The following is a 65,439-nucleotide window of genomic DNA, read 5'->3' as shown; positions in this document are numbered from 1 at the left end:
TATATTTTTGGCTGATATTTAGGACTATTCTGTATATCTCAAAATGGTTTTTGGTGTATTTTAAAGCGTATTTACATTTTTTTAAAATCATTGAAAAATTGATGTTTTAGTCACCTTTTAGAAGTCATTGTTTATTTTGTATTGAATCGCTACAATTAACATATTTTAAATTTTTCCCAAATCATTCTATCCTTGTTTAATAGTTTAAGGGAATCGAATACACTCTAAAAATATTTTCCCTAAAATTACACGGAAAATAAAATTTTCTGTGAAAAAATTTAAAATAATAATATTTCAACAATAATCATAAAATCTCAAAATGTTTTCATCTCAAAAAATCCGTACCCCAAATAGGCTTCCAGGAAAAATATAAAAGTGTGGGGATGTTCAAAAATAAAAATTAGAAAAATCAAAAACTGAAATTCACGAAATCGAGAATTAAAAAGAATCATCTTCCAAAACACGTTTAAATCGATTTTAGATGACGAAAAATGATATTTAGATCAAAATCAAAAGTTTGGGTATTAGAGGGTTAACTTACCAACTTTCTAACTCATCAACTCTCAAGCTCACTATGTTAAAAACTCACCCATTATCTCACTTACTAATTTACTGCTTCACTCATTTTCTTCCACTCACTCATCAATTCATCAACTCACTCATTTACTAGCTTACTAACTTACTCACTCACTCATGAACCCTTATGTGGCTTACTCACGGGGATGCTACGGTGATCTGATTTTGTTGCCGCTTATCATGCGCAACAAGTGCTCACTAATACCAACATTTAATCAATACAGCAGCGGGAGGAAATAAGGAAAAACGCACTCTGGCGAACAAAGTTTTCGAAAAGACGTGTTGTGTGTCTTTTCACAAGCAATTCTCACTCTCTGTAGGAACTTTACCTAAACATCGACTCTCTGAAATTGAAAATTATCAATTAATGCCGATTTTTCATGATCAACACTTTTATGAGATCTAATGTGATGTAAGCGTTTTGCACCGATATCCCTCTTATAAAAGGTAAACATTCAAATTTCACGACTATGTTGGTGAATATTTTGGCTGGAGCATAAATTTATGCTCCACGTAAGGAGGCACAATCCAACCTGTCAAACTCCATAGTGAAAAAATAGGTTGCCGTCTTCTTGGGCTTACTGGGTACCCGGGTAACTTTTTCAATTTCAAATCCCGTTATTGAAACTGGGAAGTTGAAACTCTGTTACATCTTAGAACGATTAATAAGGTTGACCGAATTTTAAAGTTAGAAGGGGCATGGGGAGGGACTCCCGCATATATTTATTACGTGGAATGCCGGCAGGACACTCGGACACCCATGAAATTAAAGTGATGATATCTCCGTCAATTTTTCATTTATTTTAGAAATTGTTGGTCCATTCGACTCAGAAATTCATTATCTATCGAGAACAATATTCGGTTGTATCGATCAGATCACCGTAGATTCCTGAAAATCCGATTTTTTGGGAACATGTCCTTATGTCATATTGCAAACCATAGAAAAGTGTTTATGTTCAACCATGGTCCCACGGGAAGTGTATTCCGAAATCACAGTTTCAAAGTCAACACATTTTAAGATTCCAGGCTGGTCAGATACATCTAGAGCACATTAATATGCTGAAGCAATTTTAGATTCATTGGTATCGATATTGTTATTAACCCACCGAAACATTGTATTGTATAAAAACATTGACTAAAATTCGGGATTTCCAGCACCCACGGTCCCATCGGACAAGTCTAACCGAATATTACCTTGATGAGTAAAGTGAAAAAAAAATGTTTAAATCGGTGGAAAATTCACAGAGAAATGATAATTTTCATTTCGTTGAGAACCCAGGTATCAGTAGGTCGGCTCCAGAGGCGGCACGTTTTCCTCCATTTGGAAAATTTGTGCCAAAAAGTTAGAAGGGGCCCGGGAACTCTGCCGGAATTCTACGGGTGTTTTTTTGCTGACCACACTACGATTAAGTCAATCTTTTATTGAAGATTTCATGAGTTTCTAGACTCTGCCCAACAAACATTTTTGCTGTGCAAGAGTGGTTCAAACTTCTCTTAAGCAAACTTTAGCTTGATAAACTGCTATTCAGCTAGTTCTGTTACTTGGGTGGTGCAGTTTTGTTTGAGTGAGATACAATTGCACACTCCCTAATATTAATAGGCGTATGCATTAAAATGTTAGCATTTTACCAAAACAAGAGAGACGAACTCACTAAATATCTTGCATAATATGACCTTCAGATAGCCTAGTGGTTAAAGCTTTGGACCGCCTATCCGGAGACGGCGGGTTCGATTCCCGTTCCGGTCGGGAAAATTTCCTTGACTTCCTGGTCATAGTGTATCATTATGCATGCCTCACACTATACAATGCAATGGCATGTAAAGAAAGCCCTTCAATTAATAACTGTGGAAGTGTTTTAAGAACACTAAGTTGAAGTGAAGCAGTTCCAATGCGAACGTCGAACCATAAAGATAAAGAAGAAGAATATGACCTTCACCAAACTAGTTTTTTTTTTTGGCCGAATTCCGTGTTCCGCCATCTATTATTGACGGTTTAGCCAGAACAGGTGTTAAGGGATAGTTAAGGAACTCTAAGGAATAGTGATATGCGCTGATAATTCGATCCAAACCGGGTTGTAAAATGCTATGATGGATAATGTTCTGTATATTGTGTTTTATGGCATCCGATCGCAGCGGGGTGAATTGCAGTTGGGGAGCTGCTAGGTTCGCGATTGGGGTGGGAAGACAAATATTGAGGAAAGCGTAAGGGTGAAGACTGAGGTTTGAGTCGGCAGCACCGCTGGTGGAGTTGGGACAGACAACATCAGTGATGACTGGTCGGAGCAATGTACTCCAAATACCTTGTCCTTAAACATCATCCTTAAAATTGTCTGATTTGAAGCGCTCTTAGTTTCTTGCTTTGCATTGGCCGGTTTTTACCTGGGTTGTTCCTCCAAGTTCCGCGAGCCATCTTGTGAACATGGAGTCCCTGTTTCATCCCTGACGTGCCCTGTCAGTCAGTGCGGACTGAGTGATTCCCCACCTTTATCGTAGATGTTGCGGCTTTCTGACTGTGGCCGGGGATTCAAGGAGTGCAGCATGCAGTACACACTATCCTCCGTAATACAACCAACCAATACACCCAGATTGGTTCCGACTCCATGAATCTCCACATTACTTCTAGAATATCCAGGTTCTTATAGCTGGTGCTCCAGATACTTTCCAGAGCTTTGAATTCACTTTAATTTACTCCTATGCCTGAAAACATGAGATACATCCCGTGTTTTTCGCTGGCTCTATTGAATCTTTCACGAAACTGTGTTGATACGCTTGATACGATGCTAATCAAATTCTCTTCCAAAATAATAAAATTGAGGAAAAAAGTTGTTGTCAAGGTAAACGTGAGAAAGCGTAGGTGTTCAGTGAGGTGTGTAAAAAATATTTGCACAATAGTCTAATAAGCTGTAACATACTCAATACCAACTTACTCACTTACACACTCACTCATTGATTCTTTCATTAATCATCTTACTCATTAACTCACTCATTCATCAACTCCCTAGTTTACAAATTCGCTCATTAACTCACTGACTAACTCACTAATTCACTCACTAACACAGTGACTCCAAACTCACTACCCCACTTACTATTCACTAACTCATTAACGTTGAACTTTTCGTCATTGAAATCATCGTCATCATCAAACATTTGAAAGCAGTTTTTTCGTTCAAAACAAAAGTTTTTGCTATGAAAATATATTCACTGTACTCCACATGAGGAATACAATGCAGTGAATATATTTTCATGATCCTTGTTTTGATTTGCAGCGAGAAAACTGCTTTTTATTTTCCGAAAAATGATGACGGATGCTTGAGCCTTAACTCACTAGTTCATACACACTTACTCACTAGTTTATATATTCTCTTACTAACATAATCAAATCAACGCAACAACTCTCTGACCTAAGCTCTGTAACTTTCTCAATCAGAAAGTGGCTCACTCAGGCATCACCACCCCCAGAAACAGCAGCAGCCAAGGCAGCAGCTACAGTGCTGTTAATAAAACAAAACAAAAAGCCGTTCGTTAGATCACTAATCGGTAATAAATCAATAACTTTTTCCACAAGCACCCAATCGTTTTGCTGTCTTCGAAGGAAAGTTTCATAAATGATTTTTCTACAATAAGCGTTGATCGATTTGAATTAAGGAGACAGGAGGCGACCTCTGGATTTATTATCTGAAAGTGTATCTTTTCCCACAGTAAATCCTATGAAAACTTTGAACCGCTTGCGCTAAATTATAGTTTCACCGATTGCACTGAAATTTTGCACAGTTCATATGGGACCTAAATGGAATCAAAAAAGTCCACTGGAGCGAGAATTTGACGTTTGTCCCACACTAGTGTGAAGCCATCCTTATGTTGTCTTTCGGCTCCTTTTTGCTTCAAAACATTTGAGCCTTATGCATGAAAGCCTTAACTACCCTCATCGTGGGAGTTAACTTATTTCCGTCCTCTGCTGCATTGGCGTAGTCGTGGTCCTCCGTGTCTAAGGACATCACACAATTCAGGTGATCATCAAAGTACTGCTTCCACCTTTCAATCACACCACGTCCGTCCGTCCGTCAGGAGGTTCTCGCCCCTATCCCTGCATCTTCTGGTAGAACCTCCATGTTTTTCTCCCGAAAGAGGTGGGTCTACTGTTTCCGCTTCTGTTTGTAACGTGCCACGTTCTGCCGGATTTCTTACTGCAGCATTAGCGCCCGCGCCTGCATTAACTCTCCTCCAAAACGCTTTGCACTCCTCGTCGAACCTTTCGTTCCGTCGCCTTTTATTGTCTCACGTGCCCTCTGCTGCGTCGTTAACCTTACGTACCTCGTGCGGTTGGCCACCACCATCAGCACCAAGCTAATGCTGAGTACAAAAAGCGAGATTTGTATACCGTGTTGTACAAAACACAAAAGCGCGGTCGCTCGAGGGTTAATGACTGTTTTCACTGTACTCCAGCAGTCCTCTAGAGGAGGCCACATCGAGCACGCCCTCGTCTGGCAACGCTGCCTCGAGATTCTGCGCGTATACTGAGGTGGCGCGGCATCCGGTTGGTTGCTACAGTCGCTCTAGTCTGTACCGTGGCGGTGACCGGTACTGCATATTGTTGATGACGGAAAGTTTTGGACGCAGTTTGACCATCATCAGGTAGTGGTCGGCGTCGATGTAGCACCATGGAAGGTCCTGACGCCAATAATGTCGGAGAAATGACGTCCGTCAATCAATACGTGGTTGATTTGCGATTCCATCTGCTGTGGTGATCTCCAGGTGTAAGGATAAGAGAGACTGTGTTGAATAAAGGTGCTACGCATGGCCATGTTTTTGCAGACGAAGAAATCGACCTGCAGTTCGTGTGTTGTCGTTGCTTTAGTAGATAGAATGACTACCTCTACAGGATCGCACCATGGATCCTGTCCAATACATCTTCTGCAGTGCTACGATGCCGAACCCGCGGCCCTTCAGTAGATGGGCAAGTATGCGGGTTAGCGTGGCTCAAAATACCACATATCAAAAAGTTCGATGGGCCCCCTTCTCATTTCGTTCTATATGACGCCACGATGCTCTGGTCAAATTTTCAGCTAAATCCATTAACATTAGGGCGGTGCTAAACTCATTTGAAGTTTGTATGGGAGTTTATATGGGAAAACATCATTTTTAGCATTTTTCTCATGAGGGGCACTATTTTTACTTAAAACACATTACCTATTATATAGAACTATAGTCTTATATGTGCCGAAAAACTTTATCGAAGACCACAAAGTCATCCGAAGCTTGTAAGAAAAGATATTACATGCAGACCATCTGGTGGTGCTTAACATTTAACATGTAAAGGAATAACAATAGCAATAAAATCTCATTGAATGGGTCCGTACTGTCTAGACTATATCTTTTTTCGAAAGTGTCTGATTACGTTGCGGTCTTCGGCAAAGTTTTTTGGCATATCCCAGGCTATATTTCTATAGGATCGATTACGTGTTTTAAGGAAAATTCGAGCCCCTCAGAAGAAAATTGCAAAAAACGATGTTTTCCCATATAAATTCCCATACAAACTTCAAACGAGTTTAGCACCGCTCTAATGTTAACGGATTTAACTGAAAATTTGACCAGAGCATCGTGGCGTCATATAGAACGAAATGAGAAGGGGGCCCATCGAACTTTTTGACATGTGGTTTTGCCATACAAGCTTGAGCCACCCTAATGCGGGTGCTCCCAATGGAATTCCAATCTCGAGATCTTTACGCTCACTGGAGTCGTTGCCGTTGATCTCGGTTCGTATTATTCTGTTGCTGATCTTCCATTGCAATGCTCTGGCTCGCAGGGTTGGACATCAACCTTCTACTTTTCAGAGGACCATAGTTAAGCATACAGTCCTTCTCTTGCACTCGGACGCAGAAGCAAACCTCCCCTCCCCCTTAGTTGTCAGCCTAAGATCAAAGTTCCCACCGGGGAAGTTTACCAGATCTTCTCTAAGATTGCTCGCAGACCAGCAGGTGCCACGCGGGGGTATGTGTTAGGGATTGGGATAGGGATATGGCAGTGGCTAAAAGATCTCAATGGAATCTAAACTACCCACGCGAAATTGCTCAGACCTTGACCGTGCCTAAAAGTAAGATGTATTCCGGTTTGCTTGCAATGGGAAAGGATTGCATATTCAGACACTAGAATAAACACTGTTTGAGCCGTTCCTCCTTGATTAACAGACACTCGATACGCGCCTTTTTAGTCTAGCTGAGTTCATAAAATCGACAGTGCTCTGACAGTTCTACCAACTAAACGAACAACTCTCAGCTGGTGGCCGTTGTTATCATATCGATCCAAGAAAGCATGAGATAAGAACTCGTTCAGGGACCAGAGAAAGTTTGGGCGCTCAATACAGATTATCAATAAATTAATCATTTTACAGCCGAAATAGCTGTATTTGAAACATACAGAAACATTGGATTTGACACAAGAGATAAGCGCAAACTTTATCGATTATTTAAGTACGTGGACAAGGATGACGTGCCGTGGTGCTATTTGACGAAAAGTGGTGAAAATAGTATATGAAACGTTGTAGCTATGCTGCAGAGTGTTATCAATCCTTTTTTAACCATTCAATAAAAACAGTGGAATGGCCCCCGTGAGTCACATTTACCCCATCGTTTGTTTACCAGCTTCCGTATTCCAATCACATACCACCACTGACTGGTACACTCTGCAGACGCTACTATCACCACTGCAGCACCAATAAAGCGTTGTTATGTTTTGCGTGAACTAATGCCGGCAACGCTGGCTGGCTGACGGGCTGGCTGATTACGCTGATTAACCGGACTCTCGCGACGGTGGAGAGTTGTTCTCGTAGTTGATACAACAGAATCTCGTTCAGTTCGCAGCAGACAGTCGCGGGTATCAGGTCAAAGGCACAACCACCGGTTAAAATTCCACAATCATCGTACAAATTCCATTGTTTGAAAAGAGATAAGCCTTTCAAGTTTGGATATTGTTAAAATGTTAAGAATCTCGAGCTTAGCTTTGAGCATCTCACCAAAAAGGTACGTATGGAACGCTGGATTGCCGTAAACATTGACGATACTGAACCCCCGGGTGGGGCGCCATTATACTGATAAGGTGCACTCTATCACAGATTGTTCCACATATCGCCGAAAGTTTTGCGCTCTTCGTCTGGGATCGAAGTCCAATCGTTAACCGCCGAAGGTAATCAAAGCTATGTACACAACGCGGATGCACAACCACTGCTGTACAGGAACATTGGTCAGCATGTTCGGCTAGCGGCGGAAAAGTATCCAAACAATGAAGCAATGGTGTCCTGCCATGAGGCTAAGAGATTTTCATTTTCCGATGTTATGGAAAAGGTTGTTGGAGAATTCAAATGTGTTGGAATTGACTTATTTGATGATTGAATTGATTTCAGGTTGATCGTTTAGCCAGCAGCCTTCACCTTTTAGGATTGGAAGTAGGAGATCGCGTAGGTATTTGGGCGCCCAACTGTTCTGCCTATTACTTATCCAGTTTGGCAATTTCCCGAGCTGGGATGATCGCCGTAAGTATGAATCCTTCCGATATATACGTATTCGTCCTCATGACTGCATCTTCGAACAAATAGGTGGGAATCAACCCGGCTTTCCAACTGCCCGAAGTTGAGTATGCGATGAACAAAGTTCAGGTCAAGGCTCTGGTCACCATTGAAAGCTACCGTTCGCAGAAATACTACGAAGTACTATGCCAACTGATGCCGGAACTTGCCGAAAGTTCCCCTGGAAAATTGAAGTCTTCCAAAGTTCCGTCTTTGAAAATGGTCATTGTGGATACGGAGTCGAAGCGGTTACCGTAAGTTAGCAACTCACATTTCAGATGATGAACTGTTCATACGAAAATACGTTTTCAGAGGAACCGTGACCTTGAACGACATGCTGCAGATGGCTTCCGAAGAAGAAATATCCAAAATCGAACCACTTCAACCGCTTATCTCTCCGGACAGCGGTGCCGCCCTGTTGTTCACCTCTGGAACAACCGGCCATCCTAAAGCCGCCCTATTGTCCCATTTTGGACTGGTCAACAACGGCACACATTCAGCGCATCGCCTTGAGCTGGATCGCAAACAGCATCGAATTTGTCTGCAAGTACCTCTCTTCCATGTGTTTGGAATGTCCCTTGGGTTGATGGCTTCATTCAACTATGGCACCGCATTGGTGTTCCCATCGGCAGGCTTTCAGGCCATCGCCTCCCTGAAGGCTATTACAGAAGAGAAGTACGATTCAGACATACGTTATTCTAAGAAATGCTCACATTTCCTATTTCCAGATGTACCATGGTTTACGGAACTCCAACGATGTTCGTGGACTTGCTGAATGAACTTCAAAAGGACAAAAGACAGCTACCGCCGATGGATTTTGCCCTCATTGGAGCCTCCAGCTGTTCTCCAAACCTAATATTGGAAGTGAAAGAAGGTTTAGGTGTTCGAGAAGTCCTGGCCGGATACGGAATGACTGAAGCATCCGGAGCAACGTTCACTTCCGGTTTCGGGGACAAAACGGAAGTAGCTCTGTCTACGGTCGGTAAACTTTTCGAGCACTTTGAGGCGAAAGTTGTTGACCATGAGGGGAATACAGTGCCCTTTGGAACAGCTGGCGAGTTGTGCCTGCGAGGTTATGGGACCATGCTGGGCTACTGGGAAGAGGAACAGAAGACGAAGGAGGTATTGGGAGCGGATAAGTGGCTGAAAACGGGTGATCAGTTCGTGTTACGTCCCGATGGGTACGGGACGGTGGTTGGTCGAATCAAAGAGGTCATCATCAGAGGAGGAGAGAACGTCTATCCAAAGGAGATAGAAGATGTACTGGACACACATCCACATCTGCTGGAAGCGTATTGCATTGGGGTTCCCGATGAACGGTTGGTTGAAGAAATTTGTGCTTTTGTGAGAGTCAAAGAAACGGTACCTGATGAAGCAGTGAACCTAGAAGAGATTAAGCAATTCTGCCAAGGAAAGCTGGCTAATTTCAAAATCCCTCGACATCTGAGGATAGTTGAACAGTTTCCAAAGACGACCTCGGGAAAGATTCAGAAATTTAAATTGTTAGAAACGTTTATGGCTGAAAATAAAGTATGAGCAACTATTTAATCAATGTACACAGTGTGTGGATCTTACCTGGTTCTTATTAATACATTTTAAATTTTTCTTTTCCATTAAAATAAAGCGAAACTTCAGCCGCTGTTGGGGCATATGGGTCAAATAAGCATTTTACAGATTTTTTATGTATTCTCATGATTGCTGTTAGCCTCTGTGGTAGATCGTCTTACTATAGGAGTTTCCAGAGAGCCAACAAGAAGACAGTTCTAAGGGACATCAGAGGAGTTTCATGGGGTTGTTGCAGGAGACTTCAGGATTTTTTGAGAGCGTTTCGACAGGTTTAGTTGGCGCTTCAAGGTATCTTAGCGGGGGTTCCATGTGGCGTCAGGGGAGACTCAAGGGGTGTTTTAGGGGATATCAGGAGATCTCAGCGGCATTTCAAGGTGGATCCAGGGAGTCTCAAGGGCATTACAGGGGATTTTGGGAGTATTTCAGGAGGCTTCCAGGTTGCCTCAGGGACGCTTCTCAGGAGATTTCCTGGCAATCTCATGGGCGTTTCAATAGGGCCACATTGGGTTTCTGGGGGTACCAGGAGGTCTCAGGTTCATTTCAGGGGATTTCGGGAGGGTTTCAGAGGCTTTCAAGGGGGATCCAAGGGGCCTCAGGAGAACATTCAGCGGTCTCAGTGAATTACAGGGGGACCTCACGAACGCTTCAAAGTGTCTCGTCTCAGGGACGTTTCAGGGAATCTCATGGGCGTTTATGGTGGTATCAGGGGGTACCAAGAGATCGCAAGGGTGTTTCAAAGGGTCCTATGGGGTTTCCGGGGAACACATGAGAACTCAAAGGAGTGCCAGGGTCATTTCAGATGGTTTTAGGGGGTTCCTGGGAGTCTCAGAGACGCTTCTTAAGTCACAGAAGCGTTTCAGAGAGATTACAGGGGACGAATATCACGCCAAAAATGCTGATCTGTCAAACTCATCGAACCTTTCGGTTATTTTTTTTACAGATTTTATGTGAAATAATTGTTTGGTTTTGCAGGTTTCACAGAACTTTCGGTGATTTTTATACAAATATTCGGTTATTTTTCAGATAGATTTTTCGCGGTTCACAAATATTATTCGTAATTTCACATTTTTATTTAGAATCAGAATCAAGTCTGTAAATTACAATGATGATGACACATTAATCGGATGAAAGTAATTGCTTTTAGATGATCTAACGATGCAACGTTGTGACGTATTCGGCTAAGTTCCAGGCACTTCAATCTGGAAGAAAGAGCAGATAATTGACTGCAAAAAAATAATATTATTAAGATGCAATAAGTACTTACGGAACCTGCTAACCAGCTCTTCGTCCTGCTGTTGGAAATCAGCCAAAACTTCTTCCATCATCGTGTTATTCTACTGGGTTTCCGAAGGCTACCTTTGCTAGCTCAACGGTACAAAAATCAAAACCAGCCGATGACAGACAGACAGACAATGGTTTAACAGAAATTCGGTGAAAATTGCAGTGCACGGTAAAAAATTTGATAATTACCGAACCGTAATGTGAAAATTTCACAGAATTAGGTCATCTGTTTGCCTCCACCGAATCTTCAGTGAAATTTTGACAGTTGGATAGGAAAACATTGCATTTCACAGAAGAATCTGTGGAAACGTATTTTACAATTTAAATTCGGTGAATAATTTCACCGCGTTTATGATGGTTTCAGGAGGTACCAAAAGATCTCAGGAGCGTTTCAGAGAGTGTCAGGATCATCTCAGATGGTACCATGAGGTCTCAGAGGCTTCGCGAGTTCGAATAACAGAAACGACTGGTACGACGGCGAATAAGCACAGTTGAAAAACGAAAAGAATGCAGCATGGGCGAGAATGCTGCAACACCGTACGAGAGCGAATGAGGCACGTTACAAACAGGCGCGGAACAGGCAGAACTCAGTCTTCCAGATGAAGAAGCGCCAGCAGGAAGAACGAGATCGCGAAGCGATGGAAGAGCTGTACCGCGCTACGGACACACGAAAGTTCTACGAGAAGCTGAACCGCTCGCACAGAGGCTTTGTGCCACAAGCCGACATGTGCCGAGATAATCACGGGAATATTTTCACGAGCGAGCGTGAGGTGGTCGAGAGGTGGCGGCAGCATTACAATCAGCACCTCAATGGCGACGTTGCAAGTACCGAAGGTAGCGTAATAACAGATCTAGGAGTATGTGCCAGGACGAAAGACTTCCGGCCCCTGACCTCCAAGAGATTGAGGAGGAGGTTGACCGGTTAAAAAACAACAAAGCCGCTGGAGCAGATCAACTATCAAGCGAGCTTCTAAAATACAGTGGAGAAGCACTGGTGAGAGCACTACACTGGGTCATTACCAAGATTTGAGAGGAAGTATTACCGGAGGAATGGATGGAAGGTATCGTGTGTCCCATAGATCTACAAAAAGGGCGACAAGTTGGATTGCGGGAACTACCGCGCGATCACACTACTGAGCGCTGCCTACAAGGTACTCTCTCAAATTTGCTAGAGAGTTCGTGGGGCATTATCAGGCTGGATTTATGGATGCACGCGCTACAACTGGCCAGATGTTCGCCATCTGCCTGGTGTTGCAGAAATGCCGCGAATACCACGTGCTCACACATCACTTGTTCATCGATTTCAAATCGGCGTATGATACAATCGATCGAGAACTGCTATGGCAGATTATGCACGAATACGGATTCCCGGATTAACTGATATAATTGATCAAGGCGACGATGGATCGAGTGATGTGCGTAGTTCGAGTTTCAGGGACACTCTCGAGTCCCTTCAAATCTCGCTGAGGTTTACGGCAAGGTGATGGTATTTCGTGCTTGCTCAATATTGCTTTAGAGGGTGTAATTAGGAGAGTGGGGATAAACACGAGTGGAACGATTTTCACGAAGTCCGATCAGCTACTTGGCTTCGCTGATGATATTGATATTATAACTCGTAAATTTGAGACGATGGCGGAAACGTACATCCGACTAAAGAGTGAAGCCAGGCGAATCGTATTAGTCATTAATGTGTCCAAGACAAAGTACATGACGGCAAAGGGTTCCAGGGAGGAATCACCGTGCCCGCCACCCCGAATTTATATCGACGGTGATGAAATCGAGGTGGTTGAAGAATTCGTGTACTTGGGTTCACTGGTGACCGCCGACAACGACACCAACAGAGAAATTCAGAGGCGCATTGTGGCAGGAAATCGTGCTTACTTTGGACTCCGCAGAACTCTACGATCGAATAAAGTTCGCCGTAACACGAAGTTAACTATCTACAAAACGCTGATTAGACCGGTCGTCCTCTGTAGGCACGAAACATGGACCCTACGTGCAGAGGACCAACGCGCCCTTGGAGTTTTCGAACGGAAGGTGTTGCGTACCATCTACGGCGGAGTGCAGATGGAAGACGGGACTTGGAGAAGGCGAATGAACCACAAGCTGCATCAGCTGCTGAGAGAACCAACCATCGTCCATACCGCGAAAATTGGGAGGCTACGGAGGGCGGATTACGTCATCAGGATGTCGGATAGCAACCCGACTAAAAAGGTTCTCGAGAGTCATCCGACCGGTACAAGAAGACGTGGAGCGCAGCGAGCTAGGTGGGTTGACCAAATGGAGGACGATCTGCGGACCCTACGCAGAGTGCAGAACTGGAGACAAACAACCATGAACCGAGTGGAATGGAGACGGCTACTATGTACAGCAGAGGCCACCCCGGCTTTAGCCTGATTGGTAAGGTAAGTATGAGGTCTCAGAGGCGCTTCATGAATCTCAGAGATGTTTCAGAGGGGTTCCAGGGGGCCTCAGGGACGCTTCTAAAGGTCTCAATGAGTCTCATTGGGACCCTCTGTAATGCCTCTGGAACAATTTTGAGAACTCTTTGAATGCTCCTGAAACCTCATAGTACTCCCTGAAACCCCCTGAAACCTCATAGTGACTCCCTTGAAACGGCCTTGAGATCTAATCCCCTGCATCATTTTAGCATGCGACAGACGATTTACCCGATTAATGATAATGGAATGGCCCACCAGAATAAAAATAAATTTTGAAGTTCTCAAATCTGTAAACCATTACACGCGACAACAGAACACAAAAGACGATGATCGGAATATGTAGAAGGGTACCACTCACTTGCCGAATAATAATCCGAATTTAGCTGTGGTGAATAAACCAAATGAGAATTGTGTCTGTGCCTGTATATCTCTGAACGATCCCGTTAGTTCCATATGATCTAGCCCACAAGCAACACATGAAGTGCGCTATAAGGTCGGAACTTAACCTGAATTGGGGATGGGAAATAAATGGGTTACGCTTGAAAAAAGAAAATCGCGTTAAGTACTGTTCCTTTGAATTCCACTACGAATTTGCATCCTTTGACAGATGCGTATTTCGACCTCAACTGTGAGGTCGTCTTCAGTGTCTTGTACTTGAGTCGAGTCAAGTACAAGACACTGAAGACGACCTTACAGTTGAGGTCGAAATACGTATCTATCAAAGGATGCAAATTCGTAGTGGAATTCAAAGGAACAGTACTTCACGCGATTTTCTCTTTTTACAGATATTCCCCTAACAAGCCCAGGTTAATCATCATCGTCAGGGTTACGCTTGTTAAAATTTCAACATTCTTTTTTATCCCTGGTGATGTCGCGGACTAGAGTCGTTTAAGTGAATCTTGATGCTAAGCCGCGGACCTGTTCAGGCTGTCTGTATACACGGCAGCACTTCTGCATGTGTTTTAGCTTACTTTCTTTGAAAAAATTGTCGCATGCCAGTGAGAAGAAACCCCCGTGTGACAATCTATTGATACTCCCTTTGAAACCCTTTGGGTCCTCTTCAAAACGCCCCTGAGATCTCCTGGTACCCCCTTCGAACATCCTGAAACAACCAAGAGACCCCCCACCCCCAGCGCCACTTGAGGTCCCTGAAGTCCCATGGAATCTCTTGAGACTCTTTGAAGTGTTCCTGCCACCCCCCCCCCCCCCCCCTAGAACCCTCCTGAGATCCCCTGAAGCCCTGTAGCGTCCCTGAGACCACCTAGAATCTCTGGAACACGCTGAAACCCTTTGAAACGATTCTGAGACCACCTTGAACGCCCCTGAAGCCTCATCGTGCCCTGAAACCCCCTAGGATCCCCTTGAATCATCTCTGAGACCTCCATGTACTTCCTGAAACCCCCTGAATTGCTCCTGAAATGCTCCTGAAACACTCTGGTACTCCCCTGAAAATCCCTGAGACCCATTGAAGCGCCCAGAGCCCACCTAGAACTCCCCTGGAACCCCATTAGATTCCCACGAATGCATCTGAAAACTTCTTAAAACTCCTATGAGACCTCCAGGTATCTCTCTGAATCCAGCTTGGACTGCTTTAAACTTCCCTTTTATATCCTGTTCAGTGATTCAAAATGTACTGTCAAAAACTGTAGGTTGCATGATAATAGTATGTAGGTGAATGATCCTGACTTTCATGCAACAAAAACATTCACGCATGACCAGATGAAACATTCATGGGTGACTGTGACATTTTTTTTAACACGGCAAAAAATGTAGTGGATTGGCAAACCGAGTGAACTAATAAAATCCCAGTGATTTCGAAAACTGCGAACGGGCCATCCGTAAAACTCAGGAACCGGAAGTGTGAAAAATCGGAGACAAAGATTTTCGAATTGTGCGTTCCGAGGATTATAACCACCAATGGAGCAGTGGAACAAAAGTCAGTGGCTCTCAACTGAATAGTTACGGCCGACATCCAATAAATCAAAAAGACTCATGCCATATGGATATTTTCGGACCTGAGTTGATGTTGAAGCCCGATATCCTAGACCATTTTGGAATCAAAGATAGCGCTTGGGGTTTCGAAGACAATAAAGAGGTACTACTGGGGTTTCTGAAATCCTCAAAAAAAACCTCTGTAACGACTCTGAAACCCGCCGAAAATCCTTTGTAACTTCTTGAAACACCTCAGAAATCCCTCGTAAATCCCCTCGGATCCATGTAATGCACTGAGACTCTCCGAAGCCCCCGAAAACGCCTATGTAACGTCTCCAAAACGTTTCTGCGATCCGCTGAAAATGCTCTGAAGCTTCTTGAAATGCCTCTGAAATCCCCTTAAACCCCCTGAAACCACATGTAACGCACCTTAGGCCCTTCTGAACTCCCTGAAAACGGCCATGTAACGCATCCGTAATGACTCAGAAATTCGCTAAAAATGCTCTGACGCATTTTGGAATGCCTCTGAAATCCCCCTTAAACCCCCTTGGAGCCCGTGTAACACACTTTAGACCTTCTGGAATCCCCAAAAATGCCTAAGCAACACCTCCGTAACGTCTCTGAAACCCGCTGAAAACGCTCTGACGCTTCTTGGATTTCCTCCAAAATCTCCCTAAAATCTCCGAAATCTCTCTTACAGTCGTATCGTTTAGAATAGGATGATTTTGGGAGCGTATGATTACTAATGACACTGAGACCCCAACAAGTAGGATAACGGTTTTTCGGATCTAAAAAAAGTTTGAAATCAGAGATCAAGTTGATTCATAAGGAAGCATTATGTGAAGTATACTATGCCGTATTTTTATTTTGCATGAAGCGCTCCAAAAGCTTGAACTTTTGTATTTTACCTGATGTTGTCTTGGGAAAGTGATCGATCATTTCAACATACTTGGGCACCTTGAAATGCGCAATTTTGCCTTTGCAGAACTCCTTCACTTGTGCCTGATCCAATTTAGCCATATCGTTACTCATCCGCACAAAAGCGCACAATTCTTCTCCCATCCGATCATCTGGAACTCCAACGCAATGCACCTCCAACACATCCGGATGCGTAATAAGAACGTCTTCAATTTCCCGCGGGTAGATGTTTTCTCCTCCCCTGATCACCACCTCCTTGATACGTCCGACAATTTTCCCATAGCCATCTTTCCTCAGCACAAACTGATCTCCAGTTTTGAGCCATTTATCCATTCCGATCGTCTCTTTGGTCTTCTGCTCGTCTTCCCAATAGCCCAACATTGTCCCATAGCCCCTAACGCATAGTTCTCCAGGCATTCCATATGGTACCATGGAGCCGTCTCGATCAACCACCTTTGCCTCCCAGTGATCGCCCAAGCGACCAACCGTGTTCAGAACATTCTCCTGAGACTCCTTGCAAACTGAGTGAAAGCATACGCACGTCGTTTCCGTGAGCCCGTAGATCGTTTTGACTTGTTCGACTCCTAGCACACCCTGGATGTCTGCGTAAAGTTGCGGTGCACAGGGAGCACCTCCCGTGACTGCCAAATTGATCGATGGGAGTTTGGTTCCCGTCTTGTTGACCTCATTCACCAAATCCACGTACATTGTGGGCGTCCCGTAGATCACGTTACACCTGTTGGTGAAATTTTGCGTAAACCAAATGTGAACAACTGACTTACAACAACTGAAGTTACTTTTCATTGACGATAGCCTGTACCGATGCGCTTGGATTATAACCGGGTCCTGGTACAACGAGGGTGCAACCGTGACTAACTGAGCCCAAAATTCCAACTACGACTCCGAAAACATGGAAGAATGGCACTTGAATGCACACTCGATGACGTTCAGAAAGATTGAAACCATATGCAAGCCCAAGGAAAATCGCATTATTGATGAAGTTGAAGTGGGAAAGAAGTGCTGCTTTCGGTTGTCCAGTGGTTCCCGAAGTGAACTGGAGATTCACGCCACTGTCCGGGGTAATCGTATTATGAATGGATTCCACGAATGTAATGTCTTTCTCTGAAGCTGCCTGGAACAGTTCGTCATACGAAATGGTACCTCTGAAAAAAAAATAAGATAATGATACCATTACTGTCGTACTTCAACTGAAAACGTATAACTTTAGCTTATTTCCTTTGGTATTACTCTTCATGATAACTGCTGACAAGGACGGAACCTTTGCACTCGCAATACTTCCAGCAGAAGAAGCTTCCAACTCAGGTACAATCTGTTTGGTCATTTCGTAATAATTCTGACTGCGATAGCTTTCTGCAGCTATCAGTGCTTTCACTCCAACTTTGTTCAATGCATACTCCACTTCCGGAATCTGGTACGCTGGATTGATCCCAACCTATAACAAAACCTAAAGCAAACCAAAATATCTATATAATTTACGAAGTAACTTACGGAGATCATTCCCGCCCGAGCTGCTGCTAACGTGGAAATATAGAACTGAGTTCCACTTGGAGCCCATATTCCGATGCGATCACCTTTCTGCAATCCCAGTTGGTAGAAAGCAGCTGCCAGTCGGTCTACCTAAAAAGAAAGAAATGAATCAGTTTTCAATTCGCTTGCATCAACCCACTCCATCCAAACCCTATCTAAGACGTCGGAAAATGTCATCCGTTTTGCTTCGTGAACGGAGACCAGGGCTTCATTGTTCGGGAACCGTTCTGCTGCCAATTTGAGATGCTGGCCAACATTTCTGTACACCAAAGGATGCTTTCCGACGTTGTGAACATAGCTTAAACGTCTGACAATGCTTTGGAACGAAGAAAAAATCAATATTGTTCTATGCACTTGAATGAGTTTACTGTTTACCCGCGATTGTAGCGTAACGTAAATATTTGCCTCATCCAAATCATTTTATTTAGTCATTCGAAATGGGTGCCACAAGAGTAAAACTAATCAACGCCAGTCGCACTTCTGCTGTTTTAGATGCACTCGATGCGGAAGCCAAACGATAACTAAATCAGACGTCTCAGAATCAGAGCAGTGAAGCCATTGGCGAATGAACACATTCGCACAAGCATCTCTAGCTTGTCAGCTGATCCCACGTACCGGTACCATATGTGAAGCTGTATCAAACACTCTCACGAACGCGACAATATATTAGGCAAACAGCAGGAAAAGAAAGTAAACGTTGAATGCCTCTGGCCATATGTTAGACACTTTTCAACGTATGATGAATGAAATGCAGAAAAATCTGCGTATCTCAATGAAACAAAAAAGCAGAAGGGCGTCTTGCTACTTTTCAATCCATCCTATAACAATAATTAGCTTGAACATTACAGAAAACCGAATTCGACATACGATAATGTAATTCATTTCGGTCTACTTGTTGCACTCTCTATTGAGTTAGGGATAGTCGGGGTAATTTGGCCAATGTGGCAATTTGAGCACTACTAGGAAAACACCTAAAATCTAGTATTTTTTGCAAATTCACCTTAAAGCTCTATTACTGGTCTGATATCGGAGCGATTGAAACATTAGAACGAAGTAATTTAAGCTCATAGTAAATTAGAAAAATAAAATTTAAATTTTTTGGCCAGATTACCCCAATGAGGGCTGAACAAAAACATCACATACAAGACTTCTGAGGAATTCCACGGAGTCATGAATGTCACCAGTCAACCAGTGATCGTATATCGCCTTCACTAAGGACAAGGTATTTGGAGTACATAGCTCAAAATTTCTAGAGCACCGTTTTTCAGAACCGTTGAACGGATTTGGATGAAAATGCATCACGCTAATTGTTCAGTGGTTGTCAACAGCGTGATGCATTTTAATCCAAATCCGTTCAACGGTTCTAAAAAACGGTGCTCTAGAAATTTTGAGCAATGTACTCCATATACCTTGTCCTTAGTGAAGGCGATATGCGTACATTTCTCCATTTTTCGATATCAAATCTTCATATTCAGTCACGACTAACTTTTAAAAAGGGTGTATGCAAAAGTGATTCTAAAATATTCTAAAAGCTGTACAGCAAAAACGGATTGTTTTTACATTAAAAAAATTGATTTTAGTCACAAAAACTCAAATATCTCAAAACCCTATCTTTTACCAACGTAATTTTTTTAGGTGAAACGGTCCATTGTATTAGCTATCTACCATAAAAATTTGGTGATGGTAAACTAATAATTAAAAAAGTAATGACATTTCAAACCTTTTACAATTTTAACATTTAGTAACAAAACAATTTTTTTCTGTGTAAATTATTTCAAGAATTATAGTTCGATGCTGATTTTATTGTAAAGGCTATAGCTTGAAGTTGTTTTCATGATATTTTTATTTAATTATTCATAATAACTATAGTATCTTTTAGAAACTTAGACACGATCCAATGTTGCGATCAAAAATATTGATAGTGTCATTTTTTTATAGTACGCGACTAGTGAAAATTTCTCTTAATAGTGTTGAAAGCCTGTTGGTAATAAAAAACATGGAAGAAAACTTTTTTTAAGACAAAAGCTGTGAAATAAAAGTTTGATATACGCGTATACGTCTAGTTTATCTGCAAAAAACTACCTCTTAGAGAACAGACTTTATGATCGGAAAAAAGCGAGGAATTTCAACAACAACAAATGCATGAGAGGTGCATACCACATGCAAACAGACGAAACACCTAGAACAATTTTTGTGAAAATCGATCGCCCAGTTCACACTACCACCACATGGTGGAAATGTTTTACGAAACACTGTGTTGAGCAATATCGTCAACAGAAGGCGCTAGCGTGAAACATCAAACGCAAAGAAAACCGATTAAAGTCACAACAAAGAATTAAAATGATCGTCAAAGACGTTGTCAATGAAAATTTCGCCCGTGTTACGTTTGTTTATCTGTGTAGGTACATACCATGACAATGCTCACGAAAAAGTAAAAAAAAATATTACCGCCATGGATATTGAAGATTTTATAGTATGTAAAATGTTCCTTCAACCAAGCAAACGACACCAAACTAGGTAATCAGTTAAAACTTAAAAGTGATTTTGTTTATTATAATCTAACGAACAACATGAGTAGTCGCTTTCTCAACGGTCTGCAACTCAAGGCTCTCTTGTACGCCGTTTAATGAAAAAAAAAATGTTCAAAACAGTTAAAAATCTCACCGAAAGCTCCATAGATAAACTGAAAGAGACTGGTTATGCCCAAATGTCCACATTGAAAACAAATTTATGCATTTGCACGTCATGCCGTCTAAACTTTGACAAACGAGCCATCTGTATATCATCGGTAAAGCAGGGCGCAGGAAGTTCGAAAACGACAACAACTGAGAGATTGCCAGAAGTACCAAGTGCAGAGAGTCTTCCCACCGTACCATCAGCGACATCTGTTTAAACAATTTAATCACGCCCCTTTCCAAAAATGCTTTGAAATATTCTTCAAAATCTATACGCAATTCATTTTCCGCAGTCGACTTGAAGTTTTATATGGGAATTTCAATTTTTCAGTATGGGCAAATGCAACTTTTTAAACTTTTGAAGATAAAGGCACTTTAAAGCAACTCTAAAAATCCGCCCCCCCCTGAAGATTTAGTGCATATATTAGTGAACATTTTGTTAGAAGACAACTTTTTAGTAGCACTTCAGATAAGGGCGTTATTAAATTTCAAAACAATGGACATTTTATTCGCATGATTTCTAACTTCTTTAATTGGCATCACTGCATGTTTTTCGTGTGGAAGAGGGTGGTAACAGCCATCTGCGGCGTCACCACCCGCCGCTGGCTGGATGGAGACGCAAGTACCTTATAAAAATGGGATAGTTTGGATTGTAAATATTATTGCGATATTACTTCATAAAAACTTGGTATCTTCGGCAAAGTTGTTAGCATGGTCAAGAGCTGTCCAGTGATGAACTGAATCGTTGGCAAATCCATCGCTGGGCGGCGTTAGTGTGCATACAAACTGCATACAAAAGTATAAACGTATATGCGTATATCTCTATAACGTGATGATTTAAGTGCGTGGTGTCTTCGACAAATTTGTTGGCTGGGCCACGGGCTATCCAGTGACGAACCCAATACAGTCTAGACTCCTACTACACGATTGGTTCGGGGGTGCAGTAGGAATCAGTGTTGTAGGAATCCCAGAGCTTATGGGATTTCGCCTAATTGGGGGTGTGAGCGAATATCTCAGGAGTATTGCAAGATAGCACCATACTTTCTTTGGCAAAGTTGTAGTACTAGAAAAGATCTACCACACAATGCGAACTAACATCCAATTTATTGGCAATTTGGCCGATAGAGGCGCTATGGAGAAGTGGTTGCTTATGTTCACTCGCCAGTAGAAGCACTCATAAGTTATCACATGCGATATCTCAAGATCACTTGTTTTGGAACAATGTGGTCTTTGGCAAAGTTGTTCAGTAGGTCAAAAATAATCTGGTGATTCATCATTTAGTTTGTGATTTCGCCGCTAGGTGGTGCTAGTTGTCAAGTAAAATTTTAAACTTCTCTAGCCTGCGATCCAGAGCAGATAGAAAAGTGTCGTCTTTGGCAAAGTTCTTTAGGAAATCGAAATCTATCTGGTGATTCAACAATTAATTTATGATTTCGCCTCTAGGTGGCGCTAGTTGTCAAGTAAAATTTTAAACTTCTCTAGCTCGCGTTCCAGAGTAGATAGAAAAGTGTAGTCTTTGGCAAAGTTCTTTAGGAAGTAAAAACCTATCTAGTGATTCAACATTTAGTTGGTGATGTAGCTGCTAGGTGGCGCTAGTTGTTAAGTTAAATTTTAAACTTCTCTAGCTCGCGATCCACAGCAGATAGAAAAGGGTCGTCTAACGGCGAAGTTCTTCAGGAAGTCAAGAGCTGTGACTTAACATTTAGTTTGTGATTTCGCCGCTAGGTGGCGCTAGTTGTCAAGTAAAGTTCCAAACTTCTCTATCTCGGATCCTGAGCAGATAGAAAAGTTTCGGCTTCGGCAAAGCTCTTCAGAAAGTCAAGACCTATCTGGTGAATTGAAAATTAGTTTGTCATTTCACCGCTAGGTGGCGCTAGTTGTAAAGTAAAATTTTAAACTTCTAGTAGTATGATAATTATGTTAATGTTGCATCGCAATACAGTGGTTTTTCGATTTTGTCACGGTTCTATTTAATCACGCTCCATTATATCACACTCGATTTTAACACGCTATTTTTTTCGATTATTTCACGCTATGATAATCGATGCAAATATCGCCAAGCACATATTCCAAACTATATAGGATATATGAATCGTCATAAGTAAGATATTTTGCACATTAGTATACGATCATGTTGCCATTGATGACAGACCGGACACAGGATTCGATTATCTAGAGTTACATTCCCATGCTTTGCTCTGCATCGAGTCCGGTCTGTATGCGTCAATTCCACGCGTTACATTTTCCATCAGGGGTTTCCAGTTAGCCTTTGTGAATAAGGTTTTCGATCGCCAATTCAGAGACGGTGGGTTCGATTCCCATTCCGGTCGGGAACTTTTATAGACTTTCCTATGCATAGTGTATAATTGTACTTGCCCCACAATATACAAATTCATACAATGTTGCCTGCCATTGCCTGCCAGCTCTTCAATTAATAACCGTGGTAGTACTCAAAGAACACTAAGTTGAAGAGAGGCAGCCCTAGTTCCATTGGGGACGTAGAGTCACAAAGAAGAAGTAGAAGGAAAAGGCGTTTTCCGTTAGAAACTTACTTTGTTTTTTTTTTAATTTTATTTATTACTAGCTGTACCCGGCAAACTTTGTCTTGCCTACTGCGTTTTTTGAACTTTCAAGTTTCTATCCAAGACCAAGTCCCCGGTCACAAAATGTATGGAAGATCGATTTTCAAAAACTCTCAATTTTTCCATGTTTTTTGCCACATAAACCTTCCTTGGATGAAAACTAACAGAACAAAACTAAGACGATCAAAATCGGACCTTCCGTTCGCAAGTTATGCGCGGTCCCACGTATGCCACACACTGCATTTATATATATATAGATAAACGAGCTTTACAATCCGGGGCTCGTTCATGTCAGGACCTACGGTTTCACTTCACTTCTGAAGGGCTAACTAACATTTTGTAAATTTTTCGGATTTTTAAAGTTGATATGCTGTTCAATTAATGCCAACCAGCATATCGAACGATCAGAAATTAAAGACAGAACCTTTAAACTTCGAGACAATTGTACAACAAAGCGTAACGCGACAACAAAAATGTCAAATTTTAATTTTTCAACCAGAAATTCCCAACCTTCTGGAAACACTTTTGAAAATGTTAAGTACTCGACGATAAATTTAAGCAATTATCTTTATTTTGCTGTGTAAAGATTTAAAATCGATAACATATAGAAGCATGAAGTTCAAAAACTATGGTGTAGAAGTGCAAATAATACCTCCATTATTTGATTTTATTTTCAGAGACATTAAAAAATTATTACATACAAGAATATTAGACTTCCATTACCGGCTTTGATATTTTGTTCCTTTTTTGTTTGAATTTTTTTGTGTGCAAGTGTATTTTGATTAATAAACGCCTTCGGAAAAAGATGTTTCAATTATATCACGCGAAAATTTTTTTCATTCGTGATATAATCGAAAAAGTACTGTAGTTCTGTTGGTTAATAGTAATCCCAAGTAACACGCTTGTCACATAAGAATCACTGCAGTGCTGTTTTTGGTAAAACAGAAGTCAGAAATAGCTAGAATCAAGTCACAGTGACTTCAGCGCAACAAAAACCTGCGCTGCTGTAACTCTTATATGACAAGTATGCTACTTGGGAAGGATTAACAATTCAGAGGTCCGCTGTTTGATCCCAGATGCAAACTTTTTTGTATATTGAATTTCATATTTGTGTGTTACTGTGCGACAGCATAGGCTCCGTCCACAGACAAACAGACGTAATACTCTTAAACATGTTTTGGTTAATGCAATTAAAGATTAATTCAATTTTCATATAATATCCGCGATCCTTCCACTAGAGGCGCTAGTGTTCGATCATTTTGACGTTTGCCAGTGTTTACGTTGCTGAATAATGCAAACAACAGTGTCTCGAGCGATTCTTTGAACAGGTAGCAGTGTGCTTATGAAAAAGATTCCGAGCAAAAGTTTTTGATGAATTTCCTCCAAAAGTTACGTCTGTCTTAAAAATGCAAGCCCTTCATGACGATTCGCTGCAGAAAATAGACGTCCAATATGAAAGGGGTAACGATTACTGCCTCGTTTTCTTTCTCGCCGTCTACATTTCAGCTCGGACGGTGACGATTGTCAAACCTGAAGTCAACAATTTGTTGATGGTTTTGCGACTAGGTTGCGCTAGTAGATAAGTGAAGCTTTTATCTTATCTATCTCGGGATCCAAAGCGGATTGTTGTTTTCGGCAAAGTTCCTCAAAAAAGCAAGAACAATCTGGTGTTCAACAATTAGTTGCTGATCTCGCCGATAGGTGGCGCTAGGTATCGAATAAAGTTTTGAACTTCTCTAGCTCGAGATCCAGAGCAAATAGAGGAGTGTCGTATCAGGCAAAGTTCTTCAGAAAGTCAAGATCAATCTAGTGAGTCACATCACCAACTAAATGTTGAATCACCAGATAAGTTTTGATTTCCTAAAGAACTTTGTCAAAGACGACACTTTTCAATCTGCTCTGGATCGCGAACTAGAGAAGTTTAAAATTTTACTTGACAACTAGCGCCACCTATCGTTGAAATCACAAACTAATTGGTGAATCACCAGATAGGTTTTGACTTCCTAAAGAACTTGCCAAAGACGACACTTTTCTATCTGCGCTCGATCGCGAGCTAGATATGTTTAAAATTTTCTTAACAACTAGCGCCACCTAGACCTAGCGGTGAAATCACAAACTAACTGGTGAATCACCAGACAGGTTTTAATTTCCTAAAGAACTTTGCCAAAGACGACACTTTTCTATCTGCTCTGGATCGCGAGCTGGAGAAGTTTAAAATTTTACTTGACAACAAGCGCCACATAGGGGTGAAATCACCAACTAAATATTGAATCACCAGATAGGTTTTGACTTCCTAAAGAACTTTGCCAAATACGACACTTTTCTATCTGCTCTGGATCGCGAGCTGGAGAAGTTTAAAATTTTACTTGACAACTAGCACCACCTAGCGGCAACATCACCAACTAAATGTTGCATCACCAGATAGGTTTTGATTTCTTAAAGAACTTTGCCAAAGACGACTTTTTTCTATCTGCTTTGGATCGCGAGCTAGAGATGTTTAAAATTTTACTTGACAACTAGCGCCACCTAGCGGCGAAATAACCAACTAAATGTTGAATCACCAGATAGGTTTTGATTTCCTAAAGAACTTTGCCAAAGACGACACTTTTCTATCTGCTCTGGATCGCGAGCTAGAGAAGTTTAAAATTTTACTTGACAACTAGCGCCACCTAGCGGCGAAATCATAAATTATTTGTTGAATCACCAGATTATTTTTGACCTACTGAACAACTTTGCCAAAGACCACATTGTTCCAAATCAAGTAGATCTTGAGATATCGCATGTGATAACTTATAAGTGCTTCTACTGGCGAGTGAACATAAGCAACCACTTCTCCATAGCGCCTCTATCGGCCAAATTGCCAATAAATTGGATGTTAGTTCGCATTGTGTGGTAGATCTTTTCTAGTACTACAACTTTGCCAAAGAAAGTATGGTGCTATCTTGCAATACTCCTGAGATATTCGCTCACACCCCCAATTAGGCGAAATCCCATAAGCTCTGGGATTCCTACAACACTGATTCCTACTGCACCCCCGAACCAATCGTGTAGTAGGAGTCTAGAGTGTATTGGGTTCGTCACTGGATAGCCCGTGGCCCAGCCAACAAATTTGTCGAAGACACCACGCACTTAAATCATCACGTTATAGAGATATACGCATATACGTTTATACTTTTGTATGCAGTTTGTATGCACACTAACGCCGCCCAGCGATGGATTTGCCAACGATTCAGTTCATCACTGGACAGCTCTTGACCATGCTAACAACTTTGCCGAAGATACCAAGTTTTTATGAAGTAATATCGCAATAATATTTACAATCCAAACTATCCCATTTTAATAAGGTACTTGCGTCTCCATCCAGCCAGCGGCTGGTGGTGACGCCGCAGATGGCTGTTACCACCCTCTTCCACACGCAAAACATGCAGTGATGCCAACTAAAGAAGTTAGAAATCATGCGAATAAAATGTCCATTGTTTTGAAATTTAATAACGCCCTTATCTGAAGTGCTACTAAAAAGTTGTCTTCTAACAAAATGTTCACTAATATATGCACTAAATCTTCAGGAGGGGAGCGGATTTTTAGAGTTGCTTTAAAGTGCCTTTTTCTTCAAAAGTTTGAAAAGTTGCATTTGCCCATACTGAAAAATTGAAATTCCCATATAAAACTTCAAGTCGACTGCGGACTAGCTTACCGATTTTTTAGAATTTTTTTTATTTTGCAGGGCTTCATTTGGGTCCATTTGCAACCATTTATGACTATTCGGGTTTGTGTACACGGTCAGAAAATTCACTCATTTTGGAGCTAAAGTGGGACAACTCAAAATTGAGTAAATTTTATTTCCAGCGATAGCGCCGGCCCAAGTGCGAAAATCTCATCATTTTAAGTTGTATAATATTCTTGCTGATGTGAAGAATATTATACGGTTTAAACTGTTTTGATTCTTGCACTTGGGCCAGCGCTATCGATGGAAATGCAATTTACTCATTTTTTGAGCTGTTCCAGTTTAGCTCCGTTTTGTGTGAATCTTACTCATTTTAGAGTAACTTTTTCTTAGCGTGTATTCGCAATTTTGCAAAAATCGACACGGCCTAATACCCAGGGAGTCGAGAACATTTTCCCGACCGGAACGGGAATCGAACCCGCCGTCTCCGGATTGGCGATAAAGTAAATCCATCCTCTGACTTCCTGCCATGGCCGATGTTTAATGATGGTCACTGAACTGCGGTAGCTGCCCCAAGGTTAATTCGATTTCAAAAATACTCCTCTTGGCCGCGATTTGATGGGATTTGACCACCGCGGCAGTCTCCTCGCAGTCATTCCACGTTTAAAACGATCTTGCTTTTATAATTTTGACAGCCGGTGCGGGCTTGAGGTGGTTTTCCTGAACATTATAGTTTCAAAATATTTAGAAAAAGAGAAAATTTTGCTTACTAGTCGTTGTTCCGTTGGTGTCTTGACTTGTTCACGATTTTTCACAAATGGCGTCGCTTCACCAGATTTTGGTCGAAGCATCTTCGTTGGAACTGGTGAACATTCCATAAACGGATGATAACTGTCAAGGGGCATCTTCGAACTCATATTCATCCGGCAACGAGATGATTCACTTTCGGCGTCAATCAATCCACAAATCGAATGACAGATAGTATACACTCAAGAAGAAAATCAGTTTTTATCGATATGATTTTCAATCGAAGTTAAGAGGATACGTTGTTTGCTAGTTTCGATCATTCAAAAATGGAGGGATCCAATTTCACAACAGGGTGAATAACAAATCATACAATCAGAGGAGGAGATTTTGGTTCAGTGTACGGTCGCTATTTGTTGCCACCTATTGCTACTAGCTACGAAGAGCACTGTGATCAGGCGTCTGAAAAGTTTGAACATGAACACGGCTCACGGGAGCACAGCTTTTGAACAGAACATGAACAGAACACGTTCAAATGCATCTTTGTATCTTGATCTGTGTTACCACCATGGTGCCATATGATATACTGCCTATGATCGCATATCAGTCCCATATTCGCTGGGTTTCCTATTCATATGGGACAATTGTGCGATCATAGGCAGTATAGTCAAGGCAAACATCGAATTTAGCATGAATGTAATGTGTGATGGAAACACTTAAATTTGGGAAACACAATACTTTCTGCTTAAACCCCCTGGGAGCTTCTAAAATGCCCGTGTGACCTCCTGGTATCCCCTGAAACGCCCCTGAGACCCACTGGAACCCTCTTGGAACCCCCTGAAATCTCTTGAAACTCCATGAGAGAGACCCCCTAAAACGTGGGATTTCAGTTTTTGCACCGCTCCAAGATCATGCACCGTTGCTTTAGGAACAGCATTATCTGCTTATACCTAGGCTCATACTCCTGGACTGGTTGATGGAAGCTCTCAAAAGTTCAGAAGTCTAGTCGTCCAACACGTGCGTCACTAGAGTCACAACGAATATCTTGGATTCTAGGACATTTCGCAGTGCTGCTTATCAAGGTGTATTCGTCCACCAGACTGTGCAAATCCTTCAACGCCTTTTTGAAATCTGTTGTTGCATATTTAGAAGGCCAAGGAATATGTGAGACTCAATGATCAACCGTTGTTGGTCACACCATTATTTAAAGATTCCTCATGCTCTTGTGTAGCCGATGCATGGTTTCTATGTCGATGACACCTTCTGTATTGCCCTTCAATGAGTTCCAAGTGGTTAGAAGCTCCAAGTATTACAACTTCATTGCGACGGAAACGTTGGACCGCTGCCTTGCCGTGCTTCTAACGTCCATAAAAAAAACAATAGCTTCTCGAACTCCAACTAAATCTCTCAAGAATAAACGAGGACTGTTTATTTTTAGAGCTCTCATGGATCGCTTACGAGATGCATGTAGTGATATGGCATAGTGATGGCTGCGTGATGCGTAACTCAAATCCCATTGAGATCTCTAACCTCCACCCAGCAACTCCTATCCCTACGCCCTCGTGGCACCGGCCGGAAACTGTGAGCCACCTCAGGAGAGATCAGATAACTAACCCCGGTGGGAACTTTGGTCGTTTGCTGATAGGGAAGGGAGGCTTTGCTTCTGCTATCCTTAGTGTCTGTTCGCCAGGAAGAGCGGCTCACAACAACGTCTGTTCCCAATGTTAAAGGCGCCTGCTCGACGTTTGATACTAGGGAAGAACTCTAAGCTCAACTTTGCACTATGGTTTTCTGGACCGAAGGGGTTGGAATATGGTCCAATGAGCCAGCCGTAAAAAAAGTATTGCAACGGAAAATCAGCGGCTGAAATATAAGAGCCGAGACCAATGGCCACGACCCCGGGGACGAAATAAAACTTGCGATTGGAAACTCAGTACGTCGAACTGCAGATCTCTCAACTTCATCGAGAAGACCCGCATACTCATCAATCTACTGAAGAACTGCGGGGTGGGAATCGTAGCGCTGCAGAATTTGTATAGGACAAGTTTTATGGTGCGAATGTGTAGGGGAGACTGAGGAGACATGATCCCTGGGGAGACTTGTTCCCCCATATTTTCTTGGAATCAAAAACAGTTTTCTTCTAGGGTATTGGCTCCCTTATTAAGCATGTGGCTCCAATTTCCTCCTACGAAAAACAAAGGATTGAAGCGCTGTTTGTTTTATTTCTTATTTTTGTATTTTTTGTTAGAAGTGAGCACCCATGAAAACAAAAAGAACGGAATCAATAGGTGCCGTAATCGCTTGTTTTCGAATAGGATGAATATGGGAGCGTGAGATTACTGATGGAACAAATACCCTAGTATATTTTTTCTAAAACTACATCTGGACGAACGGCAATGTTTTGACTACAAATCGTTTCGGTTGTGCATTGCATTAATTTTTAATAGTTCTAGACTAACATTTGAAAAGGGCGGAACAACCATTGCAAATTCTCACATGTTCCGTCCCTCCTGGGCGTATTTCAATTTTTTTTTAACTTTTCCCGTTAACAGATAGAGGGGAGTCAGATCTATCGGTTACTGGTAAAAGATTACATGAATAATGGGGGGTAAGCCTAGGAGGGACGGAAGAAGCAGAAATTCGCAATGGCTGTTACGCCCTTTTCAAATGTTGGTCTAGAGTTGATGGTTTGTTTTCAGTCCTTCAGAAATCTATAATGTGATTCTGAAAAATTTCATTAACTTTTTGAAAATTGAACCAAATTGTGTCAAAATTTCACAGCACATAGTATAAATGAAAGACTATCAAACGTATTTATCCAAATAAGGCTGTTATATAAATATTTCAAATGATGCAGCATAGTAAACAGGGTGTTAGGTTCCTGAGTGCAAACTTGTTAAAGGGGATAGAGGACCATAAATGGAGAAAAAAATTGTTCTACGCATATGGTCAAATCTCAACCGTTACGTAGTTATTGAACTTCCCATGTTTTTGACTCTTATTGCCTTAACTGGCAATAACTTGAAAATTGAATTTTCTATCAAATGGCATCTTTGAATCGATTGGTTTAGTAAAATAACTAAGTTTTTTAGAGCAAAATAGCTAAAAACAGTGTATTTTAATTGGTTTTTGTCAATTATCTTTGAAACATGCGTAATAAATTAAAATTCTTTCTTCGGCAAAGCTGTGGCCGCTGTTCCACTCTACAATTCGTTCTTTGACACTAAACTTCTAGCTCTTATCTTTTTCTTGCTATTGTGATTTAAGTGTGCGGCACAATGCGCAAAAAAGTGCTTTCCATGACAGTTGCAAATTTATGATCTGAAATGCGATGTTAAATTCGAAATTGCAACAAAACGATGAGAGATAGAAGTTTGATGTCAAAGAACGAATTGTAGAGTGGAACAGGGACCACAACTTTGCCTAAGAAAGAATTTTAAATTACTACACATTTTTCAAAGATAATTGACAAAAATAAATTAAAACACACTACTTTTGAGCTATTTGACTTAGAGAACTTACTTATTTAACTAAAACAATCGATTCAAAGATGCCATTTGATAGAAAATTCAATAATCTTTCGAATAAGGGTCAAAAAACTTCGATAAGTTTGACCATTTTCAAGTTATAGCCAGTTAAGGCAATAAGAGTCAAAAACATGGGAAGTTCAATAACTACGTAACGGTTGAGATTTGACCATATGCGCAGAACAATTTTTTTCTCCATTTACGGTCCTCTACCACCCTTTAAAAATTTTGCACTCAGGAACCTAACACCCTGTATACAACAGTGGCACGGGGAGACTTGATCCTTCGAGGATTACACGTACATTATACATGTGAAAAATAAAATTCTATTCGGAAGCCTCTATTTATTCGGAAGTCTAGTTTATTCAATGATAAAACGTGTCAAATAATTATAATTTTATTACGCACCATAAAAAAGGTGATCGGAGACTTGACATTTTCAAAATACGGTATATCCTTAACAATACGGTATATCCTAAACCAAAATGAATAGGAAGCTTCTGGAGTTTTTTTTCCTTCCCCTGTTGGGGAAATTGAGCCGCTGCGTCCAATAGGCTGAACTTTTGTGGCATGTCCCGTTTTGACATTCGCATCTAGCCAGCTAACTACCATGTGTCAAGTAATCAGCTTCTGCCACGACGCGTCGTCTCCCAGTCAGGTGCAATGGGATTGATAAACTCCAAGACCGGGTTCTGCAGTTCAGATCTCACTGGGTTGCAAGCAACCCTTATTTAGAAATCTTTGCGCGTGTATAAAGCACCACAACTCTAGATGAACATTTGAAAAGGGCCTATCTGCTTTTTGTAAACAAATATGTTTCTGTCTCTGTAGGGCCCATCTGCATCCACCCATGCACATCAACACCCTTAACAGATAGCTTGAAGAACACTCTTTCTGATAAGGGTGTTGATGTACGTGGGTGGATGCAGATGGACCCTACAGAGACAGAAACATGTTTGTTTACGCAAAGCAGATAGGCCCTTTTCAAATGTTCGTCTAAAACTGCAAAGCAGATGTTCCGAGGTTTCACGTTCCGTATTACAGAAACGACAGATATCACTCTGAATATGGCCAATATTTTTCAAGTGATACCTGCTCGGGCAGTGTCCAGTTACTCGGCCAGTGTATGTACATAGAGCTCTCTTGTTGAGCTCTAAGAGCTTTTTGGTTTTATAAGCATTTGGTGTTATAAATCGTTTTGACTGATTGCAGTTTTTGACATCGATCCAATTGGATATCACCCTCTGCTCAGCCCAGTGTTTCAGGACCATTTTAATTGTACAGTTTGATATACCGCAGAAGGGTTCTGGGCCAGCAAACTGTAAATTGGAACCACTTTTAGCAAGCTCGTCTGCCATTTCATTCCCTTCAATGCCACAGTGACCTGGAACCCAAAATAAGTTTACTGAATTCCCTTGGCACAGTCTCCGCAGTGAAATAATGCATTCCCAGGCAAGCTTTGAAGTACATTTGTAAACGCACAATGCTTTTAGTGCAGCTTGACTATCTGAGAAAATACAAATATTTGCATATCTGTATTTTCTCTCAAGGCAGATATTTGCGCATTTCAAAATAGCAAGAATCTCTGCTTGAAACACCGTAAGATATTGTCCCATCGTCACTGAAATTTGTATTCCAGGGCCGTAGATTCCTGCTCCCGTTTTTATTCCAACTTTTGAGCCATCTGCATAGAATTTGATTGACCCTTGACGAACAGTGGGACCTTGGACTTCCCAATCTGCACGAGTCGTTTCGGGCAACTTGTAAGGAACATCATGGTTCTCCACAGGTTTCATCCAGTCTTTAATCATTTTCATTACTGGCCTATTTTGAAAGTATTGTGAAATGTTCAGGTGACCTACAAGATCACCTGGCATAAACTTTTCAACTCGTTCAAGTATCAGCAATTCCTTTTCTGCTTCTAATTGCACGTACTCGTGCAAAGGCAGCAGATTGAGAATCGCATCTAAAGCTTTTGATGAAGTGCTTCGCATCGCTCCTGTAACAGCAATGGACGCAAGACGTTGAATTTTCGCAAGCTTTGATTGCGTGGTAACCTCTTTTGTTTTTGGGCATCAGACAAACGAAGCATACGTAACTTTTGGGCAAAATTATGGCAGTATAAATCCACATTATCATTTTTGGTTTCAAGCCCCACTTCCTGCCAATAGTTTTGGAGCATAACCAGAACGCACTTGTTGCCTTACCGATCATGGACTCAATTTGAGCATTCCAGTTCAGTTTAGCATCCAGTATCAAACCTAAGTATTTGACTCGATCACTAGGATGAATTTGTATCCCTCCAAGCCGCAAAGCTTTTAGGTTGATCTTCCTTCTCCTAGTGAAAGGGACAATTACGACTTTTGACGGGTTGATGCTAAGGCCCTCCTTAATACAACATGAATGTGTATAGTTTAGGGCCCTTTGCATTCTCTCCGAAACAGTTTCGTCATACTTTCCTCTCACTCAGTGTTGGTAAACTCACACTCAAAGCACACTCATGAGCCGCTCCTGCGTGAGCAAACTCGCGCGCGATTCTGAATCGTTTTCTCACGCGCGAGTTTTTCATGCAAAATCTCGCTCTCACGAGCCTATCGCCAAAATCTCATTTGCTTGTAAAACGAATTCAAATCAATTTGACCGACATTCAGTGTTGTTGTACGCTAGATATGCTTTTGTTTTATCATGCAATCCTAAAAACTTCGATGTAAATAATAACAACACCAAGAAATAAAGCAATGAGTGAAATCACGAGTTAACTCATGCATGATTTTTTCGGCGGTGAGATTGGCGAGTCAAGAATCGCGCGTGAAACAACTCAACCATGAGATTTGAGAATTTGAGTTTTTACCAACACTGCTCTCACTATTATGACTATATCGTCTGCAAAGCGCACAACTTCGAAGCCTTTTTCCTTCAAGCTTCTTAGAAGATCGTCTACAACTAAGGACCACATTAGTGATGAGAGGACTCCTCCTTGAGCTTCTGGAGTTATTTTGCCTTTCAATTAATCATGTGCTCAATAAAGGATCAATTGTGACCCATTTTTGAAAAATGCATCATAAGACATACCTCCATAAAAACACAGTTTTGAAAACTTTATCAATAATTTAAAGTCCTTCTGTTGTGTATAAACTGCAGCAGCATCTACTAGTAGATGTTTACCTGCCATTCTGTACGAAAAACGTTTTGTGTTTTTCTTATAGTTACAGGCAAATTAAGAAAAAGGGATCAAGTCTACCCAGTCTCCCCTATAGGGATCTCTGGCAGATTTGCGGTATCGCAATTCAGAAAATGAAAATTTGTTTTCAAAGTAGAAGACATTCAGCTGCTGGTGAAGAATTGCGTGATGCACACATTTCGGAGTAACGAAACTAATTTATCTAAGATTTCACTTTATTGTTTAAAAACATTTCCAATAATTTAAACTTTTGTATTTTACCTGACGTAGTCTTAGGAAACTGGTCCACGATTTCCACAAATTTAGGCACCTTAAAATGAGCAATTTTTCCTTTGCAAAACTCCTTCACTTGGGCCTGATCTAGTTTGGTCCTATCACTGTACAATCGCACAAAAGCACACATTTCTTCTCCCATCCGATCATCTGGAACTCCAACACAATGCACCTCCAGCACATCCGGATGCGTAATGAGAACGTCCTCAATTTCCCTAGGGTATATGTTTTCTCCTCCTCTGATGACCACCTCCTTGATACGTCCGACAATTTTCCCATAGCCATCTTCTCTCAGCACAAACTGATCTCCCGTTTTAAGCCACTTATCCACTCCAATCGTCTCCTTGGTCTTCTGCTCGTCTTCCCAGTAGCCCAACATAGTTGCATAACCTCGAACACACAGCTCTCCAGGCTCCCCAAATGGCACCAGGGCACCGTCTCGATCAACCACTTTCGCTTCCCAATGTTCACCCAGGTGTCCCACCGTATTCAAAACGTTCTCTTGAGATTCATTACGAACTGAGTGGAAACACACAGCCGTTGTTTCCGTGAGCCCGTAAATGGTTTTCACCTGCTCGACTCCCAGTATTTGTTGAATGTCTGTGAAGAGTTTCGGTGCACAAGGAGCCCCTCCGGTGACAGCCAGTTCAATCGACGGCAGCTTGGTTCCAGATCTTTTGACTTCGTTCACCAGATCTACGTACATTGTAGGTGTACCGTAGATAGCGTTACATCTGTGAGTGATAATCGCAATCGAATCCAAAAACGTTCAACCACATATGGATCTATAGCTTACCTTTCATTGACGATCGCCTGCACCAACGCAGAAGGCTTATAACCCGGCCCCGGTACAACGAGGGTGCATCCGTGGCTAATGGAGCCAATAATACCAACAACGCCTCCATACGCGTGAAAAAACGGAACCTGAACGCAGACTCGATGTCGTTCGGATAGGTTGAAACCGTGATCCAATCCAATGGAAAGTGCATTATTGATGAAGTTAAAGTGGGACAGAAGTGCTGCTTTTGGTTTTCCAGTCGTTCCCGAGGTGAACTGGAGATTCACACCACTGTCCGGAGAGATTTGGTTCTGAATGGATTCCACATAGGATACATTTTGTTCGGAAACTGTGTGGAACAGTTCCTCGTACGGTATGATTCCTCTGAAAGAAATGATTTGAAATAGTTTCGTTGTTGGATGTTCATACCTAAATGTACTCACTGAAGCTTACTTCCGCTGTTATTACTCTTCATAATAACTGCTGACAAGGATGGAACCTTTGCACTCACTATACTTCCAGTGGAAGCAGCTTCTAACTCAGGTACAAGATGCTTGATCATTTCGTAATAGTTCTGAGTGCGATAACTTTCTGCAGCTATCAGTGCTTTAACTCCAACTTTGTTCAACGCATACTCCACTTCCGGGATCTGGTAGGCTGGATTGATCCCAACCTGAAACAGCACTAGCACAACTTAAATTTCTTGTAGACAAACGTGGAGCGCCAACTTACGGAGATCATTCCAGCACGTGCGGCTGCCAATGTTGATATATAGAACTGAGTTCCACTTGGAGCCCATATTCCGATGCGATCGCCTTTTTGCAGGCCAAGTTGATAGAATGAAGCTGCAAGACGATCTACCTAAAGGAAAAAAAAAGAGAAATTGTCTACCACTATTTGAAAGTAAAACAGACCACAATTGCAAACCTTATCTAAAACATTGGAAAACGTCAACCGTTTTGCTTCGTGGACAGATACCAGAGCTTCATGGTTCGGGAACGACTCCGCAGCCGCTTTGAGATGTTGACCAACATTCCGGTACACTAGAGGATGCTTTCCAATGTTATGAATATAACTTAAACTTCTAGCAATGCTGTGGAATGAAACAAACTCTGTTTTATTATGCTTGTTTATCAATTAAAACTCCGCCCAGAAGTATGCTGATTACCCATGATTGTTATGGAATCTAAATATTTGTCTCGTTTGTATCATTCCCACGCTAATATAATAAAGATAACGGAAAGTATAAGACCAGTACTGCGGTATTAGACGTATCCCTCGCGAGCACTGAACAGTTACTGAGCTTGTGGCTTACTGTTCAAAAAATATAAACCCTATTTTTACCACCTGATAAGAGGTTCACAAAGGAATTGAAATTTGGAGACAGTTTTTTTTTTATTTTCTCGCTCTCTGCAACAATCATCATAACGAACAATTTTTTTTAATGACTACCAAAGTATTTCCAAGCGAGTTTTCGATATATTCGGATGCATAGGAAAAGCAAGAAAATTTTAATGGGTCCAAAGAACAGCTTCCTAAAGATGCAATTACGGAGTTTTTGAGCGCAAAGTGGGAAACAAACAAATGGAGTGTGGCATAGACGCATGAATAACGAGTTGTACAAAGATGCGAATATTGTGAAAGGTATATGATACGGCAGACTTCAGTAGGCTGGACACGTAGTGTGAATGTCGGAAGAAAGAATAACGAAAACAATATTCAACACCCGGGGTACCTTACACTAGAACCATCAATAAAGCACATGGAAGGGACTGCATAAAAAGAAGGAAATTTATGCATAAATTAAGTTTGGGCTTCAATGAGAGAATCTAGTTCACGAGAACAGGTCTTGCTCATGGCCATATGAGTTGGAGCTAAGGGAGTTTCCAGAAAGTTCCCAGATAACCCAAAAAAGGGGGTTCCAAGGTCCAGGGGCGTTTTAAGGAATTGTTTAAGGGGAGTTGAGGAGCCTTTGAAGAACTATCTGTCAAGATTTGTCGGCGATTTAATGTGATTACGGGGAATTCAGGGGCAATTTAATAGTATTAACCGTGCATTAGCTGACACTCACTCCGCTGACGTAGTGCACGTTTAGAGGTCATAATGACCCTAATGCACGAAGAAGATTAAGGGAGTATCAGCGACGTTTTAAGGGTTATTCAAGGGAACTCAGGAGCCTTTAAAAGGCGTTGCAAGGAGTTTATGGGGCGTTTCAAGGTATTTCAGTCATTTCAGAGTTATTTTTAGAATTTCAGGGTTAAAATAAATTAAATGTTAAGGTTAAAATTAATCATAATAAAATTAATTAAAGGCGTTCCTAGAAGTTGGGGGGGGGGGGTTCATAACATTTCAGGGGCTTTCAAGGTGCGTTTGAGGGGGTTTAAGGATCCAATTAAATGCGTCCAAAGGGTTTCAGAGGCATTTCAAATTGATTATGACGATTTCAAGTGCGTTTTAATGGGATCACGGAGGTTTCATAGGCGTTTCGAGGCATTTTAGGTCAGAGTTGTATCAAGGGGTTTCCAGAAAACCTTTAAATCAAAGAGTATTTCAGGGGCGGTTCAAAAGCTATGTGATAGTTTCTAAAAATCTTCTGAAACTTCCTGAAATGCCTCAAAAATCCCCCTTAAACCCCCCTCGGACCCCATTTATCGCACTTGAGATGCTCCGAAACCCCCGAAAATCACCCTGAGATCTCATGGTACCCCGCTGAAACCCCTTGGGACCAAAACTGCCCAAAATCAGTCTTTTCATCAACAGAAAATGGTTAAATTAAATGTGCCATAACCAATTTTTCTTAGGACTGTGTCCGATACGTTTCGTCTTCGGCTGATCAGTACAGAGCAGTGCCATTTCTGTTGACCACAATGCTGTGGTAGGCCAGAAAGCCGCCTGAAGTTCCGATCTCGTTTGATCTCATTAGAACGACATAGTGCATTTTGGAAGCCACACACTGTCGTAAACTTGAGCTAAGAAAGTACCAAGTGAGTACTAGGCTGCGCTAGACATTACGCCTGCTTAGCGGTGCAAGTGGCACTGCTCTGTACTGATGACACAGAGAACAGACATCAAGGCTACAACAAATTTCATTCGGAAAGTTGTGTAAGGATTTGAATCTTTACTTGAGTAAGGTTGCAAACCAATGCACGATGACAACACTAACGCCACCAAACACCATATTGCCACAGTCAGTGGTGAATTATTGAAACATTTCAAGTGGTGAATTAAATTAGTATGGGAAATTAACCGATTGCAGCGCCACGCTATTGCCACTTGTGTTGCCGATTTCAAATGGCCGTTAAATTCCTTACACAGTTTCGGAACTGGACTTGGATGTCTGTTCTCTGTGCGATGAGTCGAAGACGAAACATATCGGACACAGTCCTAAGCAGTCTTGTCAGTTGACTACTGATATTGCACCACCGTCACTATCACTGCAGCTCGATCAATATCAGGACAACAATGACAAACAACGAATTGATATTGAGCAAAACCCTAGATTGCAAATTGACTGATATTTTTTGGTTTTAGCCAAAATTCTTTTTTTTACATGACTATTGTACAATACTAGTTATATTGAACTTCATTTTAAAATTTCATTCTGGTAATCCTTTATTTGGATTTTAAACGAATTTTAATGATGGCCTAGATGGAAAATAAAAAGTGACAGCGACGCCACAGAGCGCACTATGACTTGGATTGCAGTCAGCCTATCAAAATCAAAATCAGCGATTTGATTACCATTGACAGTGATAGGGTGCAACTCTGCTTGGCACCCCCTGAAACGCCCCTGTAACCTTCCTCCGCTCTGTCCTATAAACACCCTCTGCCGCAGTTGTAATAGTTCCCGTCATTATTATTGCGGAGATTCCACCTGCTTGGACTCCCGCGCGATAAAGGTTGCATGAGCCCACAGAGATTAAAACAGACTGAAAGCAAGGGAATATTTTACGCTGCGTTGTGAGGGTACATTTAGCAATAGTGGTACATTATAAACAAACATTTCAAATGCACCTTCGCTGAAAAGAAGCCTAATGGTTTTTTTTTTTCTTGCGCCGGAATCTATAAATCTCTGCAACATTCTTATGCACAACATTGGTTCTGAGTAGCTTTCCTCTTTTTATGCAGGTCATAAAAAAGGTGCATTAAAGTAACATGCATAAAAAGAGGTTTTTGTGTACATGTACTGTTTTAGGATTTCTATGAACTCCCTTGAGCCTATGTCATTGGATCTTCAAACGTAACTAGTTGGTGTAGCCTCCTTTATTTTGTTTTACGTGCGTAGTCCTTCTCGCGCTACGTTTCTTAGCCTGATATCCTTACGCTCCTGAACCCCATGCGGTTTCTTCTTCTTCCGCTCTATTTTGGTCCAGGAGGTCCTCCTCTTGACCCGTCCTAAGTTGTGGTTGCTGACCAGCCAACACACGATCGCTTATGATATTGAATAGGATGCCAAAATGGAGGCGATATGCGTACTCTTTACACGCGGTTAAATGGGAGCATGTACGCATATAGCCTCCACTTTAGCATCCTATTCTACATCATATATGACTTCGTGTTGGCTGGGTGAGGACCTATCAATGATCGCAACCTTCTGATTCTGGACGGGCCAAGTCCAGCGCCTGACCTTGGTCCAATGTACTGACATTACTGCCGACTCTCGGGGTTAACAATAGCCTAGCCTTGCGAGTGCCACCTGGTAGCTACTCACCTGTCAAAAGCAATCGCCATTCTTTTTGGGCTACCGGCAAAAGCGAAGGCGTCTGGGTACACATCAATATCTTTAACTTCATGGGTTCAACCGCTGCCGCAGTTGCCACGTGTTTCTCGTGATCCTACCTGGCCGCTTTCATCAACTTATGGAGTCTAATCAGGACCTACTGAGTTCCTTGCTAATATTTGACTTCTAGGACGCAAAGTCAATGATATGTAGTCAAACTGCTGCGCAGTCACTTGTATCGTAGAGAGCCCATCTCTGTTTTTATTGGTGGTCCTCATCAACCACATTTAATCCATGACTTCACCCGACAAGCTAGCTGGGAGGAAATAGGGTTACCAACACTCGTGGTGCGCAGCTGCCTGCTACCGTTTTCGCAAAAAATTCGAGTGCGATTATTCAGAACAACAGAACCATGAGTTTCGATAGGTAACGCTTGGCAACCAAACCTACGAATATGGCGATGTCAACAGCTTATGGATGACACCGAAGAAACAGTGACAACCACAGTGCAAGAGATGATAGGCATTGCTAATGGTAGGTTCGACGACAGACGAACAAAAAGTATGCCACCTAAAGTTAAATACTAGTGGCCGGTACCCGGATCAACAGGAGGCAATAAAGCATGTCAAGAGAAAAAGAGAAACAGACGCACCGCAGCATAAAAAAAAACGACAGCACGAAAAAGGTGTGGTTACTGAAGCGCAGGATAACATGGATTGAAACGATATGCGTAAGATTTATGCAACTGTCAATGACGCACGGCACAAGACTTCGCCAGTATTCGCCATGTACAATGACCGAGAAGAAAATTTGCTGACAGACTAAACCATGGTGGCAGCAAGGCGGAAGGTGCACTTCGATTGTTGAATGGTAACAGTAAAGGTGGATTCAGGAGCAGGATGTTCATATTTGATGACTGTCAAGCTATGAAACCACCAAAACTGGATGAGATTAAGAAGGCCCATAAGGAGCTAAAGAACTAAAAAAGAAATGCTGAGAAAACGAGACGCCAATTGAAGCATGCAGTTACCAGATTCTTATAAAAGTAGAAGAAAGATGGGGATAAGGAAGAAGAAGAATTGCCCACTAGTTGGTTGGTTGGCCTAATAGAAATATTAGCCACAGGCTAGTCCACAGCAATGAGGTACAGATACAGGTGGTGCAGACAAACATTGCGAACCACTAGTTGTCTCTTTTGTTCTACCGCTGATCTTATGCAACTTAATTAGTGACGTCACTTATTGAGTTGCATAAGAACAGCGGTTTAACAAAAGAGAAAACTAGTGAATCGCAATGTTTATCTGCGCCACCTGTATCTTCACCTCGTTGAGTCCACAGGGTTTCAATGTCACGACTGTTTGTGTGACTAACCATGCTCTTACGGTATCAGTAGCAGTACTAGAAATGTCAAATAAAATTTATTTAATATTATATTTAATATTTTGTTTACGCACGAAGCTGAAAATGTTGCATAATGTTTGATACGAGTGAGCAAGTAATGTGTAGCTCTCCAGTAAGTTTTTTGAACTTGACTTTGAATGACGAGATCCATGCTTATGTGTTTTGCAAGACAGTGAATGACAGCTATTTTTGGATTCACTCATATATGCCCTTAACACCACATATTTAAACAAACCAGAAGGAGGAATTTAGCACTTACTGTCTTTGACATTTAAGCTTATTTTTCGGGGATTTCTCACAAAATTAAAAAAAAAAAAACAGATAGAAATATATGCCAGAAACTTAATTTAAATTTATCCACTTCACCAACCATTTCACTTAAACATTTCTACTAACTTAAACTTTTGTACCTTCCCAGAAGTTGTTTTCGGAAACTCATCTACAACCCGCAGATACTTCGGAACCTTGAAATGCGCCATTTGCCCCTTGCAAAAATCCTTCATCTCGTCAAACCCCAACGTCTGTCCTTCTTCTTTCAACCTTACAAAAGCGCATATCTCCTCTCCCATCCTTGGATCTGGAACTCCTACACAATGCGTTTCCAGCACCTTGGGGTGCGTGTTCAAGTAGTCCTCAATTTCCCGCGGAAAGATATTCTCCCCTCCCCGGATGATAATCTCCTTGATTCGTCCGACAATCTTCCCGTAACCATCTTCCCGCAGCACAAACTGATCGCCAGTACGCAACCATCCATCGGCATCGAGCGTCTCCTTCGTTTTCTTCTCGTCACCCCAATAGCCGAGCATCATCCCGGACGAGCGAACCCACAGTTCACCGGGTGTCCCAAACGGCACAGCGTTCCCTTTGCCATCGACGACCTTGGCCTCGAAGTGATCCATCAGATGTCCAACCGTGTCCAGTATGAGCTCCCGAGTGTCATGGAACATCGATTGGAAAACGATTCCGCAGGCTTCCGTCAGGCCGTACACCGTTTTCGCTTTGCGGACGTTGAGGATTTCCAGGATGTCTGTGAAGAGTTGTGGGGAGCAAGTTGCTCCTCCGGTGACGGCCAGGTCAACGGGAGGTAGCTTGAAGTTGGTTTCCCGGACCTTGTTCACAAGATCCACGTACATTGTTGGGGTTCCGTAGATTGCCGTGCATCTGGAAGATTGAAGGTTTGGTAAGGGATATTTGTTGGTTGTGTAAACAGAGCGTTACTTCTCTTTCACGATCGCTTCGAGTGATTCCATGGGTTTGTACCGAGCTCCCGGTAGAACGATGGTTGTCCCGTAGGTGAATGCAGTCAGGACACCAACCACCATGGCGAAGGCATGGAACAAGGGAAGCTGAAGACAGATACGGTGCTGCTTCACGTCAAACTCGTTGCGATGTGCTAGGTGAATGGCGTTGTTTATGAAGCCGTTGTGCGTTACGAGAGCTGCCTTCGGAAGCCCGGTAGTTCCGGACGTGAACTGCATGTTCAAACCACTGTCCGGGGATATGGTGCTTTGGAGAGACTGGATTGCAGTGATGCCTTGCTCGGTTGAGAGCTGTAACATGTCTTTGTAGGAGATTGTTCCACTAGCGATACAGAACATCATTGCGTTAATATCGGTTTGAATTTTCTGCTGACGAGAACTTACGGTAAAGAAGTTCCGCTGCTCGTGTCCATGATGACTGTTTCTAAGGTTGGTACTCGAGTACTTCTCAGTTTACCTGGTGAACTGTTCTTCAATTCTGGAACAACTTGTGTTGTCAAGTCGTAGTAGTTCTGCGTAAAATGCTGTTCAGCTAAGATAAGAGCTTTGACGCCTGCCTTGTTCAGAGCATATTCGGCTTCCGGAGCCTGAAAAGCTGGATTGATGCCAACCTAAAAGTTGTATTTTGCATGAGAAAATTTGTGCAACACAAGTCATCGCAAGGAAGTCATCGTTGAAGCAATAAAACCATAGTAGGAGACCTTAACTATATTACTAATCTGTTTGGACGGATTCAGACTTGAACAAATCTACATGCTTAAATTTCTGTATTTTCCCCGACACGGTTTTCGGGAAACTATCCACAATCCTCAAATACTTGGGAATTTTGAAATGAGCTATCTTTCCTTTGCAAAACGCCTTCATCTCCGCATGCTCCAAGCTCATCGTTATATCCTTTAGCCGCACATAAGCGCATATTTCTTCGCCCATCCGTTCATCTGGAACTCCGACACAATGCGTCTCCAAAATCTTTGGATGCGTACATAGGAAGTCTTCCAACTCTTTCGGATAAATGTTCTCTCCACCTCTGATCACCATCTCCTTGATGCGGCCAACAATCTTTCCGTAGCCGTCCTCTCGCAGCTGGAACTGATCTCCGGTCTTCAACCACTTGTCCACGTCGATCGTTTCCTTGGTCTTCTGTTCATCACCCCAGTATCCTAGCATGGTTCCGTAGCCCCTCACCAAGAGTTCTCCGGATGTCCCGAACGGCACTGTATTTCCATCTTGATCAACGACCTTTGCCTCGTAGTGATCCGTAAGATGACCAACCGTCTTCAGAACATTCTCCTTCGATTCGTTGAACAGCGATTGGAATAGCACAGCAGAGGCTTCCGTCATTCCGAAGACGGTTTTCACCTGGCGCACTCCCAGCGTTTGCTGAATGTCTATGAACAGCTGCGGTGAACAGGCAGCTCCTCCCGTCACCGCTAGGTCAACCGGAGGTAATTTGATGCCACTCTCCCGGACGGCTCGTACCAAGTCCACGTACATGGTTGGCGTTCCGTAGATTACTGAGCATCTGTAGAAAGCAAGTTTTTAAGTCATTAGGATTAGTATAGTCAACGATAGTACTCACTTTTCCTTCACGATCGTCTCCAGCGATTCGGACGCCTTAAACCCGGGTCCCGGGACCACCAGTGTTGTTCCGTAACTCATTGCTGCCACGATGCCTATTACGATTCCAAACACATGGAAAAACGGCGTTTGAACACAAATTCGATGATCTTTCAGGTCAAACTCGTTCCTATGACCAATGTGGATTCCGTTGTTGACGAATCCGTAGTGGGACATAAAGGCCGCCTTCGGTTGCCCCGTAGTACCGGATGTGAACTGGATATTGACGCCACTGTCCGGAGGGATTTTCGATTGCAGTGCCTCAATCTTGGAAACCTCCGATTGAGGTGATAGTTTGAAAAGGTCTTTGAAAGCGACGGCACCTCTGGAAATAAAATGTTCTTGACTCTTCTTTACTTTTTAGAAACTCCAAACACTACTTACGGGAGCTTGTTATTCAGTTCACTGTCGATAATAACAGTCTTAAGTGATGGCAGTTTGGAGCTGTTGAGTTCGCTAGGTTTACACTGTGCCAATTCCGGAGCCAGCTGCGCTAACATGTTGTAGTACTGCTGGGTTCTGTAGTTCTCATTGGCAATGATGGCCTTAACTCCAACTTTGTTGATGGCGTATTCAATTTCAGGTACTTGATAGGCCGGATTGATCAAGACCTGCAAATGAAGTGAAAGTTTAAGAAACAAGTAGTAACAAAAATATCAGATATACGTACATGAGTACCAGTATAGAACATAGACAGTACACTTCACGGTTCACTAACCGAAGGAGCATGCATTTGATAGCGTGAATTAGCGCGTAAGAAGAAAAGATACACTCGTAACAGGAGACGTAGATAAACAGAACAACCTCTTCAAACTCACCGAAATCATTCCGGCCCTAGCCGCGGCCAGCGAAGACAAATAGAACTGCGTCCCATTTGGAGCCCAAATTCCGACCCGGTCTCCCTTCTTTAGGCCCAGCTCGTAAAAAGAAGCCGCAATCCGATCGGCCTTTTCCAGCACATCGGAAAACGTAAGCCGTTTGTTCTCGTGGCAGGAAACCAGTGCCTCATTGTTGGGATACTTTTCCGCTGCGATCCGCAGATGCTGACCGACGTTTCGATAGACCAGGGGGTTCTTGCCGATGTGATGGATGTAGCTTTGGTTGCGTTCGGTTGTATTGGAGGGGGCGGAGGTTGCCGAGCAGGCAAGTGGTTTGTAGGTGTGGATGGTTCTGAAATGAGATATTGAATGACTATAAAAGTAGTGCGGCACGTGTTTGTCGGTCGAAGCTTGCGCGCTACATCATAGGCACGCGCTTGAGCAATTGAAATGAAGAACAACATAGCCGCCTATGATGCACAGTGGCTGATTTCGTCATTTTAGCGCGCTTAATTAATAACTTTTTAACTATGACGTTTAGCGTCATGGTGTCTTCGAGAAAGTTTTTTGCTATAATAAGGAGCTTCTTTTGAACTATTGTAAAAAATGATCAATCCCCCTAAAAGTGAGATAGAAAATTTATTTTTTGCATTTTTCAAGATACAAGGTTGGTGTCTTCACAAAAGTTGTAGAAAATGTTCTTTGGAGCAACTTTGTCAAAGACGCCAAGTTAGTAACTCCGTAACTTTTCAAGATACGTTACGTTTTTTATCATCAGCCCCTTGAAAAGAGTTTTTGCGCAATAACTTTCGAAGGATTGATTCTACATTTTTCTGATGTTCTACAAAGTTATAGATAATGCTAAAATACATAACTTCGCCGAACACGACATTCTTCTAATTTCTAAAATAAAATAGTTATAACGGTTTTTATAGTTTTTTGGGCCATATTTCAAGCATATATAACCTAGCTATAGGCAATTATATGCAAATTTCCTTTTAAGCATGTGAATATACAAGTAATTGCCTCTCTTAGAAAGCCAAAACCATCAAACTGTAAGAAACTGTAAGATGGTTTTTGTACAGAAACTTTCAACCATGTATGTTACTTTTATATGGGATTTATTCATATCTTCAACATATTTATTTGACAGTTCATGGAAGCTTGCATTTTTATTGTTATTGTACGTGTGTGTGAATATATAGAATGGATTGTGGTGCATTCTAGAGCATTCATGAAGTACGTTACACAAAAACTTACCATCGATTTATATTTTCTTACTAACTCACAGTGCTGCATGTAGTCCACGAAAAGAGCGAACGAAGTGCCATTTTTTCTCAAATTCTAAACTTGCGCGTGACATATTTTGTGAACGCTCCCTCTAGTACATGTATACAATAGTTATAGCTAATTATAAATCTTATTGTACTTTACAGTAAGGTGCTGTTTAATCGTGATCTGACAAAAAAGGAACACTTTATGCGTTCTTTTCGTGGACTACGTGCAGCACTGCCAGTTAGTCAGAAAATAGAAGTAGATGGTAAGTTTTCATGTAACGTACTTCATGAATGTTGCAGAATGCACCACAATCCTTTCTATATATCCACACACTTACAATAACAATAAAAATGCAAGCTGTAATGAACTCTCAAAAAAATATGGTGAAAATATGAATAAATCCCATATAAAAGTAACATAGATGGTTGAAAGTTTCTGTACAAAAACCATCTTACAGTCTCTTACAGTTTGATGGTTTTGGCTTTCTAAGAGAGGCAATTACTTGTATACATGCGTAATAGGAAATTTGCATATAATTGCCTATAGCTAGGTTATATATGCTTGAAATATGGCCCAAAAAACTACAAAAACCGTTATAACTCTAGTTATAACTATTTTATTTTTGAAATAAGCGGGATGTCGTGTTCGGCGAAGTTATGTATTTTACCATTATCTATAACTTTGTAGAACATCAGAAAAATGTAGAATCAATTCTTCGAAAGTTATTGCGCAAAAACCTTTTTCAAGGGGCTGATGATAAAAAACGTAACGTATCTTGAAAAGTAACGGAGTTACAAACTTGGCATCTTCGACAAAGTTGCTCCAAAGAACATTTTCTACAACTTTTGTGAAGACACCAACCTTGTATCTTGAAAAATGCAAAAAATAAATTTTCTATCTCACTTTTAGGGGGATTGATCATTTTTTACAATAGTTCAAAAGAAGCCCCTTATTAAAGCGAAAAACTTTCTCGAAGACACCATGACGCTAAACGTCATAGTTAAAAAAATATTAATTAAGCGCGCTAAAATGACGAAATCAGCCACTGTGTGATGTAGAGCGCAAACACGTGCTGCATGTAATAACCGAGAGTAAACTGGGGAAGAAGTCCTCATCCTGCTTTCGTTAGCTGAAACGGCAACTAAACTAAGTTTTATCATTATATGATCTTCTACAAATTTCTTCCTTAGGGTATCAACTACTATTTTTCCAATTATGAGCCAAATCAAACTCTTTCAACCATCGTGCAGAATGAGAGACTGGAGGTCAACCAATTTCCCATATATTTGGACTGAAGATCCCATACAAACCTTCAACTCGTTTGCGCCAGCTCAGTTTTAAACCGATTGAGCTGAATCTTTCACAGATTGTTCTTCTCATCCAAAGGCACGATTCTAGAGGGTGCCCCGTTAATTTTTCCAACTTTTGTTTCTCGCCATACAAATGTGGGCCGGTCTATTCAACATTGCAAACCCACAATTTTAAGATTTTAAAGTTCTACTAACTAGGTTATTGAAGAAGCTGAGCTTAACTTTCCGTAACTCACGCGGTTGGCCACCTCCGTCAACATCACGCTAATGCTGAGTACAAAAATCGAGATTTTTTCAACGTGTTGTACAAAATACTAAAGCGCGATCGCTCTAGGGTCAAGAAAGGACAAAGGAAGCCAAAACAACCTGCTTCGTCAGATGATACTTTCGCGCTTTAAAATAAACCTTTTGAAGCACGTGAAGATAAAAATTCTGAAAATGTTACGTGACAGACGTTTGATAACATCAAACTTTGTTTAATGGGTTATGTATGTTCAGGTGAGTGAATATAAGAAAAAGATTGAATTTTTGTAAAAGTATTTAGGCATATTTTTAGATACTATCTTTTCACGTCATACAAAATACAATATTTAATGTGTTAAATCAGGTTGAAAACATGAAAAAATAGTACGCGATTCTGTTTTTTGCACGGGTCGTTTTTTTGCTATGACTTACTTAATTTTGAACCAATTTTATACACGGATAGTACTAATCGTGCTTACATGTGTACACAATTTCATCAGAATCGGTTCAAAATTGTCTGAGTTATGGACAACCGTCTTGAAATCCCGCTTCAACAGCGCTTCAGAACTTCAAACGCACAAATCTCAAGAAGCAAGCTTCACACAACAGTGCATTTTATTATTCTGTTCTTGCTCACTTGTAAGAAGCTTCATATATGAAGATCAGGTTTTGATTAGGAAGATATTTGTGCCCTCGAAATCGTGAGTAGGTGCCAAAGTCGGCCATGGTGGCAGCCATTTTGGGATTCTAACAAGTCTATCCTTAAATATTCCGAGATGAACCAGCCCAGGGCTGAAAATCTCGTAAATAAAGATAATAATAATAATAATAATATCCTTAAATACACGGTCAAAGATGGAACCCTATAACTGGCTGCAATGGTAACAGCGTCCGCGCACTTCGTAAATAGATTGGACAGTGGTAAGAAAACAAAAAAGTGCAACTTTTACGGCAAAGGATTTCACAGCAAACTAAGAAATTGTCCAGCTCGAAGAGCTGTTTGCAACTACTGCAAACAAAGGAACCATTTTGCGGTAGTAAATCGGAAGAGACAGGAAGATCGACAGCAACACCATCGGAAGAAACCCTCCAGGAATCAAGGTAGTAGAGCTGGAAGATCGGGACATGGATGAAGGAGTCAGGAGCGACGAGTCAAGCGAAAGGGTTCAGTATCTCTACCAAGTAAAGCGTAATGGAGAATCCGTTCTACAAGCCAGCATTTCACGATGTAAACAATCGTTCTGCTGTAGTGAAATGCATCCTGGACTCAGGGGCCTCGTGCAACGTAATCGGCATGAACAGTGCTATGAAGATTTTGGGAACGAAGCAGCTAAAACTGGACAGCGAGCAAGCTGTGCTGAGAGCCTTTGGAGGAGGATCCCTGACATCTTTGGGAAGAACTGTAATACCCTGCGAGTATCGCATCCAACGGTACAAGGTGGTATTCCATGTCGTCGATTTCGAGCAACCCCCACTACTTTCCATGAAAACGTGTTTGGCGCTACAGCTCATCAAGATATGTTACTCCATCAAATCGGAACAAACAAGTTCAGTTGAGCACATCATCGAAAAGTATCCAGAGGTGTTCCATGGTCTAGGGAAGTTCTCCGGAATCGTTAGTTTGGAGGTGGATGCAAACATCAAGCCATCCGTTCAGCATCCACGTTAAATAGCAGTAACACCCGAGCAGAGGAAAATAGCAAGTTAATAACTACGAAATCACATAACCTGTTTTTATATCATGTTTTGTTATTACTTAATTATCAATGCATACCTTTTCCATAACAAATTTTGTTGGACAATCTCATATTGTTATAATCAAGCTATTGATATACATTAACTAAATTACATTGAAATAACTAGTTTTGTTGAAGTACAAGTTTAATTATTATTGTACATACTATTGATCAACTTACCAGCAATAGCACAACAGTAATAAGTTTTGAAATCACAGCAACAATTCGACAATTATGACTTGCCCCTTTGTGTTGTTCCATTATTGTATTCAGTTTAGAAGGAAAATTCTAAACGACTCCTTTTAAGAATTCCTTAAATAATTTTCGGATAAGCACTTGGAAGTTCTGGAGGAACCTTTCGATAAATCCTTGGAGAAGTCTTCAAGAGAACTACTGGCGCAATTTTCTCAGAAACTCCGAATGTAATTCTTCTGAGCAATTATTAGAATTCTTGGCAGAATCTTTTGAAAAGCTCCTGGAGAATCCTTCGGAAAAACTTTTGGTGAAATCCTCAAAGAAATTTTCAGAGAAATCTTAAGATGATGTTCAGGACTAATGATCACAGGAAATTCTGGAGAAACCCTTGAAGGGATTCTATGCAGGATACTGGAGGAGTCTTTGAAAATCCATGAAAGATTCCGTCAAAGAACTCTCGGCGAAATTTTTGGAAGATTTTTAGAGTCATTTATGGAAAAGTTTATGACAAAATCTGTCGACAAATTTCTGGAAGAATTTTAGAGTTTTAGAAAAAAATATTGCAAAAATTTCTAGTGAAATTCCTGTAGGAATCATCAGAGGAATTTCAGGAGAAATTATAGCAAATTTTTTGGAGGAATCCTTGTAGAATCCAGGAGAAATATTCGACATATTTCTTGAATCCAGGGAAAAATCGGAGGAATTAAAACAATCTTTCCAATATCCCAAAATTTTTCTGCAAAACTGTTGAGCATTCTAAAAAAATCAGTTTCTATGCTGAAAAAAAAAACAAAAACAAAAGTCACAAATTGCTATCGACGATCAAACTTTTTCAAGTACACGTGCTGATTTCAAAACCGTGCTCCGAAACCAAATAAAGTATAACAGTTTATAAATTACAGGTGGAAATCGAAGCTCGTTGTATTTGATAATATAGAAATTACTCAAGTTCGATTATCTTGCGACTTAAAATCTCTTAGAATGAATTAAAAGTTGAATACAGTATTTTTTGATCATTTGCAAATATTTCTTACGTCAGAGTGATGAACCTCATGCTATTTTTGTGAGACAAAGCGAATAATTTTATATAATAAGTATTATAACTTATTTAGTAACGAGTTTATCATAGCAAATTTTTCTCCCCGTTTATTATAAATAACATAATAATATCAAAATTTTTTATCGAAATATTTTCCGCATTCACTGTTATTAAGTTGTTATTGAAACTAACAAAACAAGTTATTGAAATCGTTTTCCAGGAACATTTTTTTGTTATGGAATTTGTTATTTTGCCGCTTATGACAGACAAGTTTATAACACAATATGTTATGGTAATAACTTAAAAATAATCGATTTTATTATTCAGTTATTTTGCCAAAATAACACAGCTTCTTATGCTGTTGTTATTCCCTTCTGCTCGGGCACTGCGAAAGGATCTGGAGCGAACGCTGCATAAAATGGAGCAGCTAGGTGTGATCGTAAAAGAAGAGGATAACACCGATTGGGTCAACAATCTCGTGCTGGTTAAACGCAACAATAAAATACGCGTTTGTCTTGATCCGTTCATTTTGAACAAGACTTTCAAACGACCACACTATCCAATGCCAACGGTTAACGAGCTATTTCCCGATTTCAGAAATCAGGAGGTTATCTCTACCCTAGATGCGAAGTGTGGATTCTGGCAAGTTTGTCTAGATGAGCAAAGTTCCAAACTCACGACATTCTGGACGCCTTTCGGACGCTATCGATGGCTGAGGATGCCATTCGGTATATCACCTGCACCGGAAATATTTCAGAAGAAACTGTACGTGGTTCTTCATGGCTTGCGAGGAGTGCGAGCATTTGCGGACGACATCCTTATATTTGGCTGCGGAAATTCCGTCGAGGAAGCAGTGTTGAACCATAACCGTTGTCTGGAAACGTTCTTGCAGCGTGTCAATCAACAAAACATCAAGCTGAATATCGACAAGGTTAAGTTGTGCCGAGAAAACGTGAAATTCTTCGGTCATGTGCTTTCATCAGCTGGTAGTGTGAAGGCAGATCCGAACAAGATCAGCAGTCTCCTTGCTATGGAACGCCCGAAGGATGTGACGGATGGCCGAGCAAAAATGATGTACCAGAGGCGATGAAAGTGTATTGGTTGTATCGTGATGAGTTTAGTATTCACAACGGATTAGTGTACCGAAACGACACAATCTTGGTGCCAAGGAAGCTGAGGGGTCTGATATTGAACCAATCACACTCGGGCATCGAAGCAACGGTCAAACTGGCTCGCGATACAGTTTTTTGGCCTGGCTTAAACGATCAAATCCGTCAAACGGTTCAGAACTGCGATGTTTGTGCGAAGTTTGCAGCGAATCAGCAATCGCAGCCGATGCAGAGTCATCAAGTACCATGCTATCCGTTTCAGAAGGAAGTCGTTTTACCTGATAACGGTAGATCACTTCTCGGATAATTTCGAGCTTGACGAGCTGAAATCAATGACTACAGGAGTTATTATCGGAGCGTGCAAAAGAGATTTCGCTCGATTTGGACGACCTCAGATCGTAACCACCGATAACGGCGTGCAGTTTGTAAGCGGAGAATTTCGAAAGTTCACAGTCGAGTTTAGCTTCCAGCAAACAGTTTCTGCCCCGTATCACCAGTAAGCGAACGGCAAGGCCGAATCAGCTGTGAAAATTGCCAAGTCACTACTCAGGAAGGCGTTTGACTCAAAGCAGGACTGGGAAGTATTGTTACAGTGGAGGAATACCCCCCAACAAAGTGGGCAGCTCTCCTGCTCAACGCTTGATGCATCGACGATGCCGTTTTGGAAATCCCATGGCGGAGCATAAGTACCAGCCGAAGATTGAAGAAGATGTAAGAAGCTACAATGCAACCCGCAACCGGCGAGACGAAATATCACTACGGCCGTAAGACTAAGATATTGCCGCCTCGGGAGATAGGACAACCCGTTTTCGTAAAACTCACACCAACTGAGAAGGAATGGACGCCTGCGACCGTTGTTGATCCAGTTTCCGACCGTTCTACTGTTGTGGATGTGAATGGTCATGAGTATCGCCGAGACAACGTTATGGTCAAGCCTCTCAGGTCAAGCCTGTCAAGCACAGCAGATTCCGAAACAAGAGACAACTGGATGGGATGCAGAGTTTCAGTCATCGCCATCTGAACAACGTAGTTCAGCAAAATCTCCAGGCAGAGAAGAACGTTTCAATAGAGAACCAAAAGGCTTCCACGCAGATTGGATGACTACCATAGGCGTCAACTTAAGGGGGGCAAGCATGGTTTTGCCCCCCCCCCCCCTAATATTTGACGATTTATCAATTTTCGAGTACAAAAAAAATCAGAAAAACCAGGCTCGTTCTGCTGAGCGTGTTCGAAAACCTCATCGCTACTGCCGTCGGGTGGTGCAGGTACGGCAATAGGATTTTTTATTTCTTGCTAATGCTGCTGATGATCATCACAACGAAGCGCCGGCTCGGGAACAATCAGCTGATCCACTCGTGGTTGCCGCGGTTGCACTTAATTTATTACCGCCGCCGTAGAGTCGACATTGTTTGGAAACGGTGCTTGGTGTTGTGTTCCTTGCTGTTGCTTACTGTTCGGGGAGGACTCGTATGTTGGCTGTGGTACTCGAGTGGTCAAACATAGTGAAAACATCAACTGCATTTGTTGGTTGACTGTATTCATTCGCTCCACAGAAGCCTGGTACTGGAGCTCCATCAGCCGATTCATACTACTGTAGTATTTCTCGCTGGCCGAAACTGCCCATCGAGGTATTCTTCTCGATCGAGTGGAAACCGGCCTGACGACGATGGCGGCGGTGCGGTGGTGCTTGCACCGCTGACTGCCCATCATATGGTAGCGAATCAATTCATTCATTGATTCCTGCTGGGGTTTGATGCGAGGGTTGATTTACGAACTGGTGCCGTTGAGGATGCATTTCCACGGGCGCTGATGGGAATGGAGCATTTTGGTTCTGGTATACTGACCTCAGAACCGGCGAGTGTCGCCACTGATCCACCTGACGCTGGTGCAGATCCTATCCAGCCATTGACGTTGAATGCTGGCGCTGGGCTTGATCACTCCGCCCAAAGTCCATTGTGTCGCCGTCGCCCATCTTCTCCTCCGCGGAAAACTTAACGTGTCGCGTTTCCTCACTACTGCACGCACGGATTTCTCGTCGCCACTGTTACGGCCTGGAGTTCGTGGTGGCCGGGAGACATAACTGTCTATTCAAACTGCCAGGCGCAGCGGAAAACATATTAAAACATTACTTTTTTTACACTAATAAAGTTACATGACAAACACGACACGTTACTACATGGAGGCTACATAACTTCTAACTTATTCTCTGCCATTGTGCATCGGCCAAGGCATAACGAAATGCTATCGGCGAGCACGCAGATCGGCGAGAGCATGAGAGACTAATCCAGTGGTTCTCAACACTGTCAGAGACACATAAGTTTGCTCTTGAGACAAAAAAAATTGTTGCGCTTTGTTATTATCAGTCTTTACTATGTCAACTCTGTCGTCATACAGTCCAGCCTCTGTGCTAACTCCTATATCGACCACCGCAGAGGCGCATAACAGCTACAGAAGAAGTTCCCGTTCAGCTTAGCGATCATGGACCATCGTGAAAAGTTGACACCAACACCTGGACTGGTTACAAGCGCCATTTTGGACCCCCCCATTCAGTTACATATTTACATACAGTATAAATAGAACATTGTGTTGAGATCTTAATGTTATACATGCTCAGAGATAGAAAGCTACATCTTTTTCAAAGTGATCCGTGCACTCAATTGTATAAGTACAATATTATAGTATAGGGAAGTGGAACCATCTCGGCAGGGGTCCTATTTTGGGCACTTTTCTGCAATAACTCAGCCAATTCTGAACCAATTGATACAATTTTTGGAACGCGATGAGATACGTATAGTATCTAGCCGTGTACAAAATTTCAAGTCAATTGGTTTGGAATTGACTGAGTTATAGCGAGTACACTCAGGAACATATTGTTGTATGTATTTTCAAATGTAGACAGCTTTGCTCAGTGATTGGAAATAAAGAAAACCCAGTGATCCGAATTGACAAGCTTCGTATGAATTTACAACCCAGTGTAATAGAATTGTAAAAACCTTTAGACTCAATTCAGAATGGCAAATTTTCCAGAACTACAAAAGCACTATTTCCCAAAATGATCCACAAATCGAAGATGATAAAAATGTTCGATTGTTTATTTGATCAATTATGACAATCGGATAAGCCGGTTTGGTTCGCTTTTTTTGTCATTCTAGAAAAAAGTGCTTTTCAGCTTTTGATAATATGTGATTCTGTTTTGAGCCTTAAGCCTTATCCTACAATTTACGCGTTCCAGCTAGACGTGTGCGCTGACGCGCCGCGCCGCCGTCGCCGACGATTTTCCACGCCGCCGCCGCCAGTTAAACTGACCCGGCGTGCCGCTGTTCATATTTTTCCACGCCGCCGAACAAAATTTGCCACGCCGATGAGAAAACGGCAAAGATTTGTTTCCTCGCCCACACTTTACGAACCACCTATTTAAACCTGGTAGCAATTTTTAAACAGTTTCTATTGTTTTTTCCTATGTATTTTTCTGAAGTTCTTCTTGTATATCTTTTATAAAATTTGTATGTGATTCACTTTAGTGATTTCTTACAGCAATACTTCCATTTTCGAAACCCGCCCCCCCCCTTTCTATGGCACACTCTTTGTATAGGCCCAACGATTAAGAAAAAAAATCTCCTGAGATGGCTTTGGAGGATTTTTTTATCTGTATTAACGAGATTTTTAGCTCTAAGCTAGTTCATCTCGGGACCCACACTTTACTTCCCTTCCGAAGGAAGAACTCACATTTTGCGAGTTTGTCGGAATTCGATCCCTCGTCATGATAGTCAAGTGTTCTAACCATCACACCAGGTCCGCTCCATTTGGAGGAATTTCTAGAAAAAAATTATGAGAAATTTTTGTATAAATTTTAAGGGAGAAGATCCTGGATTAAAATCTTTTAATATTGCTGAAGGCATTTTTCAAGAACATCCTTGAGGAAATTCTAAATTAAATCATGACGAAGTTTCTGAAGGAATCCTTGAAAACAATTCATCGGTAATTTGTGCAGAAATGGCAGACAAAGCTACTAAAAGAATTCCCCTAATGAATTGTTGAAGGATGATTTAGAACAAACCTTGGAAGAACTCTTGAACATACTTCTGGATTCTTGAAAGATTTTTTTTTGCATAATGTCTGCATGGTATTAGTGGATAAAACTCCCTGGTACAATTTCCCTTTATCATTTATCCCTGTGAAGTATTCATAAAGGAATCGCAAAAAGAAATATCCTGGAAAACTGAAGAATGATGTGCAGTTATTCCAAAAAGAGATATTCTTGCGATATTTCTGGAGAAACGTCAAGAAATAAAATCTGAAGTGATTTCTAAAGGAACTTCTGAAAAAAATCTTTGGGGGGATTTCTTAAGAGTTGCCGGAAAAACAATCTGAAAGAATTCATGAAGTTTCTATAAATCTCTAGAGAAGTTTGCGATCCCACCCGTGGAGGAATATCTAAGGATCTTCCTGGAGGAATTTCCAAAAGAATTTTCTGGAGGAATTCCTGAAAAATCGCATGCCATTCCTTAATAGAACCCTAACAGAACTAAAAATAATCCAATTTCACAGCACTGGTCTAAAATGAGTTTAAGGGAAGAATATGCGACGTAGTGAATTTCTTTATAAATTTCCTGGTCCTGGTCCGTCCTCAAGGATTTATAGCATAATTCTTGCAAGGATAGATCTCTGATATACATACGTTTACACCTTTCACACAAAATAAATGACAATTGTACTTAAGTACAGGAAACAAATTATTCCGTATTAACGTTTTTAAGCTTTTCACTAAAAAAATATAAGGTCACGCCGATTACGCCGCCGCCGCCGCTGCCTCAAATTACTATAAACGCCGCCGCTGATGAAAACTGCTTCGGCGCACACGTCTAGTTCCAGCTCAACTGCACATCATTGATCATATCAACACAAATCTAGACTGAACTGGTTTCCAGTCGAGTCGTATGTGTTCGGCGTTTGGGTGTCTCAGAAGTTCTCTGTTCAGATAGGCAAATCCAACACAGGTCGTTAACTGTAGATAGCGACACAGCACTAGCAGGAAGAATGGCATGTTTTTTTTTTTCTTCAATAAAAATTTTATTGTCAAACTAATTTTATCAGCTGCAAACGAATGTCTAATAGCACCGTTAATCAAAGGCCAATTTAGATAGCTTATCAAAGGTTTCTTTTCTGCCGTTCGAAACATAGGACAGCATATATAGATTACGTGACGCTAAGAAAGGTTGTACAGGTTGTACAGCAAAAAATGTGAAGATCCTTTCAAAAATCTTGAAACTTTCATAAAAAGATAGGCATAAAGTGTCTTCGAATGAGTCCCACGATCAGGTCCAGTTGAGGGGGAGGATGGCCTCGAGCATACACATTTAATAGGCTAATAATACAAAGAAAAAGATTTTTGTTAATCGCTTCTGTAGCTACAAGGGGCCCCCTCATCTACTCCGACCCTGGGCCCTCCTCATAATCTCTAATTCTGTTAGGAGTTCTTCAAATTCCCCATAGAGTACTAAGCTGGGTAGGGGTGATTGAGGTACTGCCAGTTAGGGTGACTTTGGGCCAAAAATCAAGCAAGATGTTTCGCTTAAAATATTACCCTCACTAATAATCATGAGTGAATTTATAGCCCTAACCTAACCGCAAACGGAGCCTGTGGAGTACTAGGGCGCCCTCCACAGTACGTTGCCCTTACTGTGCTAACCGGAGCAATGGTGCAGTGGACCTTGTGCTTCTCCGAGACAATCAGCTGCCCTTTTTTAGTCTCACTTGAAACTCGCGTGTTATGCCTCGAGCCGGTGTGCTTGTCAACAACGCAATAGTTGCTACACTCATCTCTGAACTAACCTCCAGAAATGTATGTGCCATCACAATTGATGTATGTATCTGTTGGGAACCTCAACAGGAAATACGTTTATTGTTCGGTTGATTTACCGCATGGTGAACCATCCCCTACGGATGCTTTCAAACAAGTCATCGCACACTGTACTTCAAAAGGCCTTCCGCTAATTGTTGGCAGTGATGCTAATTGGCAGCTCAGACATTAACTTGAGAAGCTCCAGTTTGATGGAGTACTTAAGTAGTACAGATCTTGCATTACTTAACATAGGCAACCGCCCAACCTTGATGGTATCTGTTAGAGAGGAAGTGTTAGACATAACGCTTTTCTCTAGTAAAATTAGTCACGAGCTGACCAATTGGCATGTGTCAGATGAAGAATCTTTATCTGACCATCGCTACATCTTTTTTGAACATTTAACTGTTACCTCGCAAACATTGCGTTTCAAGAATCCCTGGTCAACAAACTGGGATCTTTTTACTGATTTGGTTGCGGTCAAATTTCATGGATACTCACCATCCATTGATACTTCAAGTAATTTAGATGATGCCGTTGATACTACAACGACCTTCATCATGGAAGCTTTTGAAGAAGCATGCCCTCTACGGCCTGTGAAGATCACAAGAGGAACCCCTTGGTGGAACTCTGATCTGGCGAAACTCAGGAAACAATGTAGAAAGAGTTGGAACAGACGACGTTCGGCTGGATCGGAGGCTTTCAGGTCGGCTCGCAAGGCCTACAGGAAAGCTCTTCGGTCTGCTGAACGATCCGGCTGGAAAAACCTTTGTACAAATGTTTCCAGTTTGAGTGAAGTCAGTCGGTTAAACAAAATCCTTGCAAAATTTAAAGATTTCCGAGTGAACGAGCTTCGTTTGCCAAATGATGATCTGACTTCCTCTGATGAGGAAGTTCTGGAATGCTTATTCAGCACAAACTTCCCTGGATGTGTGGATATTACATATTTTGATGAACCTGATGTCTTTTCTTGTAGTTATGATTCTTTAGCCTCGGCTCGGAGTATCATAACTTTAGAATCGATTGAATGGGCAATTAATAGCTTTGTTCTTTTCTAATCTCTTGGGGCAGATGGGATTTATCATATTTTGCTTCAGAAGGGATTTGATCATTTCAATCATGTTTTGAAAAAAATACTTGTTTGCAGTTTTGCTACAGGGAATATTCCCAAATCCTGGCGGGATATTACTGTAAAGCACGGGTTCCCAACCGGTGGTCCGCGGCCCCTGGGGGCCATGAAGCCAATGCAGAGGGGCCGCGATGTTACCAAAAAATGTAAAAATTTTATTATATTTTGAGCAAATTATATCAATTTTTGATTTTGTATACTGCCACCCTCAAAAGCCACTATTTGAGGAACAAATTTTTAGTATAAAACGCCTTCAGAAGGGTAAATTTTCGGCTGCGCCGCAATTTTCCAGCGACGCCTCAAATTAAATGTACATGACATTATTGTTTACGAAATGTAAGTATCGAATTAAAAACAACGTATCATTGATCGTTGAAAATACCTCCCTCAGTATGTTTCTGGCTACGTCACTGTACATTAAAAACTCGGTTTTGTTCATTTAATTCATATTGTTTTCTAAAAAATTTCATTGGGCCCTAGATGTTTTGACAATTCCGGGGGTCGCCAACTCAAAAAGGTTGGGAACCCCTGCTGTAAAGTTTATTCCGAAACTGGGTCGTGCGTCGTATGAGGAAGCAAAGAGTTTCAGGCCTATCAGTTTGACCTCTTTTCTTCTGAAATGCTTAGAACGCATTGTGGATCACCACATCCGTGATGTTCATCTGGCCAACGTGCCTCTTCATGTGAACAAACATGCCTACCAATCTGGTAAGTCCACTGTGACTCTTTTGCAAAAGGTTGTTTACGATACCGAGAAAATATTCGCTTGGGTATTTTCTTAGATATCGAGGGTGCCTTTGACAACGTGCCTTTCGATGCCATATTGGAAGCCGCACGGGGTCATGGTATATCTCCAATGATTTCTAATTGGATTCACCAAATGCTCAAAAACCGACATCTCTTCTCGACATTGCATCAAGCGGCGATTAGGAAATTGAGTGTTTGTGGATGCCCCCAAGGGGGAGTTTTATCACCACTTTTGTGGAATCTCGTAGCAGATACGCTATTGAGGCAACTCAATAATAGCGGTTTTCCTACTAATGGTTTTGCCGACGACTTTCTAACATTGTTAGTCGGTATGTGCATAAGCACCCTTTTCGACCTGATGAAAATCGCTCTTCAGGTAGTTGAGGGTTGGTGTCGCCAATATGGCCTTTCGGTTAATCCGAGTAAAACATCTATTGTTCTTTTTACGGAAAGGCAAAACCGTAATGGCGTTCGACCTTTGCGTCTCTTTGATTCTGAAATCGATGGGACTGAACAGGTAAAGTACGTTGGAGTTATTCTTGATTCCGAGCTTTCCTGGATACCTTGAGTTGAGTTCAGAATCAAGAAAGCTTGTATGGCCTTCGGGCAATGCCGGCGAACCTTTGGTACAACTTGGGGTCTAAAACCCAAGTATATCAAATGGATCTACACAACTGTTGTTCGGCCAATATTGGCCTATGGATGTCTTGTGTGGTGGCAAAAGGTTGAAATGAGAACGATCCAATCAAAGTTAGGCCATCTCCAAAGGATGTGCTTAATGGCGATGTCTGGAGCGTTCTCTTCAACTCCCACGGCAGCGCTCGAAGTTCTCGTTGACGAAGCTCCACTACACATTCATCTCAAACAAGAAGCACTTTCTTGCACTTACCGTCTACGGGTACTCGGTCTACTAGAAGAAACTCCTGTGTACCGCACATCAACACACACTTCGTTGCTTCCACTTTTGTAGAATTGGGACAAAATTGTCCTTGCTCCAAGTGATCTTACAATTGCTTGTAATTTCCCATATAGAAAATTTTCCACGAAATTTCCTTCCCGGGAAGAGTGGACATCTGGATATCTGGAAAGAAGTATTTCAGACGGCATCGTATGTAACACTGATGGCCCCTTCTCGAAGGTCGAGCATGTGCTGGTGTTTATTCTCGTGAGCTAAGGCTGAATCAGTCTTAATCATTTGCATGTGAGAGCTGTGAATCCGATTATGGAACTTCGTATCATTTGATATGTAACTGTCCAGTTTTTGCGCAACTGCGTTTCCGAGTATTTGGTAAACACTTATTGAGTGAAACTGACTTCAAAAACCTGAATCTTCAGGATATTCTGTTGTTCTTAACCCGCTGTGGTAAAGAGCTATAGGCTCTCTTTTCGCTTTATGCGTTATTACAGTGCCCGTTTTAGGGCGCTGTTTGAACCCATTGTGGTACGCTTATGCGTTAGTACCCTCTTCCAGGGTATTTTTGCCTATCACCCTACCTGTCCTTATCCTGATTTCTTTCCTTTTCCCTCAGGTGGATGATGAAATAGGCTATTATTATGGCGATGGCACAAATGTCCCAAATGGAGGATAACGTGCCTCTGGAGCCGGCCTTCTGATACCTGATTGGTCCAAAAATCAAGTAAGATGTTTCGCTTAAATTCTAACCCTCACTGATTATCATGACTGAATTCATAGCCCATGATTGGGCTGCCCATGCTTTGCAGTTGCAAATACTTTCTTATTTGTTTCTTCTGGGAGTCTTCCTGGACTTCCGTCTTGAAATCCTTAAAAGATTCCTTTTGTCAGGGTTCCTGATCTCCACATTTCATCTTCTTCCACATTCGAAGACAGTCAGCAGCGAACGGTTGTCGCTTTAGTTTGTGTGTATGCTTGTCAGCGACGACAGCAAACTCCGGCGAACGGTGCGACGTCACACTTGCAAATTACTCATTCGTCCACATTCGCATCGCAAGCGATCGAGTGGTGATGCGATTCGTGAGTGATACGATTGATATTGTGCATACGAATTTTTGATGTTTTCGAATTATTTTCTTTGCTAATCTGGCATTTCCACAATAATACACTAAAAATGTATGCATTACATGCAGAAGTTCTCTTCTAGATATGATAATAGCCGCTTCGATCGCTCACCAGCATTCGTCACCATTCGCCATTCATTCATTCGCTTGCGATCCAAACTGCGACGAACGGCTACGAATATTCATGTCAAGCAGCCGGCGCATCGCTTCCCACTGGTGTTTGATCATGACAATCCGTTTGCTGCATCTTTCTTGATTCGCTTCAGCAAAAGGGAGTGAATATGAATGGAGTGAGGCGAATATACCGATCCTTGCCTTCTGTAAATATTCCAGGAGTTCTTTCTGGCAATTCTCCAGTAGTGACTTCTGAAAATCTTTTTGGGGTCCTTTCCCAAAAGTTCAGCCTGGGGTTCCTCCAAGAGTTCCTTTTGGCAATTCATCCATAAACATGTTTTTGGAGCTCTAAGAGCTGCTGGGGGTTTCCCTGCTAAATACTGTATAGAAATTCTCCTGGAATTCTCAGTAGGTATTAGCGTGGTTCAAAAAATCGTTCCTCTTTTATGCCTTCTCCCAAAACTTGAGCTCATTTGGTTGAAAATTGAGACAGCACAAGCCCTTATTTATTTCTCTTGAAGTTCCTTCTGAAATTCCTTATGGGAATACTCAAGGAGTTCTACTTACAAATTCCCCAGCAGTTTCTGGAGAAATCTCTTAATTGAATTATTGGATTAATCCTCGTAAAGAGCTTTTGGAGGAATCCCAGACAAAACTCTTGTAATCATCCCTAAAGGCATTCCTAAAAAAAATCCTGAAGAAGTCCTGAAACGGACAACATAAAGGAATATGGAGGGATCCACAGCAGGATTTTCGGAAGAAAATGCCATATGGCTCCAATATAATGTAATCCTTAGATAGAATTCCTGGAGAAACCCCCAGAAGCACCGTTTGAAGGAACACCCAGATAGAAGGTGTACTAGAACAAAAAAGCAAAAAAAAAAAAACAGCAAAGCAAATGGCTCGTTTAACTGGGGTGACACTTTTTTCAAGTTCCTGGAAAATTGAGTCCAATCTGTGTTCATGACAAATCTTCGGTGTTGATGTTCAAAATTTTCAATGTAAATTACGACTACTTCAATGGTAGCTGTTTCACATCATTGGACGACTAGATGTTGATGTCTCTATATCCAGATCACTAATCATATTTTCACCCTCAAACCAATCCAAACTTAACAATATTTTCTTTCTTTCGGTATCACAAAACCATATGACCATCAACCTTAACCTTTAAAACTTAACACTTTAGAAGTTCACCTTACTCCACTCGCCAAGCAAAACTTCGTCGATGAAATTCGCAGCATAACGACGAATCGCACTTGCAGCTGGTTATCTAGTTATAAATTCTAATTCTTGCCGGTCGGGTACCACTGAAGGCGCAAATTATTCGATAATGGTGCTAAACAGCGCAATAAATGGCACGGTAATGTGTCAGCGAACTAAACGAGCCACGCGCAGCCACGCAAACGACTTATGTCGAATTCGTTTTTGAACCTGGGTTGGAACTGGATTGGCGGAAAATGTGTAAACAAACAAACGTCAAACAAACTCAAACAAACTTTAGTACAAGCGAAACCGAAATCGGGTTGGGGTTGAAACTGTGATCTCATCCAGTTCCAACCCAGGTTGGAACTGAATCAAAAACGAATTCGACATTAGTCGCGAAATTGGAACCGAACCACCGAATCGCTTAACGACGACTGACTTAACTGGAGCAACACAACACCAACAACGGTCGCATGTTTGGGTGCGCAACTCTGGGTCGTTATCACCCGGCATAGAACCAAAACCAGCCATTATCAGGCATTTGTATTGCTCGTTTATTCGCGATTTCTGTTTTTCTTCGCTGTGTTGTGGTGATCTTATTGGAGGCGCGACAACAGATGATCGGATGTTTGGACGCGGCGTCGATTGTGGAATATTGTATGTTTGTTTAGGCAGATTAAATAAGTCTTTTTTTATTTCGGCGGAGGAATAACCGGTATTTATAATGGTTGGTATCTTGACAGGCTGAATTTCATTGGTACTGGTTTAGTCGTTACCATTGTGAATGATGTATGGTGTGAAAATGTGCAAACTCATTGTGATCACGTCCAGAACGAGTGAGCATACATAAGACTTTCTATGCATCTTTCCACGTATTGCACATAGGGTATGCGTGCCATCAGTAATCTCACGCTCCCATATTCATCCTATTCGAAAACAAGCGATTACGGCACCGATTGATTCCGTTCTTTGTGTTAACATGGGTGCTCATTTCTAACAAAAAATACAAAAATAAGAAACAAAACAAACAGCGCTCCAATCCCTTGTTTTTCGTAGGATGAAAATGGGAGCCACATGCTTAATAAGGGAACCAATACCCTAAATATAAATATTAGAGGGTCAAAGTGGAGCCTCGTAGCCGTGCGGTTAGGATCACCAAGCTTATAATCGCACATGCTATGGGGTGAGGGTTCGATTCCCGCTTCGGGCGTTGAAACTTTTCGTGAGAATAGTTTCTTCCCCGTTTCCACTGGTGCATGCTCCGTTGTCCGTTGTCTAATGTTAAGTTTAAAACAGTCTGTACAGCCGAAAGCTGAAGACGTTGTCCGTGTCTTTAAAAAAAAATCAATTATTTAATAAGCGATTGAATTTCAGCAATACCATGCTGAAAGTGGTTGAGCTTGATCCTCAAACGGGTTCGAATTCTAAATTTGGAATACTCTGGTTTTATCAACCAGGTTTTCCGAAAGCTACAGCTTATTTAGTCCATCTTCTATAATCTACGATCGAACATAGTTCGCCGTCACACGAAGTTAACTATCTACAAAACGCTGATTTGACCGGTAGTCCTCTATGGGCACGAAACATGGACCCTACGTGCAGATGACCAACGCGCCCTTGGAGTTTTCGAAGGCAAGGTGTTGCGTACCATCTACGGTGGAGTGCAGATGGAAGACGGAATTTGAAGATGGCGAATGAACCACGAGCTGCATCAGCTGCTGAGTGAACCAACGTTGGTATCATCGTCCATACCGCGAAAATCGGGAGGCTACGGTGGGCGGGTCACGTCATTAGGATGTCGGATAGCAACCCGGCTAAAATGGTTCTCCAGAGTCATCCGACCGGTACAAGAAGACGTGGTACGCCGCGAGCTACGTGGCTCGCTTAAGTAGAAGACGATTGGCGGACCCTTCGCAGAGTGCGGAACTGGAGACACACAGCCATGAATCGAGTAGACTGGAGATGACTCCTACATACAGCAGAGGACACTCAGGCCTTAGTCTGACCGGTAATTAAGTTCTGTGATGTACGACTCGACGGTAAAAAGTTGCCTGGTATCCAATTTGTATCCATGCAACGATAATTTCTCCATTGCCTAAGCAATGTGGTGGGAGGACGGGAGGCGGCGGTTGTATCTGCCCATCAGACATCCGAGTGGCTAAGGTAATGTGAGCCAGACCCGGGCAGAGTTCAAGTACTGACGATCAAAATGTGATATTGGTTTGTTTGAGATAAGAGGTAAACGTACTGAAAATAATAGCAAAAATTTGTTCTTGAACCAATAGCAAAATATGATATTTGAAGATCAATCAAATAGCTCACTGCTATTGGCTAGATCTTACCAAGAGCTAAATGTGTTATGATGATGATGTTCCAAAAGTAAAACTGAGATATTATT

General features: G+C 41.7%; 4 protein-coding genes and 1 pseudogene across 5 annotated transcripts; 1 reads left to right on the top strand and 4 right to left on the bottom strand.

Annotated features, from left to right (window-relative positions):
- The first annotated feature begins 7,332 nt into the window (after nt 1–7,332).
- LOC109417644 (medium-chain acyl-CoA ligase ACSF2, mitochondrial-like) lies at nt 7,333–9,687 on the top strand. The gene is made up of 6 exons (XM_019691694.3): nt 7,333–7,592; nt 7,685–7,913; nt 7,973–8,101; nt 8,165–8,388; nt 8,447–8,809; nt 8,863–9,687. Exons 1-6 carry the CDS (start codon nt 7,549–7,551, stop codon nt 9,668–9,670), a joined length of 1,797 nt encoding a protein of 598 aa, XP_019547239.2. The 5' UTR covers nt 7,333–7,548; the 3' UTR covers nt 9,671–9,687.
- Nucleotides 9,688–16,171: 6,484 nt separating this feature from the next.
- On the bottom strand, nt 16,172–18,355 carry LOC115255412 (medium-chain acyl-CoA ligase ACSF2, mitochondrial-like). The gene is made up of 6 exons (XM_029853518.2): nt 18,196–18,355; nt 17,971–18,136; nt 17,782–17,910; nt 17,496–17,725; nt 17,070–17,435; nt 16,172–17,008 (listed from the first exon to the last, which is right to left on the bottom strand). Exons 1-6 carry the CDS (start codon nt 18,237–18,239, stop codon nt 16,204–16,206), a joined length of 1,740 nt encoding a protein of 579 aa, XP_029709378.2. The 5' UTR covers nt 18,240–18,355; the 3' UTR covers nt 16,172–16,203.
- Nucleotides 18,356–34,102: 15,747 nt separating this feature from the next.
- On the bottom strand, nt 34,103–36,545 carry LOC109410244 (medium-chain acyl-CoA ligase ACSF2, mitochondrial-like). The gene is made up of 6 exons (XM_029852595.2): nt 36,413–36,545; nt 36,172–36,337; nt 35,977–36,105; nt 35,688–35,917; nt 35,263–35,628; nt 34,103–35,200 (listed from the first exon to the last, which is right to left on the bottom strand). The coding sequence occupies exons 1-6, from the start codon at nt 36,454–36,456 to the stop codon at nt 34,396–34,398; spliced, it is 1,740 nt and encodes a 579-aa protein (XP_029708455.1). The 5' UTR covers nt 36,457–36,545; the 3' UTR covers nt 34,103–34,395.
- Nucleotides 36,546–41,706: 5,161 nt separating this feature from the next.
- LOC115255411 (medium-chain acyl-CoA ligase ACSF2, mitochondrial-like) lies at nt 41,707–63,227 on the bottom strand. 2 transcript variants are annotated; one of them, XM_062850490.1, is made up of 5 exons: nt 63,033–63,227; nt 45,060–45,411; nt 43,009–43,235; nt 42,584–42,946; nt 41,707–42,526 (listed from the first exon to the last, which is right to left on the bottom strand). In XM_062850490.1, exons 1-5 carry the CDS (start codon nt 63,077–63,079, stop codon nt 41,740–41,742), a joined length of 1,776 nt encoding a protein of 591 aa, XP_062706474.1. In that variant the 5' UTR covers nt 63,080–63,227; the 3' UTR covers nt 41,707–41,739. The 2 variants fall into 2 exon arrangements, with proteins under 2 accessions (XP_062706474.1, XP_062706473.1); XM_062850489.1 differs by lacking the exons at nt 41,707–42,526; nt 42,584–42,946; nt 43,009–43,235 and adding exons at nt 43,318–44,146; nt 44,204–44,566; nt 44,626–44,852.
- LOC134288768 (uncharacterized) lies at nt 52,118–53,793 on the bottom strand (annotated as a pseudogene).
- Nucleotides 63,228–65,439: the final 2,212 nt, after the last annotated feature.

The sequence above is a fragment of the Aedes albopictus genome, chromosome 2 (assembly GCF_035046485.1).
Source record: "Aedes albopictus strain Foshan chromosome 2, AalbF5, whole genome shotgun sequence".
Classification (NCBI taxonomy): domain Eukaryota; kingdom Metazoa; phylum Arthropoda; class Insecta; order Diptera; family Culicidae; genus Aedes; species Aedes albopictus.
This window is presented reverse-complemented; position numbering and strand designations above follow the sequence as displayed.

What these genes read in the sequence shown, in the direction of transcription:
- LOC115255411 (XM_062850489.1), bottom strand. Translation starts at nt 63,079, where the DNA reads ATGCTGCGAATTTCATCGACGAAGTTTTGCTTGGCGAGTGGAGTAAG. An exon ending in CTAGGGCCGGAATGATTTCG is followed by an intron (nt 44,853 to 45,059) that starts GTGAGTTTGAAG and finishes CTTCATTTGCAG; the next exon opens with GTCTTGATCAATCCGGCCTA. An exon ending in GAACTGAATAACAAGCTCCC is followed by an intron (nt 44,567 to 44,625) that starts GTAAGTAGTGTT and finishes TTTTATTTCCAG; the next exon opens with AGGTGCCGTCGCTTTCAAAG.
- LOC115255412 (XM_029853518.2), bottom strand. Translation starts at nt 18,239, where the DNA reads ATGATTTGGATGAGGCAAATATTTACGTTACGCTACAATCGCGG. An exon ending in TTTCCGACGTCTTAGATAGG is followed by an intron (nt 17,911 to 17,970) that starts GTTTGGATGGAG and finishes CTTTCTTTTTAG; the next exon opens with GTAGACCGACTGGCAGCTGC. An exon ending in CAGGCTATCGTCAATGAAAA is followed by an intron (nt 17,009 to 17,069) that starts GTAACTTCAGTT and finishes TTTCACCAACAG; the next exon opens with GTGTAACGTGATCTACGGGA.
- LOC109417644 (XM_019691694.3), top strand. Translation starts at nt 7,549, where the DNA reads ATGTTAAGAATCTCGAGCTTAGCTTTGAGCATCTCACCAAAAAG. An exon ending in TTGAGCATCTCACCAAAAAG is followed by an intron (nt 7,593 to 7,684) that starts GTACGTATGGAA and finishes ACTCTATCACAG; the next exon opens with ATTGTTCCACATATCGCCGA. An exon ending in CCCGAGCTGGGATGATCGCC is followed by an intron (nt 8,102 to 8,164) that starts GTAAGTATGAAT and finishes TCGAACAAATAG; the next exon opens with GTGGGAATCAACCCGGCTTT.
- LOC109410244 (XM_029852595.2), bottom strand. Translation starts at nt 36,456, where the DNA reads ATGATACAAACGAGACAAATATTTAGATTCCATAACAATCATGG. An exon ending in TTTCCAATGTTTTAGATAAG is followed by an intron (nt 36,106 to 36,171) that starts GTTTGCAATTGT and finishes TTTTTCCTTTAG; the next exon opens with GTAGATCGTCTTGCAGCTTC. An exon ending in CAGGCGATCGTCAATGAAAG is followed by an intron (nt 35,201 to 35,262) that starts GTAAGCTATAGA and finishes TATCACTCACAG; the next exon opens with ATGTAACGCTATCTACGGTA.